General features: G+C 45.4%; 1 long non-coding RNA gene across 1 annotated transcript; it reads left to right on the top strand.

The window, feature by feature from the left end:
- The first annotated feature begins 40,685 nt into the window (after positions 1-40,685).
- On the top strand, positions 40,686-66,673 carry LOC136619794 (uncharacterized). The gene is made up of 3 exons (XR_010791035.1): positions 40,686-40,745; positions 66,382-66,470; positions 66,545-66,673. It is a non-coding gene; the product is annotated as an uncharacterized lncRNA (long non-coding RNA).
- Positions 66,674-72,089: the final 5,416 nt, after the last annotated feature.

The raw sequence follows: 72,089 nt of genomic DNA, 5'->3' as shown, positions 1-72,089 counted from the left end.
GGCGGCTGCGATGCGTCCGGTTGCCATGGAGACACAGCTGGCGGCGTCTCGGGAGCGCGCACGTCGGGCTGCAGCGAGCGACGGGGAAAGAGCCGGCGGCCATCTTGAGGAAACTTTTATAAGTTGCTGAAACGCTGGAACGGTAAGTACGAACCAGCTAGAAATGTCATTTACAGGGGGGCTTAGTAATGTGTACTTAATGGGGGGGACTGGGCAAAAAAAAAATTTAACTGCTTCCTCGAGACATCTCCTTTAAGACAAAGGCTCCTATGTAGACCGGACTTGAGAGAGGTGTGGAGAGGGGGAGGCGGGGAATTCTATATAACCCAGCGAAAAAGAATATATATATGTTACTGATGTAATCTGTTAAACGCCCATAAAGGGCAGGTGTTATGTCTTTCAATAAAAGAGGCTGTCTGGACGTTCCTGCCCAGAGAGCCATTTTGGACATGAGACTGATAACCTACGTCTAATTTGGTCAGTGTGCGCATACTGGTTTTTTACACAATTGGGAAGCTACAGAATACCCTAAAGCCTGCTGGAGAAAACCATATTCCAGCTCAGGCGCTGCTGCCACATGAAAATGCCTCACATCCACAGGTCTTTCACATGGTGGAAAGTGCGATATTGGGCTGTGAAACACGGCTTGATATTGCCCTCGCCGTTGTGAAACTAGGCCAATCGGGATCTCTGTTGGTAACGAGGAGAAATGAAGTCAATCCCTAAAGTTTTCCTCCCTTAAAAGAGCAAGTCAATGTGCCGCATGAAACATAGCTCTGATGCCAGCCAAAGACTTCTCATGAGCCAGACTGGCTTATGCAAACAGGTGGGACTCTGCATGCGGATATTCATATCCGAAAACCTGTGATCCGTCGCGGAAAGTAATTGCGCTTGATCGCGGATGCATGCTATTTTCCACGCGGATGTATGCGTATATAGAGCGTATCCTCCCCACGGAAGAAAACTTGTAAGCAGGGAATGATATTAGAATATCGCCCAGGCGAAAAATCTCTCATGTTTGGGCTGCGGAACACTCTCATCCATTGACTACAAAGGAGGTCGTCTGTGTGTAATATGCTAAAAATAGAGCATGCTGCGATTTGTCTTCCACTCAGGGAATCCACAATTCGTACCTGCGAGTGTGAAGAAAAAAAATGCCTTTCAATGTCTGCGTATTATCGCGGATCCTCGGAGTAGATGGCAATCGCAGAATCCGCAATTCAAATCCGTTGGTTTGAGCCCGGCCACATAGATCTGGGAACCTTATATTGGCACAAAAGACGTATTGGACCTTCTGTAAGTAGTACTGCATAGAGTATATACAAGATTACTACTTGTACCCATTAGTCCGTGTTCACATGGTTGGACCTCCTGTAACTAGTGCTGCATAGAGTATATACAAGATTACTACTTGTACCCATTAGTCCGTGTTCACATGGTTGGACCTCCTGTAACTAGTGCTGCATGGAGTATATACAAGATTACTACTTGTACCCATTAGTCCGTGTTCACATGGTTGGACCGCCTGTAACTAGTGCTGCATAGAGTATATACAAGATTACTACTTGTACCCATTAGTCCGTGTTCACATGGTTGGACCTCCTGTAACTAGTGCTGCATAGAGTATATATAAGATTACTACTTGTACCCATTAGTCCGTGTTCACATGGTTGGACCTCCTGTAACTAGTGCTGCATAGAGTATATACAAGATTACTACTTGTACCCATTAGGCTGTGTTCACATGGTTGGACCTCCTGTAACTAGTGCTGCATGGAGTATATACAAGATTACTACTTGTACCCATTAGTCCGTGTTCACATGGTTGGACCTCCTGTAACTAGTGCTGCATGGAGTATATACAAGATTACTACTTGTACCCATTAGGCTGTGTTCACATGGTTGGACCTTCTGTAACTAGTGCTGCATGGAGTATATACAAGATTACTACTTGTACCCATTAGGCTGTGTTCACATGGTTGGACCTTCTGTAACTAGTGCTGCATAGAGTATATACAAGATTACTACTTGTACCCATTAGGCCGTGTTCACATGGTTGGACCTCCTGTAACTAGTGCTGCATAGAGTATATACAAGATTACTACTTGTACCCATTAGGCTGTGTTCACATGGTTGGACCTCCTGTAACTAGTGCTGCATAGAGTATATACAAGATTACTACTTGTACCCATTAGGCCGTGTTCACATGGTTGGACCTCCTGTAACTAGTGCTGCATAGAGTATATACAAGATTACTACTTGTACCCATTAGGCTGTGTTCACATGGTTGGACCTCCTGTAACTAGTGCTGCATGGAGTATATACAGCATTACTACTTGTACCCATTAGGCCGTGTTCACATGGTTGGACCTCCTGTAACTAGTGCTGCATAGAGTATATACAAGATTACTACTTGTACCCATTAGGCTGTGTTCACATGGTTGGACCTCCTGTAACTAGTGCTGCATAGAGTATATACAAGATTACTCCGTGTGCACACCTACCGTGTGTACAAGTTGCGCCCGAGTGATTGGGGTTTACCTTGCATCGGACAACACGCAGACACTTGTCCATGTGCTGTCGGACTCACTTGGATATAGCACATAGCCATGCATCAGCGTGATACGGACAGGAATAGAGCATGCGATGAGTTAGCGGTCCTCGTTAATCTGCATAGACCCATAGGCTATAATGGGGTCATGTGCTGCCCGGGATTTAACACAGACAGCACATGGCCCAAAGGCTTCATGGAAAGAAGAGAAGTGACATGTCCCTTGTTGATGTGGATTCCGCAGCGGTGTATCCACATACAGACTGAATGCAAGTAGTTGGTGTGCGTACGTACGGCAGCTCTAATCCAGATCCATGTCAGAGATCTACCGTTAACATGCAGATTTATGCCATGGATTTCTATTGAAGTCCGTGTTGGATGTTTCTGATGCTGAATATGGCCTGACTACTGGAAGACGGGGAACAAGGGGTCTGGTGGGACAACCGTCATCGGTGGGGGGCATCAGGAGACGTCAGCAGCCGCAGGCACAAACTCTTCAGCTACTTGGTTTATGTAGGTTGAAAACAGACAAATATCCATCAAGTCCAACTTTACTAAGGGATTAAAATCACGCCCGCAAAACGTGACCAATGGTTTCACAAGCCGACATCCACAGAAGATCTGTACTTAGCTCTCCAAGATGTCTGGAACAACCTCCCTGCGGAGCTCTTTCAAAAACTGTATGCAAGCGTTCCTAGAAGAGCTGATGCTGTTGTGAAGGTAAAGGGCGGTCACACCAAATACTGATTTAGATTCCTCTCTTCACTCACTTTGCATTTTGGTTTTTGATGAAACTGAGAACACTTCTTCTATTTCTAAAAGCATTCTCACTTTGCAGCATTTTTCACACCTGCCTACGGTCTCCCTCATACAGACGTGTTTTACCACGACTAGAGCGGCACTTTCAGCATCGCGGTATAGCGCTCCCATTGTTTTCAACTGGACCGCTCAGACAGCCGCTCGATTACAGTGATTTTTAGCGCTGTGATTTTCCAGCAGGGTTTGTTCTATTTTTGAGCGTTTCGCACTCCTCATCAAAACAAAAATAAAATGCTGCAAAGCCCCGCAATATAAATCGTAGCGCTTACCGCAACGCCTGTGTGAGGGAAGCCTGAAACTACTGTTGATGTATTTGTTACATTAAGATCAAAATGTTTGAGATTCTGAAACATGAAATGACTTGGAAGTTCTGACAAACACATATATCCCACATACAAAACACGAGGCACAGGGATTACAGAATTAGGGCGCCCACCCACTGGCGATTTTTTTTTCTTTGCGTTTTGCGTTTTTTCTCAAGAGCAATTAGAATTGAATGTACTCCCACCCACTGGCGTTTTGTTTTGCGTTGCGTTGCGTTTTTTAACATAGGAACTGTCAGTTGCATATGTGTCCTTATTTTTCTCCTAATGCACCCATGAAAGTCAATGGAAATTAATGGAAAAGCCGCGAAAACGCCGCGAAAATGCGCGGAAAATGCGGGGAAAACGCGGCGTTCTTCACGCACGAAAATCGCAAACGCCAGTGGGTGGGCGCCCTAAGGCCGCGCTCACACCTGCGTGACGGTCAGTTCACGGTTTCCGTTTTTAGAGGGGAGAAAGTGTAATAACACGAGAAAAAATGATTTATTACCCAAGTGATTTCAATGGGGTTTGAAAAATAACAGAAAGGCTTCTGTTTGCCTTCAGAGCTTGTTGACCACTAGACGCCTCTAAGACACACAGAAGGTTTTTCTTTGGATGTAAGAAGCTGAATGGTCATATTAAGAAATTGCTGACACCTGGACCGTTCTGACCAGACTGTTAGGAGGTGTTGGGACCAGTGGATGTGTGAGGGCACACAAGGTGACCGGGCTCAGGACCCCCCCCCCCCCCCCCCGTCAGACCACCAGTAGACGGCATCATATGAGCGTTCGATGAGTATGAGCAGTTCAAAGTGTTTCGTTGTCCGCCATCCAGAAACAGGTGACACCATCGTTAGACCCCTGCATCTGTTGTATCCATTTCCAGGTGATTGGCTGAAGGACCTTTGGTCTCATGGCGCCCATGATGTGTACTGCCTTTGACACCCACCATCACCATTTGCAGTGGTGTTATGCACGATTAAATTGGATGCTACAAAGTGGATTCCAGTTGTCTTCAGCGATTAATCCCGGTTTAGTTTGGGCATTGATGGCGGCTGTGTTCGTGTTTGGAAACCTGGGGGTGAGCACCGCAATCCTGCCTTTGCTGTGGAGCGGTACACCGCCCCCACTGCGGGTGTCATGATCTGGGGGCCACTGCATAACAGTCGGCTACCGCTAGTAGTGGTACGAGGGACAATGACAGCTCAGCGATATGTTCAGGACATCCTGCAGGCACATGTGTTGTCTCTCATGGCGGCCTCCAACAGGATAATAGTTGGCCGCACACAACTAGGGTTTCTAGGAATGTCTCCACAACACTGTCACACTTCCATGGCTGCCCAGTTGCCTGATTTATCGCCAATAGAACATGTACTGGACCATCTGGGATGCCAAATTCGACAGCCTACGAGTTTGCATGTTCTAGAGGCTCAATTACAGCAAATGTAGACCTCCTTCCTTGGTCTCTCACAACTCACAGCCTCTCCCACTCACAGAGATGGCAATACTCTTGATCTAGTCTTCCTCCATCTCTGCTCTGCTTGCCACTTCCCTAACTCCCCTCTCCCGCTCTCGGACCATAACCTCCTCTCTTTCTCTGTCAAGCTGCCTAGAATCTCGCCAGACCCACCAACCTACCATACGTACAGGACCTTCAGACCGTTCACACCCAAAACTCTGGCATCTCCCCCTCCTAATTCAAATAGACTATCATATCCCAACTGCTAAAGAAATCGACTCTTGACTCGACCGATGCTGCCAACTACCGAATCATCTCAAATCTCCCCTTCATCTCCAAATTATTAGAACGCCTAATTTACTCCCGCCTTAAAAGCTATCTATCAGAAAAATCTCTGCTTGACCCCCTGCAGTCTGGCTGCCATCCTCTACACTCGACAGAAACCGCTCTGACTAAAGTGTCAAACAACCTCCTAACGGCTAAAATCGAGGGGCAACTATTCCCTACTGATCCTCCTCCCTTGCTGTTGGGGTCCCCCAGGGCTCAGTCCTCGGCCCCCTCTTTTTTTCCATTAACACAGCCACTACCATCAGGACAGACCATCAGGAGATTTGGCTGTCAGTACCATCTCTACACTAACGACACCCAGTTATACACCTCCTCTCATGACATTACAGCACCGTTTCTTCAGTATGCAACCGAATGTGCGCTGTCTCTAACCCTATGTCCACTCTCTACCTTAAACTGAAACTCTCAAATACTGACCTCCTGTTTCCGCCCCCTACTAACCGACCTCATCCTGACATCTCCATCCCAGTGTGTGGCACCACCATAACTTCCAGACAGCACGCCCACTGCCTTGGGGTTATCTTCGACTCCTTTACACCTACATCCAATTTCTGAACAGGTCACCTGCACCTCAAGAATATCGCTGCGCTCCAGATAGCAGCTCTCTCCAAGACATGGACAGCTCCTTTGCTGAAACCTAGCCATGCTTCTGTTTCTGAGTAAGCCTCTTATATAAACCAGGCCATGTTTCCTCCTCCCTTGCGTGTATATTCTGCCTCACTAGCCATTGATCAAGCTCCACTTCTGCCTGCTTCTCTGCTATTCAACTGAGACCTTCTGATACCGACCCTAGCTTCCCTTCTGAGAAAGCGATCCGCCTCCTCCATTTGTACTGTGACACTGAGACCTTCTGATACTGACCCCTGGCTTCCCTCTTGACAACACGACCCACCTCCTCCATTTGTTCTGCCCTATAAGATCTCCTGTTGCTGACTCCTGGCTCGTCCCCAACTACTCTCTCCACATCTGCGGCTACTACACCTAAGGCTCCAACCCAGTACCTGAACCAGCTATAGAGATAATGTATGAAAAGTCTCAATGAGAGGAATTATATACAACTGTAGATGTTTAATGAGGATTTCTACCGGGGGTTTCAGGAGAAGGTGAACGAGCAGATTTCGCCAACCTGCCTGCTGCATCATGGCATTTCTCAGCAATCCAATCAGATAAGTCAAAGCATTCAGTGCACAATCACCCCACTCAATATTCAATATCGCCTCCAATGTTGCACAGGCAACCGCACGACGCAAAGTATTCGCAGTAGCCAAAAATTGCTACCAGAAAAGTGTGTGTGAAGCAAGCCATGTTTGTCTTTCCTCCTTCATTACTAGATTTAGTGCTTTTAGAAAATAATAATAATCTACAATCTAGGCATGGATATAACATTGTGTTATAATTCATCTTTGCTACACTGACAGGGTCAGATCATCCGAATATACTGCGATAGACTCAACTCCTCTTTTCTAATACATTCAGTAATCTTTTACCTGATAACAGTCTGTTTGTACTGCACATGAAGTACAAGACTTGTGGATCGCCCATGCATAATGCTATATAATGTCATTTCAGTCCATTTGAGCAAGTCTTTCATTAAACATTAGGGCTGGGCGGAAATGTTAGTCTTGCACTATATTGTGGCCCAAGAAAACCATCAGTCTGCAGCTAGATTTACATCTGAGGCACACTTTTTCCCACCAACATCAATCTCTATGCTTGGGACGATTTGTCAATACCTCCTCCTATAAATTTCCAAGCTTAGACCAAAATCTCAATCTTCAGTTGCACTTTTCAAGGCTTGTGAGCTGTAAAGCCCTTCATGTCATTAATTTATAGCCAAAGAGAAAATCAGTGACAAACATAAAAGCCAAGATAGACATACATAATATTTATCTACAGTACTGGGTCTATTAGAGCAGTGGTCCTCAACCTTTTTTGCACCAGGGACCAGTTTAAAGCAAGACCATTTTTCCATAACCCCGCATGGCAGGGTGGGCAGGGGCAGGGCTTTGGTTATATGGGGGTGGGGTCATGCAGTGCTACTTAGCAGCGCTATACACCAAACAGCGCTGTAGACCGGAGGTGCTGGCAGGACCTCGGTGTACAGCACTGTAGCCCAGGTCCCCGCCAAGAGCTATGCCTGGAGCCACGACACTGTGGCCAGATTGCCTCCCCACCGTGCCCCACATAATGTGCTGTGTCGGGAGCCGTGTCACAGAGGTCTCCCCGCCTCCCCGCATAATGTTCTCTGCTAGGATCCGCGTCTACGGATGCCAGCCCACACAGTGTGCTCTGAGCCACCGCAGGGCAGAGCACATGGTCAGTGTTTAGTGCTGATCTGTGGCGCCGCCTCGGACCAGCAAAAAAAAACCAACAGCCCGGTCCTAGTCCACGGACCAGTGGTTGGGGACCCCTGTATTAGAGTACATAAAAGGGTGAATAAATAATGATTCTCTATAAGGGGTTGTACCAAGATTAACTTATATCACCTATACACAGAAATAAATCTGATCGGAGGAGGTCTCACTGCTAAGACCATCACTAATCCCGGTCGGGGTCCCATGTCCCCCAGCTGCACCCCGCAGTCAGGAAGAGACTAAAGTGAGTGGTGTTTGTGCATGCGCAGTGGTACTTCATTCATATGCAATGTGACTGCCAGACACAGCAGAGTACAAGCACTTGTACTTTGCTACTTCAGACCCAATGAGATGAACAGAGCGGTGGCCACCCATGCTCGGCACCCGCTTTATTCAATCTGATGTGACTGCTAGTGGCTGCAGCATTTGGGGGGATGGCTGGGGGTCTTAGCCGTGAGACTTCCACCAATCAGACTTTTATCACCTACAAAACATAAAGGTCATTGCAAATCATGTGAAAGAGCAGGAAGTATTTGAGTAAGCAGCTTCTTAGGGCGTGAGAGTGAGTGAAAACACAGAATTATGAAACCTATGATTTTCAATAGTTTCATTCCCATGTGGAGTGGAAAAAAACGCAGCATGTCCGATCTGTCTGCATTTTGCAAATTTTTTATTTCCCATGTTTTCTTACGGAGTCTCCTTTTTGCACAAACTTTCAACTCTCGTACGATGCAATGCGTTTTTAACATTAGGAACTCCTATTCATTTTCACGCGAGAAGATCGTCTTCGGCGGCGATGCGAGTCCCTTAGAAGGTGAAGGTCTGAGTGTGAGAATAGCACATTTCATGACTCTTGTCTATGAACTAGCCCAGCTTCCCATTTCCCATGTAGAGCTGGTCAGACATGTATGCTTTTCCTTCATGGAAATCTATGGGCTATAAGGAAACAAGTGATAGGATTTCATAAATCCCGCTGATTTCTCTGGAGAGCTGACCGCACATATGCATTCACATCTTCACAGCAAAAAAGGAAAATACCTATTCTGGAGATTAGTGGTAAGCCCTATAAAATGGGGAGTTCGCAGCCACAGCCCTGCTGACTCCATTGTTGTCTATTGTCCCTCATTTTCCCTATAAAGGTTCTTCTTAGCTTCATTTCCCAGAGTTGTGAATGTGTCAAGTGGGCGGTCTGCACTGCCTGCTGTCAGTGGGTTATGTCGGAGTTGATTGACGTTGAACAGCAGGGACCGCCCACTTGACAAATTCACGCTGAAACTAAGAAGTCCGTATGGGGGAACAGGAGAGAGAAGAGCGAATAGTGAGACGTCATCAGAGTCAGCAGGGCCACAATTGCAAAGGTATGCAGTCAGCCCTACTGACGAGGGAGGTTGTCTTTAACCCCTCCCCACCCAAGGGTGTAAATAAACTTTTCTGAAAGTATTTAAGGGGTCTGGTCCGGGGTCTAAGTTAAGTTAGGTGTCTGCGATGTGTTATAAATATAGGAGAGGTTGGAATATATTTAAGGGGTCTTTTCTGGAGTCTGATATTAATATAAATATATATGTAGGGAGTCTGAATATATTTAGGGGATCTGGAGTCTGAAATGAAATCAGTGGTCTGATCTGGGGTTTGATATTAATAGAGAGGGTCCAAATATATTTAGCCCCGTTCCTTTATATAAGACACCCCCCCCCCCCCTTGGGAAGAACACTCCCAGTTTGCCGTGATCATCTTCTCAAGTATCACCCTGTGAAGGGCTCTCTGCGGCTAACATCTCTGTTAAAGAACAAGGCAATGCTCATGTTGCATATTGTTGGCCAACTTGAAGGGTGCCTTTAAACTTGCGATCGCGATATCGCTGTGTTTTTCTCTAACGTGAATGTCAATAGAACATTCTAATGTTAAAAATGCATCGCACAAAAATCGCAAAGCACAAACTTGCGATTTTTCTGTGATGCGTTTTTAACATTAAAATCCTATTTACATTTGCGTTAAAAAAAACGCAGCAATATTGCGATCGCCAGTGTGCAGGCACCCTAAGCCAAAGACGTGATGCATTTGCATTTATGATTGCTATATGACATTTACAAAAACTTTTGATCCCCGTGTAACTGCAGCCACTGCTGAAGCCTCGTTATGTAAAGAGCTGGCATATTCCACAGTGCGAATATTCACATAATGTGCGCCCCGACCATCAGAGTCATACGCCTGCCAGGGTCAATATCCTTCAATCACAAGCTGATGAATAAAAAAGCGCCGGCAAGCTCTGATTGGCTGAGACAGTCAATGAAGGGCTGTGATTGGGCATCAAGCAAGCACCGACAACCAATCACAGCACTCTATTGCCGGAGGCAGGGTTCTCAAACCTGGCCTCCGGCAATAGACTTGGGAGTGCCGAGGAAGCCCGGATCAGCGACAGAGACCAGCGGCCGTGACCCAGACTGCAGCGGCTAGGTGAGTATTGCTTTTTTTTTTCTTTTCAGCATTCTTGGCTGCGTTTTCAGACGAGCTGAAAACGCAGCCAAAACGCTGGCATAAAGTATGCCAGCGCTGCTGAAACGGGGCAGAATCTGCAGTAACGCAGCGTTTTTCAACGCTGCGTTTCTGCAAACGCCCTGTGTGAGGGGGGCCTAAGTGATGTGGACAATACTACAGTTGAGCTGGTTATTCCAGATCAGGACCATGGACAGTGCCACTGCTTATGTGATAGCGGTGTTGATCCTCCTTTACCCGGCCTTCCATTTAGCAGGAGGCTGTCTGACTAGTGGGTAGTATACAGCGCTGGATACATTCCAGCGTGATGGGGTGGGCATTAGATTCATCGCGTTGCTTCCATATTCAGCTGATTTGCAGTTTCTTGTCCTCTGAAGCCGTGCCTCGGTTCAGACTGACTAGGTACTTGAGAGATAGATGTGAAGACATACCAATCTAATAATCAGTCCCTCTGTCACTTACACAGCGAATGAGGAAGACTGAATGGTTTCTGGTTTGAATGAGCCAACGACGGATCTGCTGTATAAACAGACGAGCGAGCGCTGACATTGTTCGCTTGTTGGAACGATAATCTTTAAGTGTAAACGGACCCCAAGTGGTTTTACAGAAAGATCAAAAAGTCAGATATATTCTACCTGAAAATGGTACCAATAACCAATAACCGTTGTCCCACAAAATACAAGGCCTCATGCAGCTCTGTCAATGGAAACATAAAAATGCTATTTGTAGAGGTTTTTGTCAAAAAAGTTGTTCTCTACTGTAAAAGGTACTAAAACACAATAAAACCTGTAGAGATTTGTGTTATAATCGTAGCGACCCGTAGAATAAAGTGATCCGACTATTTGTACCACAAGGTGAATGATGGAAAAACATTGGGGAACTTGCTTTTTCTTCCCCATTAAAAATTACTAAAAAAGTTATTCCAAACATTATATTTATCCGGTATTAAGCCGGGTTTAGACACGATTATCGCTCAAAAAATCTTCTCAGTGATTTTTGAGCGATAATCGTGTGCTTTTTTTACAGCGTAAGGTGATTGTTTAAACATTGAGCGATCACTTTGCGCTCCGAGTGGAAGATGCAGAAGACAAGCGGGGCCACTTGTCTTCTGAATCCAGCTGTTCCCCGCATGGAGCGCCCAGCTGTTTTATAGCTGAGCGCTCCGAGCAAAGGATGCAGAACACAGCTGGACAGTTGTGTTTTTCATACCCCACCGGTCTTCAGGGAGCAGGATACAGCTGAAACAATAGTATCAGCTGTATCCCGCTGTGAATTCCTGATAAGGCTCATCATTGTCTTTCAGCACGCTGAAAGATCAGCGATGGCTTAACGAAAACTGCACAATGTCAGTGGAGTTAGACACAACGATTATCGCTCAAAAGACAGGTTTGAGCAATTTTTGAGTAAAAATCATCGTGTCTAAAAGGGCCTTTAGTTCCTATAAAAACTAGTTCCACAATATACAAGCCGTCATACGGCCACATTGATGAAAAGTAAAAACAATTATGACCGCTGGAACAGAAAAGGGGAAACGATTTACTGGTTCTTATGTCTAAAATTAGTGAAGTCATTAAAAATGTAGGTAATTCGGCCGAGTTATGCGCCAAATATATTTACATGAGACATAAATTCAAAATCTACAATAAAGAAGTTACATTTTCAGTAGGACTTTTCCAGTTTTAGACTCATTCACACTAGAATATGTTCATCGCGGCCAAAAATGGAATCCAATGCTTCACGCAGTTGTGAATTTCAGCTGTTTTATAGCGGCTATATAGATGCATACCAAGCTTGAACGTGGTGAGGAGCTGAATTTAGGCCTCTTTCACACAGGCTACAAAACACATGTGTGTGAAGCTCTTGGATTCCAATTGGTTTTTTCACATGAGGGATGTTGCAAATTTGGTAACAAAGCCATTTTATAGCGATGCTTTTGTAGCGTGAAAGATACCTTACAGATGTCTTATGGACACATTAGCGTCATGGAGTCTCATTTTTTCCTTATGTCAGAGTAATGAGTCAGAAGCATACAGAGGGGTGATTCTTATGCCCCCTCCACACCGGCTCCCCCCAGGGGACCTTAATATCCTGCACTTTACCCTGGCCTTTCGATCCGGACTACCTCCCTGACGGATTGAAATTAATCATCATACCCTGCTGCAGTGGCTGGCTTGAACCAAAAGTCCTTCTTGCCCCTGAACCGGCGTATACAGCCCTGAGCCTGCACTTGGCGATTGACATGTCCTGCCCGAGCACTCCCGCTGGAGCATTGCTGCACACCGCTCCCTACCTCTATCACTGTCCGGTGAGTGATCCTCTTCTCACCCGGTCTCAGGTGCCGTCTGGGCGGGGCTGGTGGAGTTCACCGCACTGACTACCCGGCTGTGCTGAATCCCCTGGTGGGCAGGCCTTGCTGTCAATGGAACCCAGCAGTGCGCTTCCGCGGAGACGCCAGCCGAGCGGTGTGAATCTGATCCGGATCCTGGTCCCGGCGAGAGGCGGCAAAGAGTAAGTCCCTGGCGGAGGACGTGGAAGGACACTTTGGAGCCTACAGGGGCATTTGCATTGAAACTGTGAATGCTGTAATGTAGGCCCCGCAGCAGTAGGCCCTCTATACATACCTGGCAAACCCCCCTCCGGCCACCAGGTGCCATTTTGTGACTGTGATAATTGCTGCTGTCTCTCTAAATGGTGGCAATATACCCAGCAGTATTCTAACCAGCTGGATGCTATAACTTGAGGATCCCCTCTGTACTGAAAGTCTCTGCTGGGCCCCGCAAAATTGTTCTTCCACAGTGGATTTTGCCCTCTGCAGACCCTAATCTGTGGACACAGTGGATTGTTGAGTCACCCCTTACTCCCATGCAGTTGGACAGGACCGACGCAGAATCTGCTCTGATGATGATTTGAGACCTCATCCTGTACCCTAGGCTGGTAACCATAACTTGTGAAAAAGACGGACTCTTGGTACTTAACCTACCTTAAATCCCAAAGAAAGTTTTATGCGGTAACACAGAAACGCTAGTGCACATTCTGTTATCAGTCTCTACCTTGCGAGCGCTTATCATGAGCACTCGAGCTAAAGGTTGTACCGCTGCGGAGAAAATAAAGGAATTCTCTAGTGTGGAGATGTCCGATCATACGCCGCACTCATCGTGGACTGTCCAGGCAAGAGATAATGAAGCTGACTCCGGGCAGAGTTCGGAACCAACTATGCGTCGACTATTAGAAGCAATAAATACCTGTAAATCCTCCCTCACCGGGAAAATAGATGAAGTTAAATCGGATGTTACTTTATTAAGACAAGATATGCAGAACATACGGGGTAGGATACTTGAGATGGAAGACCGCGTCTCTAACATAGAAAACTCCCTGCATCCACTCCCGGCGGCGGTGCAGAAAGCCATAAGGCAAGCAGAATTTTGTCAATCCAAGACAGATGACCCGGAGAACCGTCTTCGTCGCAATAACTTACACATAATTGGTCTCCCGGAGAGAGCAGAGGGCTCCCAACCAGAATCGTTTGTAGAAAACTGGCTTAAATCTACACTGGGTGAATGCATCTTCTCTGCCTCCTTCACGGTGAAGAGAGCCCTGCAGGTCCCGTCCGGCGCCGGGCACCCCACCGCATCCATTTTTGGCAAGAATTCTGAACTGCAGAGATCGAGATGCCGCTTTGCACCAGGCCAAACTGGAAGGCCCTCTTAACCCCTTAACGTCCGCCCCATCGGGAAACTACGTCCTCAGAAAGTGGGCCTTAATCCTAGAGGACGTAGTTTTATGCATCCTCTTTGGATTGATGCCCACTGGCCTGAGGACGTGACAGCTCCATGCTGTTGGTGCCCGCAGGTAGCCGACAGCATGGAGCTGTCATCCCAGGATGCGGGCAGTCCCCCCCGGTATTGCGATCGGCGCTATAAAATGAATAACGCCGATCGCAAAAAAGTAAATAAAACAGTGTAAAAAAGTAGTAATTCAGCTGCTATGATGGATCGGATCCATCACGGCAGCTGAAAATACTCACACGGCTTGTCGGCGGTGTTCCCCGGAGATCTGGTCCTTCCGGACCCGCCGGCGGCCTTCTGCGCATGCGCGCCAGACGATGACGTCACGCGCACGCGCAGAAGCCCGGGTGTCCCCGGCAAATTTAAAATCTCCTGGCTCCCGGCTCCTGAAGGTCCCCGGGCCCGCGATCACCGCTATCCATTGCGATAGCGGTGATCGCGAAAAAGTTGAAAAAGTAAAACAAAAGTAAAGTTTCACCTCCCCTCATGGATCGGATCCATGAGGGGATGTGAAGATACTCACCCCCGGTCCTCTGCGATGTCCCGATGTCCCGGGACCCGAAATCCCCGTCTGCGCATGCGCGCCCGATGATTGACATCGGGCGCGTGCACAGAGGGGCTCGAGCCCCGGGAAATTCAAAATTGCTCTGCTCCTGGCTGCCATGTGTAGCCAAGAGCAGAGGGATGTCACCAGGGACATGATCACTGTCATCCATTGGATGTAAAGTAAAAAAAAGTGCAAAAAGTTAAAAAAAGTTTTAAAAACTTAAAAAAAACCTTGCGTTTCATCTCCCCCCACTGATCATACCCGTGAGGGAGGATGAAATGACGTACCTAAGGCCTGCAGATTTATCCGCGGACCTCACCCCAGCTTCTGCATACGCGCCCTTCGCCAATGTGGCAGGCGCATGCGCAAAAGCCGTGCTTTTTTAAAATCTCCCTGCTCCTGGCTACAAAACTTAGCCGAGAGCCTGGAGATTTCACGGAGAGCCGCGGTGAGTGGTTCCTGATCACGTGTTCGCCGTTATCCAAAGAATAATGGCGATCACGTAAAAGTTAAAAAAAGGGGAAGGTTCATCTCCCCTCACCGATGCGATCGGTGAGAGGAGATAAAACTTTTTACCGGAGGCCTCCATATTTGCACCCCGACGCAATCTTCTTCCGTGAACTTTCCCGTATTCTGCGCATGCGACTGCCGGCAAAACACCGCACACATGCGCAGGAGTCGGGGAGCCCAGGAAACTTAATATCTCCTTGCTCTCGGCGACCAACGGTCGCCGAGAGCCTGGAGCAGTGACGGGTGGCCTCGTTGAGCGGTCCCCGGTCACGTGATAAAAAGGTAGCGATCTACCTTTGGCCGGTCTCACATGACCGGATAGGAATTACGGATTCCGCATGCGTTTGATTAGCGGTAATACGCAGATCAATCGCATTGGATTACACAATTCCGCTCACATTAGCGGGTTGGAATTGTGTAATCCACTCGCAGAAAAGAGAACGCAGCAGGTTCTATTTTACCGCGGATATCAGCAACATAGAGCCCATTGTGCTCCATGGTCGCGGATATACCCGCAGCCCATACGCAACTACGTTGTATACGGGCTGCGGGTACCCGCGTCATCGCTAAGCGACGGTGCGGGAAATACAAACAACAACAACAAAAAAAAAGTACTGCGCATGACCGCCCGTGTAAGTACGCAGTTATGCGCAGTACATTACGCGGCCGTACGCAGGGTCACAGCCGGGCTCACAGCCGGGATCCACCTACGGCTGCGTAAGCCCGGCGTTATTGAGACCGCTACCTGTAATACGCAATTTACAAGAAGCCCCGGGAACACTCGCCTTCCTGCAGTTCCAGGAGCACCTTGTTGAGCACCTTCTGTGTGAGACCGCCGCACCTCGTCAAGCTTACGGAGACTCACGGAACGCCACTTTTTACACCCCATCCCCGCCACTGAGGTCAAAAAATGACCCCCAAAAAGCATGAGAGGAGGGGGGATACCAGATTTTATTGCCCTATGTGCCCATCCCAACCAGCCTCCATAATTACCCGTCTTTGGAAATACCACACAGTTCACATTATTACTTTTATCTAAGATTTGGGGAACGCCGAAAAGGGCATGGAGGTGGTGGGGGGGGGGGTTTTAGGGAGTCAATTTTTATTCCGTACAAATGAGCAATGGGGCCTGGAATGTATTCAGTTGTGCCCTGCAATCCAACGGGTGTTCCCTCCATTACAGGCCTTGCCATGTTTCCTGTAAGTAGATTAGGGCCACAATGGGTATGTTTTTGAACACGGGACAAACGGGGGTATCCATTTTGGTGTGAAGGTCTTCATTCCTATGTACACTGTACAAAAAAAACCTGTTTTTAAATTGACAAAATTGCCAAAAAAATGAAAATCGTAATTTTTTCCTTCTGCTTTGCTGAAATTTATTCAAATACTGTGGGGTCAAAATACGCAATACACTCCTAGATGAATTAGGTAAGGGGTCTAGTTTTTAAAATGGGGTCATTTGTGGGGGTTCTTTATCGTTTTGGACGCTCAATGGCTCTATAAGTGGGCAATGGGGCCTGGAATTTATTCCGTTGTACCCTAAAATCCAACGGGTGCTCCTTCCATTATAGGCCTAGCCATGCGTCCTTTAAGTAGATTAGGGCCACAAGGGGTATGGTTCTGAACACGGGACAAACAGGGGTATCAATTTTGGGGTGAAAGTCTTCATTTCTATGTGTGCTGTACAAAAAAACTGTTTTTAAATTGATACAACTGCCAAAAAAATGAAAATTGTAATTTTTTTCCTACTGCTTTGCTTAGATTTATTCAAAAATTGTAGGGTAAAAATACACAGTACACCCCTAGATAAATTCGTTAGGGGGTCTAGTTTTCAAAATGGGATAATTTGTGGGGGTTCTCTGTCGTTTTGGCCGCTCAAGGGCTCTACAAGTGGGCAATGGGGCCTAAATCACCTTCATGCTAAATTTCTGTTCTGAAAGCCACCGACTACTCCTTTCATTTTGGGCCCTGTTGTGCATCCAGACAAAAGACTAGGGCCACAATGGGTATGTCTCTGAACATGGGAGAAACAGGGGTATCCATTTTGGGGTGAAAGGCTTCATTCATGCGTGTGCTGTAGAAAAAAAGCTGTTTTTAAAGTGACAGAATTGACAAAAAAAACGAAAATCACAATTTTTTCCTTTTGCTTTGCTTCAATTCATTCAAAAACTGTGGGAACAAAATGGTCAGTACACCCCTAGATAAATTCGTTAAGGGGTCTAGTTTTCAAAATGGGGTCACTTGTGGGGGTTCTCTTTGGTTTTGGCCACTCAAGAGCTCTACAAAGGTGCTATGGGGCCTAAAACGCCTTCAAGCAAAATTTATGTTCTGAAAGACACCGACTACTCCTTTCATTTTGGCTCCTGTTATGCATCCAGACATGAGATTAGGGCCACAATGGGTATGTCTCTGAACACGGGAGAAACGGGGGTATCTATTTTGGTGTGTAAATCCTCATTTTCATGGGCTCTATAGGAAAAAAATATGTCTTTAAAATGACATATTTGCAAAAATATGAAATTTTATTTTTTCTCCCCTAAATTGAACTAATTCCTGAAAAAAACTGGTGGGGTCAAAATACTCATGACCCCCCTCAGTGAATACACTAAGGAGTGTAGTTTTAAAATGGGGTCATTTGTGGGTGTATCTATTATTCTGACACTTATGAGCCTTTGCAAACTTGCCTTGGTGCAGGAAAACAAAGTGCTCCTCAAAATGCTGAAAAGTAATGTTAAATGTGTACGTCCTCTAAATGGTTAAAAAAAACACAAAAGTTTTTCAAGTGTGCATTCAGAATAAAGTAAACAGATGGAAATACATATCTTATCAAAAATTTGTACAGTATGTTTGGACATATTTGAGATATTACGGTTGAAAATGTGAAAAAGACAATTTTTTCAAAATTTTTCCAATATTGGTACTTTTAATAAATATACACAAATTATATCGGTCTATTTTTACAATCTAAATGAAGTACAACATGTGGCGAAAAAACAATGTCAGAATCACTGGGATATGTAAAGCCTTTACGGAGTTATGCCACGTTGAACGACGCATGTCAGATTTCCAAAATTTGGCTCCACCACTAAGGCGCAAACAGGCTTCGTCACTAAGGGGTTAAATATAACAACTCAGTGAGATCTATTTTCCCTGATTTTTCGGCGGATCTGCAGAAACAAAGAGCCACCTTCGTGGCAATAAAAAAGAGATTCAAGGATAGAGGCATTCCATACTCTATGGCATACCCGTCCCGTTTACGGATTGCAGCAAATGATAAAGTGATCTTTCTACATTCCCCTACTGAAGCCATGGAGTGGCTCCGTATGCACCTTGCGTCATCCGACGTTGCATAGTCCCGAGCTCTGATCTATGCAATGTAAATTCTGCAAAGAACATTTGGGCCCATGATCCATTGGCCTATGGTTGATACTGTATATGGCTGGGATGAAGAGATATGTCACCTAGCCTTTACGCTGTCCCGGATTGTGGGCTCGTCCCCGGGTAGCCACCGCTGCGGCAATAGCCTGAAGCCATGCTTAAAGGGAAAAAAATTTTTTTATCACATAAACCAATCCCCGATAGGCCATTGGAATGTCCCCCACTCACAACAACTGCTACTTTCAAAATAGATTGTAGCTTACTCTTTTTTTTTAGACACCTGCGACACATTATTGTTAAGCGGGATGTCAATTCTTAGTTGTTTAAGCTGTTACAGTTTATTTTAAGTTACAAGTAGGTCTGTGCTTATATCCTTCTTTCTAATATGGGTAATATGCTCCCCTACTTGGAAAACCCGACTGTGCTATATGTCATTATGTCTCCCAATGTCGCTGTCATGTCTTAGTTGGAACATGTGAGGCCTGGGCACCGCTAATAAGCGTAAAGCAGTTTTCTCTTATACTAAGCAATTTAATCCCCAGATTGTGGGTTTGCAAGAGACTCACCTCACTATAGATAAAGCAGATACCCTTAAAAAAACGTGGGTACAGTGGACATGTCACTTCTTTCATACTTCTTTCTCCAGATGAGTCTCACTCCTTATTCACAAATCATTAAGATGGAACCCCATAAATGTCAGAAGGGACCCTGAGGGCAGATTCGTATTTGTATACGCAGAAATTGATTCTAAACCCTATGTCATTTTATGGTCCCGGCGGCAGCATTGCACCACATGCTAGGGGCACGCGATGCGAGGTCTCCCATTAAAATCAATGTCAGAAACTCCTGTCCGTCACGGCGGAGGTTTCCGGCATCCCTGAAGTGATACGAGGCTGTTCTCACGTGACAACGCCTCACATCCTCAGGGATTTGACATAGCGGAGAGTGTGATATAGGGGTGGGATTCATGGCCCCATATTGCGCTCGCCCTTTTTGTTAAGTTAGCCTAAGTGAGTAAAATGCTTCTCAGGTTGCTGCCCACCCAACAGGTGGCAATTGTTTTTTTTTTTCACCAGAGGGCAGCAACCTCCTCCTTCTGGGGTCCTACAAACTGCTGCCTCACGGTAGGGGCCCCGCTGCTAGTGCGTGCAAGAATGTTTAACGTAAAGAGAGTATTAAAGGCCCACTCCAGTGAATTCATTTCTCATTCATTATGTAACTAGCCCCCCGCCACCCCACCCCCAGTATATATTGTTTAAAGTGCACATTAATCACACCAGATCTGTACCTTCTCATATGTATGAGTGTATATATGTATTCCTCTTCACATCTATTTCATTAAGCCTGAAGAAGAACCCTGAGTAGGTTTGAAAGCTCGCTAGAACATCATGTCTTTTTGTTAGCCATTAAAAGGTATCATATCTCCAAGATTACATGGTTTTCTTGCTGGGAACAATCACATTTTGCTCTGCTGGCTAACACCGTACCAAACCTTTTTTTGTTCCTCCTATTACAGTGACTGATGATGATCACACGGCTCCTGTCAAAAAAAGCAGGCGGACTATAGGTAGTATTAACGCACGAGAATCCCGCTAGTAAAAACAAAACCTGAAAAAACACGTCCATCCGAAGATGTCCTCGCTGCGTATCTCATGCATCAATAGAGGACATGCTGCGTCTTTTATCATGTGTGCCTGAATGGCGCAGTGTAAATGGGCTTTTAGTACCGTGTATTACACATGTAAAAAACAAGTGTAAATCACTTACATTTTATTAAATATTAAAATAATAAAAAGGTAATAAAAGTTTAAAAAAAAACCTTTTGCCAGATGTATAATAAAAAAATCTACATAAAAAGACAAAAATCTATTTGGTATTGCTAAAAAATAAATGAGGCCCCACAGAACTATGTCGACGGAAAAATAAAAAAAAGGTATGGCTGTCAGAAGATTGCGGAAGAAAATAATTTTAAAAAATAAAATATCTTTGGAAAAAAAAGTGGTAAAGGAAAAAATAAAAAAATAAAAATAATTTTTTTATGTTAGTAATCGTACTGACCCATAGAATATAGTTCTCACGTCATTTTTGCTGCACTGTGTACGCCGCAGAAACAAGATGCACCAAAAGATGGCAGAATTTACACTCAATATCTGACCACCTTTGCAAAATGGCGATCGAGCCACAAAACAGAAAAAGGTTGAATATGTGGCATGCGCCAAAATGTGTCACCTTTTTACACCAGAAACCCGGCAAACATCAGTTAATACATTTCCCCTACAACATCCTGATAAAGTAGTGTAGAAGGAGGCCAGACTAACGAGAGAAGTTCTAATTACTGTAACAACTATAAGGGCGCAGTCAGACAAGCAAATTTTTCACGCATGTAAAAAAAATAAAAGCACATGGCATGTAGAAAATAATCACGTGACCGGGTGCATTTTCACTCACACGTCCTATGTTTGGTAGGTGCGTATTTTAAAGAATTCTAAAAAACGGACATGTGACCGCTTTCATTAGAAAGCATTGGTTCTAATAGATTCGTTTCGGAAACGCGCCTATACATGCAGGAAAACTTTGCTGGTGTGACTGAGCCCTAAAGCATGTGGAATGTCCTCTTACACAATGTAACTACATGACCAGCTACCTTGGCCAAATGGGAATTCATCCACTTGGTAAATGTTCTCTTGAACGGCTTCTTGCTCATCTGAAAAAGAAAGATTAGAATTACGATAGGATATTGGGCATTGTGGCATTATGGGGCCAATGCTACGGCTTAGGCACAATGCCCACGGACGGAAATTCTGCAGCGGGATTGGCACGCTATCATAGGATTGCGTTAGTTTATGCACTCTAAGGGCGCCTACCCATTGGCGTTGCTGATTTTCGTGCGTGAAAAACGCAGCGTTTTTCGCGCCTTTTTTGCGGCGTTTTTCGTTAATTTCCATTGACAATCATGGGTGCATTAAAGGGGTTGTCTCACACGGTTTTTTTTTTATTCAATAGGCCCCACGTTCGGCGCGAGACAAACCCAAGGGATGGGTTAAAAAAAAAAAAGTTTATTACTTACCCGAATCCCCGCGCTCGCGGCGACTTCTTTCTTCCTTTACCAAGATGGCCGCCGGGATCTTCACCCACGATGCACCGCGGGTCTTCTCCCATGGTGCACCGTGGGCTCTGTGCGGTCCATTGCTGATTCCAGCTTTCTAATTGGCTGGAATCGGCACACGTGATGGGGCGGAGCTACGAGGACCAGCTCTCCGGCACGAGCGGCCCCATTCACCAGTGAGAAGACCGGACTGCGCAAGCGCGTCTAAAAACGCCAGAAGACAGCGAATTTAGACGGATCCATGACAACGGGGACGCTAGCAACGGAGCAGGTAAGTGAATAACTTCTGTATGGCTCATAATTAATGCACGATGTATATTACAAAGTGCATTAATATGGCCATACAGAAGTGCTGAACCCCACTTGATTTCACGAGACAACTCCTTTAAGAGAAAAATAAGGAGACATATGCAACTGACAGTTCCTATGTGAAAAATTGCAACGCAACGAAAAAAAAACAACAAATGGACAAGAACACATTCTATGCTAATTGCTCTTCAGAAAAAACGCAAAACGCAATTTAGCATCGCAGGAAAAAAAAAAAATAAAAAAAAATCGCCAGTGGGTAGGCGCCCTAATGCTGGCCTATGATAAATCGCAGCATGTCCTAATTCTGTGCGGCCCCACGCTGGATGGGTAAGTATGAGACTCTATATGAATACACATATATTATATATATTCTAAACACACACATTTTATATAAATATACAAGGGCAACATCACACGGGCTTATGCACAACTACGATCACCAGTATGGAGCATAGTGGTGCATTAATGGAGGGTTTTTCCCCCTTCTCGGCCCGTTCAAACTCCATGCCATTGTGCAGAAGGCTGAAAATAATTGGGGGAAGATAGGTGCGACGTAGTATTCACTCCCGAGAAAAGAGCTGAAATCAATTGTCTCGTGATTATCACGGCCGCTTAAAGGAACAAAATCATGCGCATGTGTTCAAACCCCTAGTAATACAGTATGCTAGGCTGAAGAATGACACCAGGGGTGCGGATTTTGACTGTTTTTGGTTGCAAAAATGCTGCATAATTAGCAGCAGAAATTTCTACCGTGGACAGTCTGCAGCACTTCTGCCACCTGTAAGCATACAGTAAGTCAGCTTGAGGTATGCTGCCACATACAGAGTGGCGTCAGTAGTAATAGTATCCCCCAGAGTGGCTTCACTAGTAATGGGGACCCCACCCCCACAGAGGCCTTGGTAGTAATAGTGTCCCCCCATATACTTACCCTTCTCCTGGTCTACAGAGCTCTCTCTTCTCGGCGCTGCTGCAGGCAGAAGTGTGTGCACCCAAAGCAAAGCATCTCCTCCCTTCTCCTCTCCTCCTGTGGAACAAATGAGGATCGGTCAGGGGGAGAAGGATCCTGGATGCACACACTGCCGTCCACAGCGCCACTGACTGATTACAAGCCAGGGAGCTTGGACCCTAGGAAAGGCAGGACACAGGGTCCCAAAGTGGGACTGTCCTGCCTAAATTGGGACGTCTGGTCACCTTATATAAGGGCTTAAACAGATGAGTGCGATATGTAGAGAATAGAACCCATTGATTGCAAACGGGCTCATTGCGGCTGTATTTGCCCTATCTTGTGCGTGTTTGTGCACCATAGAGTCCCACGTGAGGTGGGCAAGCGCGCACATCTGCCTACGCGGGTATGCACTAAGTGCAGTGCAGATCTGCAATCATCCACGTTAGGCAAATTAGCCTTTTAAATCAGGTTGCGGTGATTCCACTGCTTGTGTGAACGAATGAGCCTGCGGACATACACTCCATATTTGCACAGGCGTGAATGTTAAATACACTCGTTCACTGCGCAAAAAATGTGCAGGAGTGAGCGTGTTACGTTACACGCTCGTCTGTCGTTGCCCTAAACCTGACTATATCTTGCACACAAGCTCTTATTCTCCCAGACTTTAGATTGCACTCACAAGCTTGTCTAATAAAATAGTCTTTATTGTCTCAGTGTAAATAAAAAGTCCTATAATACCGTATTACTGCGCCAATTTGCAACCCCCAACAATAACTCACACAGCAACCGTAGATTTATAACATCCTCCTAACATTTCTGTATGACCCCTTTCTATCATTTGACACCTCAGCATTAATCCCCATTGTGGATAAATCCGTCTATGACCTCCATAGAAGCATCTCCGCCCGCTACCACCCAGATCTGCACTGGCGAGGGCGCTGCCCGCTGTAACATATGGAGATACACATCATGTATCTGGATGATGGACACTTATTAAATGACCTCTCACAAGACTTTATTATTCCTCTCATTAGCACAATTTATGTTTTTTCCTCCGCCGGGTTCATTTAAATTTCCAATCAACCGTAAGTTTTATAAAACTACAAAAGTTTCTGATGAACTATGGGCACCACTGCCAACCCAGACATCAAGTGCCATCCCTGCCCATCTACTAATAATGTGGCACTGGAAGAACCAGCTATGATTTTCTCCATTTCCCTGGGCACTAGACCATCACTCATGGTGGCCACATCACAGTGTATATGGCAGAGCAGGGTACTGGCAGGCAAAGTACTGGCAAGCCTGGTACTGGCAGCTTCACTGACCTTTGACCTCCAATCGGCCAACTGCCATTTCCTTTCAACTGACGACGGCAGCGGTTGGATCGAAGATTACAGGACTGAGAAAAATGGAGTCCAATGGACAAAAAGGAGACGTCGAAAAGCGCAAAAGAGAAGACGAGAGTGTGAGCGGACTCACAGCTATAAAGAGGAGGAGGAGTGGAGAGGATGAGGAGCCAAGACCAGGCACCAGCCAGGACCTTCTACCATCAGACCGCGGATTTGACATCAAGCGCTTCACCGCCCTTCAGATATTGGGCAGAGGAAGCTTCAGCGAGGTAAGTTATATGACTGTTATTTTCTGGGAATGGCGCAGTGACGGCTCCTCCTCATATCAGTATTTTGCTCCCTTCTTTTTACGGTTTTTGCTGCGCAAAATTAATAGTTTGCTCAAATTATAGCACAGCTCATTACAGACACAATGATACCACATGTGGGGGGTTTCTTAATTTTTTTTTCATACAAATAGGGGAAAATGAGCAAAAAAAGGCTTTTTAAAATGTACTTATTTAATTTTGCTTTTTGACACTGTTTATGTCCCTGAAGGGGACCTGATCCATAGCAGCTATGATTACTATTACAACCTTATCGATTGTAAAAACAATCATAGGCAACAGTAAAGCAAGACGCCTCTATCTAGCATCCTGCCACCCATCGCAACCCATCGGCCCTCTGCGATTACATCGCAAGGGTCCAATGACATCACAAGGAAAGCGCCCTTCCTCTGTGAATCCTTTAATTTGCCGTGATCTACATAGATCGTGGTATGTAAGGAGTTAACAGCAGGGGTCACTGTCCTTCTGCACCCCGGCTGTCACAGCAGGAGGCCGGCTATCAGAAACAGTCAATGGGAAACCTCGCATCACACGCCATACAATCTGTTTTCCTGTCCCATTGAAAACAATAGACAATGGATTTTGAGGAACATGCAAAGAAAACATGCTGCAATTTTTTTTCCTTGCACCAAGATGCGGTGCGGGACAAAAAGAGAAAAACGCTCATGTATATGACTCCATTCAAAAGAACGGGGTTCTAATTTGCACAATCTTCTTGGCCATGTGAAAGCGCCTAGTGATAAATCCACCATGTGATAAATATATATGATTTTCCCTTCTGGCCGCTGTCAGTGATAATTTCTTATCTGCTTTCTTAAGGTGGTCCTGGCATCTTTTCCTGGAAGGAACACCTTCATGGCCATCAAGGTTGTTGACAGAGGAAAGAGCAAGGCAGACGTCATAAGGAGAGAGCGGCGGATACTCCTGAAGGCCCAAGACTGCCCCTTCATCTACCATCTGTATGCCGCACAGCAGTCTGCAGACCGGGCCTACTTCATCACGGAGTATCTGTCCGGAGGAAACCTGGCGGCGATGATCAGGATGTGCGGCAGCTTGGACATCAACCATGTCAGGTGAGTAAATGACTAATCAGGAGACGGGGGGATACTGAGGGCGACATGACAGATATAGAAGAGTGGAGGGCGTACAGGTGACACTATGATGGTGACATGACGTCGGGGACTTATTTCATGTCATTGATACTACACTCTTTTCTCAGATTCTACACAGCGGAGATTGCATGCGGCCTCCAGTTCCTGCACCGACGCTACATCATCCATCGGTAAGCACAACTTTCCCACATCTCCCTGTTTCCCTGGTGAAGATAATGTACCCAGCTTTCCCAGAGTCCTGAATTAGGACTGGTTAAGCTGTGGTACATTATTTCTCTACTACATTATTACTGCATCACTCAACAGATTAACCTTTTTACTTTTCTTCATTGTAGTGACATAAAGCCGGCGAACATCATGCTGGACGGAGATGGACACATCCGCCTGATTGACCTGGGGCTGGCCCAAGACGGCGTCGTCCCGTCTAAGAAGATCAGCGGAGTGACAGGCACTTATAGATTCATGGCCCCAGAGGTGCTCCGTGAGAAGGACTACGACGCAGCAGTCGACTGGTGGGGCCTGGGGATTGTCGTATCCTGGATGGCGACAGGACAGTCCCCCTTCTACCACGGCTCCTCCAGGAGAAAGATCATCAAGTCCATCACCAGAAAGAAGCCAAAATTCCCATCTTGGCTAGATGCTGACGTAAAGCATCTTCTGAAGAGACTGCTGCGGAAGAAGCCAAAGAAGAGGCTGGGTGTCCACAAGAATATCAGAGGTCACCGATTCTTCAACACCGTGAATTGGGAGGAGCTGGAGATGAAAAGAGCAGAGCCGCCATTCAAACCCTTCAGCAGAGTTCCCAGGAATCGAGACCTGCCGTGGCCGGAGGGTGGTACACCCCTTCACCCTGTGGACGGATTTTCGTACACTTCACCAAGCTGGACCCGGTAAGATCTTCCTCCTCTAGGGTTGATGTTCTTCAGGCAGACCTCTGTGTTGATTATCATTGTTCCTCTGGTGTCAGACAGCTCAGGAGGTCATATAATAACATTATTATTGCTCCTGTAAATACCATGTCTCTACTTCTTCTTAGGATGACGAGAAGAATCCGATTGTGAAGGAAGCCGCGACCATCGGGTAAGTATCCTCTATACACACTCACACATACATATCTGTACACCTATACACACAGGACACCTACAATCATATCCATACACTGTAGCAAAACTTCACATACCGTAGAAAGCTTAATACATAAACCATTTCCTCTAACATAGCAAAGGACTTTGGGGAAAATATATTAAGACCAGCAATATGGCCTCTATTATGGCTTCCACAATCACAAAACTCCCAATACCTCATAGTAAAGACACAGTTGCAGAAAATAACTTTTTTATATCAGATCCCAATCAGATCCTGATACAAGTCATTATGTTACAGTAGTTCACTGGTTTATATCCACAACTGGTAACACTGACAATTCCTTCTTATGTCTTGTAGGCTCGGCCCACGACAACTGTCTGCTGAACACACGACTCTGCTGCTGTAGAAGACCCCGGCTTACCAACAACATCCTCTCTCCACCAACTGCATCCTGCGTATTACCATCATGCTACACCGACCTTGGCATCCTTCGGCTGGCATCGAACATCATCCTCTCCTGAAGACCCTCTACGCCCCCAGGAGCGGCCTGTGCTTGATTGGTAACTGGCGAGTTCAGGAACAATAGCCCGAGTGACTATCATCCCTGAACTCCTGGTTACTAGTAAGACCTCGGCACAGGCCAGGTAAGCAGCACGCACCACATACATGAAGGTTAGACACTAGTGTAGACACTAACACATACATAGACACAAATATACACACAGATAGGTGTAGATGTCGGCTTTGATCTTGGGACTTGCTCTGATCGCCATATTTGGGGTCAGGAAGGAATTTTTCCAACTTGAGGACAATTGGCTCATACCTCAAGGAGGTTTTTGCCTTCCTCTGGATCAACTCACAGCCTTAAATAGGGTTAGGTCTTATTTATAAGGAATCAGCCACATAAATAACATAATATAAACATAAAGAAACACAATCTTTAGCTGACATCACATACACCAGGGAGGTGAGCGGCTGGCGTTTGATCCTGAGATTTATTCTGGTCGCCATATTTGGGGTCAGGAAGGAATTTTTCCCCCTTAAAACAGGATAATTGGCTCTTTCCTCAAGGGGGTTTTCGCCTTCTTCTGGACCAACACAGTCTATAAACAGGTTTAGTTCAATACACTTTAGATTCCCCACAAACAATAAATGGTAAGAGATTTATTTAGATTTCTGACAACAAGAATACATTCTAATAAGTCAGGTCAGATGTCGGCTTTGATCCTGGGACTTGTTCTGATCGCCATATTTGGGGTCAGGAAGGAATTTTTCCCCTTTATACAAGGATAATTGGCTTCTTCCTATCAAAGGGTTTTCGCCTTCCTCTCGATCAATAGCCTCAAAATACCTCATAATAAAATCTACCATTTCCTACAGCTAGAAATAAAATGTTCTTTCTCCCTCCATAAACCTTTGTGTCGGTGTCTTTATTTCTATTGGATGTCTTAGGCCTCATGCCCACAGCCGTGGCGGACTCCGCTAGTGGAATATTGCAACGGAGTCCACCACGGCGCCCCCGAAAACCCTAACACTCAGCTTCCGGTTCCGCCATGCTGTTACCGTCCTTCGAGCCGGTGCGCATACGCAGTACAGTGCATGATGCGCCGGCAGTGCCAGATGATGCAGGTAGGCACGCGTTTTTACGCGATACTTCCGAAGGATAGCATGACGGCTATGTCAATGGAAGCCGGCCACGCATATTCCCATGGCAAATAGAGCATGCCACCGTTTGTTGCACGCTGCGGAATTCTGCAGCGTGAACATTTAGCTGTTAGGTTCAATAGAACCGAATAGCTCCGGGGTAACGCCGCGGATTTCCGCCGCGTAAAACGTGGCAGAAATTCGGCAATGGGCATTAGCCCTTATTTAATGTTCTCTCAGACAAAAATGAGCGATAATCGCTACATGTAAACGCAGACATTGTGTACTTTTAATTTGATCGATGGATTTTAGCTAAACTTAAAATTCATCATGCAGCCGCTGAAAGACTGAGCACAAATACTCCGTTTGAACGTATTTTACTCATCCTTCAATAGACTGCAGGATGTTCTCCCTGTGGTATGTTTACACTAGCCAGGAGGAGAATAATGGAATGTGCAGGCAGCTGTTTGCACAGCTTGGAGTGTGTTTAAACACACACTGGTCTCTGCAAACAACTTCTAGAGGTCCTTTTACATGCAAATGAAGCTGATAAAGTGTTAATGTCCATTAACACTTTATACAAATAGATTGCTAAATCTTTCAATGTTTCAGTCCTTTGAAAGATTACCTTTGCACATAAAAGGGCCTGTAGTTATGCCCCTTCAACCTTCAGGGCTCAGACAGACAGACATTTTTTACATGCGTATATTCGCGCATAAAAAAAAAACATGTGACCACATCCATTGACACCCATATGTTCTTTTGTACGTGTCAATTTTATGCACATGTAAATATCGGACATGTGACCGCTACCATTGAAAAGCATTGGTTCTATATAGATGCGGATCGCAAACGCCAAAAACATTCTCAGCAAAAAACACCCGTCTGCCTGAGCCCTCAGATCACATCTGTCTTTTTGAGTTCTAAGGAGAATTGATGGATCATCAAGAGTGCATGTACCACAGGGACACCACTTAGGCTGGGTTCACACAGGGCGGATTTACAGCGAAATTTCCCTGCAGAATTTCGCTGTGGCCGCTAATACCAAAATTAGCCAGGCATGTGGACGAGACTTGTCAAAAATCTCATCCACACGGGGCGGACAATCTGTTGCGGCAAAACCAGCATCAGCTGGCGCTACGGCGCCGTTTCCTTGGATGCAGCATATCAATTCTTTTTTTCGCTGCGGCCTTGATCCTCTCTATGGGAGAGCTGGACGCAATGGAAAAGCATGTGGCTAAGCCGCTCCAAAACCCGAGGCTAAGTCCTGTAGGTTTTGAAGCTGCACTTATCCCGCAAAAATCTGGCAGTTTTTTGCTGCGGCAAAACCGTGAAGCCGTCCTGAGGAAACCCAGCATTATGGTGTGAGAAGAAGACAACACAATATGATTAAAAAGAGCATCGCTATTAAGGTATTGTGCTTTACTGCCAAGGACTTTTAGTTCGGGTCATTATATCGGTGGTCAGGAGTCCTATGCGTCACCAAGATTTCTGGTTCCATCTATTTTAGGCCGGCTGCACACGACTGGGTCTGATTGCAGATGTGGATCCTGCACCATGACCTGCCCTGTGCCCGGCCGGTGACACCGTGTACCTGTCTCTTCATCTTCTATTTTGTACTGCGGATAGTTCGTGCGTGTCGACATCAGACACGTGCACTACAGTTTTTTATACCTCTGCTTTCCCCGCATCACCGCCTAGCAAGGACACGGGAGCGGACAATGTGAGCGGACATGCGAATGTTCTATTGGCTTGAATTGGTGCAGAATGCTGTAGATTGTCCGTGCAGGAGGCGACTGCAGATTCCGTAATTCAAACCCCATTATGTGCACAGCAGAGCCCGGTTATGGACCTATTTGGCAATATGGCTATAAATTCCTTAGTACAAAGGTTTATAGCCCCTGTACACTATTGTGCACGTCTGTCGGAAACGGTATACATGGAAACATTCTCCAAGAAGCTGTAATCTTGTCATGTGAATGAGCCCCAAGAGAACCAGGGAGTTTAAAGGGCTTTTTCTCTGCTTTGGAGTTTTTAGGAAGAACTGTTAAAAAGGCCTTGGTGACTGGAGTTAGGGTCCTTTTACACAGTGATGATCATTTCTGCGCTTTTAGGGTAAATGCACACAGGCGGAAATTCTTCAGCGGGATTTCCCACAGAATTTCCGCTCGTGCACGCTGCCATAGGATTGCATTAGATAATGCAATTCTATGCAGACTGCCGCGATTTGACCGAGTGAAAACCCGCACGGTAAACAAATCGTGTCACCTCTGGCGCGCCGCCTCTGCTCTGCACATGTGCCGGCTGGGCGGAAGATGGCACACAGCAGAGCGGAGTAGACGCTGGAGGAGGTAAGACGCGGGGGTCACTGCAGGAGCACGGCTCGCATCCCACTGTGAGAATTCTCGCAGCGGAATCCGACCCAGCGGTCTGCATGAGGCCTGATCATCGCTCAGTGAATGGAGGTGGAGGCAGCTGGGGATCTTTCCGGCCCATCTGCCTCTATTCACAGTAAATATGCAGTAATTCATAAATGTCGGTGCATGCACGTACACTGAACGATAAGTGCCAAAATACTCACCAATCTACTACAACACCCAGACAGATGGAAATATCTAACAAGTTAGTACACACAAGGGATTGTATTTTGGCCAGAATATGTAAGTCCACAAGCCCACGTCCTCTAGATGGCGACAGGCAGTAACACACACTGAACTGGACAATTCTCACCTAATGTGTAAACACCTACATACAGACCTTGAACATGTCACTGTTCACACCAACGAAGAGACAAGGGAATCCTACCCAGAACCTCATGTGTGCAATAACACCAAAGCAGAACATGCATGATGCCAAGCTCCACAGTTCTGAGAGGGAATGATATAAATGACAAATGACTAGAACCCTCTAGTAAGAGGGGCTGGTATATATGTGCAACAGACCGGTGGAGGTTGGCTAGCTGGAGCAATACACAACCAGCCAGCTCAATCATCCCACACCTGTGGAAATGTGCTGCTGGAAACCCGTAGCACTACAGGTCCCAGTAGCACAACATGACAGACACATATCGGTGTCAATGTATGTAATTCCTGCACTTCTGTATAGTAGTGCATTAGAAAGCCTATGAGGTTAGTAGAGGCTGAGCCTCCTCGGCCACAGACCCGGAGGCTACATCCAAGCTTCAGGGTTCCATAGCAACCCATTGAGACCTCGTAATCACATTACGGGGGTCCAATAGGTGACAGAGGGAGCCCCCTTCCTTTATCTGCCTCTTATATTCCGCCGTTACACTGCAACGTGCAAAGAGTTAAATAGCGTGTAACAAAAGGTATCTTCAGTCCCCACTGTTAGAACAAGTGCTCAGCCATTATCTGACAGCTGAGCACCTGCTCCCTCTGGCAGAAGAGACCTGCGACAGACTTCTAATGCAGCGCCATATTTCTACGGCGCTGAAGAAAAAAAAGAGCTTTAAACGACCGCATCTGGAAGCAGAAATGCTGCATAATTTGCCACATTCCACAGCATTTCCGCCAAGTATAAACATAACCTAAGTCAGCTTAAGGTATCCTGCAGAGTGGCATCAATAGTAATAGTGCTTGCCCTATATCAGCCCCAGTAGTGATAGTGTCCCCCACAATGGCCTCAGTAGTAATATTGTCCCCCATAATGGCCTCAGTAGTAATCTTGTCCCCCACAGTGGCCTCAGTAGTAATAGTGTCCCCCACAGTGGCCTCAGTAGTAATAGTGTCCCCTATATCAGTTCCAGTAGTAATAGTGTCCCCTATATCAGCCCCAGGAGTAATAGTGACCTCCACAGTGGCTTCAGTAGCAATAATGTCACCTTTATTGGCCCCAGCAGTAACAGTAGCCTCCACAGTGGCCTCATTAGTAATACTGTCCTCTGTATTGACATCAGTAGTAATAGTGACCCCCACAGAGGCCTGAGTAGTAATACTGTCCCCTGTGTTGGCCTCAGTGGTAATAGTGACCCTCATAGTGGCGTCAGTAGTAAAAGTGTCCACTACATCAGCCTCAGTAGTAATAGTGTCCCTTATATCAGCCCCAGTAATAATAGTGACACCCACAGTGGCTTCAGTAGCAATAATGTTATATATATATATATATATATATATATATATATATATATATATATTGGCCGCAGCAGTAATACTGTCCTCTATATTGACATCAGTAGTAATAGTGACCCCCACAGAGGCCTGAGTAGTAATACTGTCCCCTCTACTGTCGCGCTTAGTAATAACAGTGACCCTCAGTAGTAATACTGTCCCCTGTATTGGTCTCAGTGATAATAGTGACTCCCCACAGTGGCCTCAGTAATAACAGTGACCCGCACAAAGGCCTCAATAGTAATACTATTACTGCTGAGGCTGATACAGGGGACACAATGATTAATGAGAATGTTTAGAATTGTAAGAATCATAAGATTTTTTGGTGACCTTTAAAAAAGAAAAGAATTGGTCACTAATTGTATTTAAAAAAAAAAAATCCCTAAAATCCTATATTTTCATACTGATCATCAACCCAACTTTTCCTGTTCTGTACGGAAAACTTTTCAGCAGTCACTATTATCACAGGCAGGATTGCAATGAAAGGTAACACCTACAATACATGTAGATAAAACAGGGTGTACCATTTAAAATAGGTAATGGTCACAGCTCACCTCTTCCCCCTCCCTGCGAAATTACCATTGAACATGTCAAAGCACATGTCTAGAACAGTCTCCCATAGAAGCAATGAGTCCCTTCCTGTCCGTTGTGTAAATGATCCATGAGGCTGCTGTAAAGCGTATCTCTAAATGCTGTTGAATGCAGAATGGGCGGCCCCATAGTCATGCACTGATAATAGAATTGAAGAAAAATCTACAAATCGGAAAATAAAAACAGATTACAAAAATAAAATGTGCTATTATCGGGTTTTAATTAGTAAAACCCTTTAAGGAACAGGCTGTTATGCACCTTAGGGACTGGACACTTTTTAAAGAATTTACCCATGTGCTGGTTTTACTGCCCTATTGTTTTTCCTTCAGCTACCAACATAATTTTTCCCCTGACATATGGGGCTATTTTTATATCTTTTTTCAATGACTTTTTTTTTCTATTTTTTTTCAAAAGATTTTTTGAAATTTATACCTGTTTTTTTCTTACCGTATATACCGGCGTATAAGGCGACGGGGCGTATAAGACGACCCCCCAACTGTCACCTTATACGCCGGTATTCAGTGGAGAAAAAAAAAAAAATTTTATTACTCACCTCCCACGGCGTTCTGTCGCGCTCCGGCAGGCTGTCGCTCGCTCCTCGTCCCCGCCGCAGCATAGCTTTCTGAATGCGGGGCTTGAAATCCCCGCTTCCAGAAAGCTAATACACACGCCGGCAGCCATGACAGCATTGAATGGCTGTGATTGGCTAAAGCACACTCGGCTTCAGCCAATCACACTATTCAATGACATCATTGAATGGGTGTGATTGCTAACACGTGCGCCTTCAGCCAATCACAGCCATTCAATGATGTCATTGAATAGTGTGATTGGCTGAAGCCACGTGTGCTTTAGCCAATCACAGCCATTCAATGCTGTCATGGCTGCCGGCGTGTGTATTAGCTTTCTGGAAGCGGGGATTTCAAGCCCCGCATTCAGAAAGCTATGCTGCGGCGGGGACGAGGAGCGAGCGACAGCCTGCCGGAGCGCGACAGAACGCCGTGGGAGGTGAGTAATAAAATTTTTTTTTTACACTTTTTTTTTTTTGTATTACCGGCGCATAAGACGACCCCCGACTGCAGAGCAGATTTTTCGGGGTTCAAAAGTCGTCTTATACGCCGGTATATACGGTAGTTTATTTACGCTAAAATAAAGTACAGGAATGGGTTCCTCATTTTGCTTTGGATGTTTAGATATATATTTTTTGTATAGCTTCGGATTACAGGATGCATACGATGACGGTTTGGGTTGGTGTCGGCTTTGGGTCATTTTCTTTTTTACGTGTATAATTTTATTGTATTGTTTTGTTCTTTTACCAATTTTTAAAATAATTTTTGTTTACTATCTATGATAGCCATGACGTCGTTTTCACGACCGGCGGATATATGCTACCATCTGAGCTGTCTTCCACTTTCCCTCCCCCTCCCCGACTCACTGCCTCTCCTCTCCTCCGGCTGTTTGCAATGGCTGTGGAGAACAGGTGGGGAGGGGGCAGCAGCTTAGCTCCACCTCCGTCTCACCCCTCCCATTGCAAACAGTCAGAAGGGAGTAGAGATGTAGAGAGCTGTTGAGAGGGAGGAAAAGAAGAAGAAAGCTCAAATGGTAGTGTATATCGCCGGCCGTGAAAACGGCGGCCGATATACGCTCCTGTGAATTTTTTTTGCTCGTACCAATGGTAAAGATTAAAAATATTGCAGCAGGTTCTATTTTGAGTGATTTTGTTCAAGAATGCCCACTATTTTCTGTGGGTGCATGAAAAAAAGGCCTCTGGCTTCCATGACACCTGGACGGCTCCAGCTACGATTGTCAGAGCAGAGGCGTATTCTAAAGTGATAATGCGCTAAAGGTCAGTTTATTTGACGGTCACTTACCTTGCAACCTTTGCATCACATTTGCGATGTCCCTGGTGCTTCTGTTCGCGAGCCGTGAGGTGGCCATGTTGACTCTTCAGGGTATCCTTAGCTATAGGAATGTTGACTCCAAGTTTAGCTCTTAAGATGTCACACAATATCTTGCACGGCTCTCCTGAAGCATGCTCTACCTCCTATTCCCACTAGGCGGCTGATGCTTGAGTCACTGGCACCAAAACAACAGCAGACCACTCACGACTGCGCTGCCGCTTTCAATCTCTTCTCATGGGTCCTGTCCTTAAGCTGCCTGAAAAGACAGAGAGGTAGGATTTAGAAGAGACTTGCATGCTTTCTTGCAATGCTAAAACCTGTAAATCTCATTAGCAATTCTGACAAAGATTGGCAGGCCAGGATATGCAGTATTATTTGTGCCAAGCAGACAGTTACTGTTGAAAGCGCATTTCCTGCAGCCGCGGTGTATAGAGTGAAATATCCGTAAATATAGTCATCCGTGTGAGCGATGCGCCAGTACTTTATATATCGAAGACGTAACTGCTACCTAGTACTATCCAAGATGCTTCTAATATACTCTAACCCCGGACTTGTACGAAAGGCAACAAAACCATCAGCAAGAACACTATAAACGTTCTAAACAGGTAAATGCTGTATAATGAGTTTAATCATTTCAAGCCTAATGCCCTCTAAGATGATTAAATACTGCAAATATATATACACCGAGGGTGTGAGAGCAGTGATCCCCGTAGAGGGACTGTCCATATAGCTGCTGTATGATCCGCGCCAGGAAAAGTCATTCTACACGTCAATATCCCGGTCTTCTGCTGTGTTAGGGCATGTAAGGGGTGTAAAAGATATTAAAGACCTCTGTGCAGGAAGATATGGGTAACTTCTAAGATATGATTAAAGGGAATGTCCTAGGGATAAAGAATAAGCATCTGATTGGCAAGGGTCTGACTGCGTGGATCCCAACGATAAAGAAATCAGGAACTTTCACATGTCCATGAATGTTCGGACCGGTGGTCATGCGTGTGCACTACCTCTCCATTCATGACAGCCAAAGATACTAGAGCGATTGGCTTGTCGATGTGACTACCACAGCCATGTGACCACTACAACCAATCACTGGCCTCGCTAGCATGTATGGCACATGTCTACTGAGGCCTCGGATTGGCTGAGGTTGTTAACCAGAAGTATAGTGCATCACTGCACCAGGAGAATAAAGAATGGCTGGGACCCCAGGAGCATCGGCACCAGAGCGCTGGGTGATTTAACGGAAGTGTAATGATTGCTATTTTTATAACATTTTACTGTTAGCTTTATTTCTTAAACTCTTGGACAATCCCTTTAAGAGACTGCAAAAGTGAAATTGACCAAACATAAACCCCTGACTATAATCCCTGTGGATGCCATAGAAGGTGGCTCCCGGCTCCGGATCCTTCTGTATGTGTGTCGCTCTATAAGACCAATTTCTGCATTGGCAGCACAACCCATAAATACATGACATTACCGGGCATCAGAGCAGCCGGATCAGGGCTGATCACTATTGATTTCTTTTTAAAAAAAAGGGATGGTCTACCGAAGACAGATGTTTTAAAATTGAACACCTTCACCATAAAGGGCGTATATATACGCCCTCCTGGGGAAGGTTTGTGTGGAGCGGGACTGGGAGCCAATTTTACTCCAGAGATGGTGAATACCGACTATTTTTGACAGCTGATAATTCACCACAACTGCCATGATCAGCGTGAGCGCTAACACCGATGGTTAACCCTATAAATATCCAATCGGAGATTGAGAGTCCCGAACGGCGCCCTCGTGATGAGATTGCGAGGTGCTGTTCGCTTGTCATGGCAGCCCAAGGCCTTTTGAAGCCCTCAGGGCTCCCTGTGGCCCGTCATAATAGAATGCTGATAAAAATACCATATACAGCAATAAGTATTCCATCAAATGTTAAAGTCGATTAAACAACCTCAAGTTCAAGTACCCTAAGGGGACAAAAAAAAATTTATTGTAAAAAACATACTAAAAGTTAAAAAAAAAAAAACTTTTCTTGTATTTATAATTAAAAAATACAAGCAAAAAAACCCCCCAAATATATTTGGTACCGCCACTAATGTAAAAGTCTGATCTAAAAAATTATGCATTATCTATCCTGCAGGGTGGACGTGGTCAGAAAAAAGAAATTACACAATGCCACAATTGCGCCTTTTTGGTCACTCTATGTCCAAGAAAAATCACTGCATTTCATCTAACATTTTATTTTCTTGTGTGAATGCACTGGGGAATAAACCTTTTAACAGATTTGCTTTCTCCCCATCACCCTCTACCATTCTTACAGGGCCTACACATTCCATTTTAATCTGTTTATATACTGTTTATAGGAGAAGGGGCTAATAGATCCATTTTGGTGCACAGATGAATTATTGATTTACTTGTACTTGTAACACATAATCGTGTTATTACTAGTTGGGAATATTACCAGACTTGGCAGTCCTGGAGGTCACTGTTTGGCCTCAACCCATTAGTCCAGCCGTGAATCAACTCATCCACTCGCTGACGATTTGTGTCAGTGGTCGCAGCTGATGGTCTCCCACTGTGTGGTTTGTCTTCAGTGCTGGTTTCACCTTCTGTAAACCTCTTCATCCACCTGTGAACATTCCTCTTGTCAATGGTGTCATTCTGCAGCCTTTTGTGGATGTCGGACAGCCTTCATCCCTCCTTCATCAAGAACTCTATGACAGCACGTTGTTTCTGTTTGGAATCCATTACTGACCTGCAAGGAAGAACAAGATTCTGAAGGCCCCGTATAGAGGAAGAGTCCCTCCAACTACATGTGCAAGTTGAACAATCTACATCAATTAATAAAGAATTTATGACCACTTCTGCACTTTCGGTACAGCCCGCAGATATATATACGTTTTTTTTTCTTTACTAATTTTAATAATAAAATGTCTTCTTTAATAATATAGTATTTTCTGTTGCCGTCTTCTCACCGCCATAACCTTTTTATCTCTTAAAAAGCCGAGTCACAAGTATAGATCCGTGACGGGAGGTGAAACTTTTTAAAAATCTTTTACGTGATCGCCGTTATCCATTGGATAGCAGCGACCATGTGACCAAGGACCACGGCCCCCTGTGGCATCTCCAGACTCTCGGCAACGTTTCGTAGCCAAGAGCGGGGGGATTTTATATTATCCCGGCTTTTGTGCATGCGCCCGCTATTTTGGCGACAGGCACGTCCGCAACAGCCAGGGTAAGGTCCACATATAAATCCGAGGGCCGATCGTAATCTCATCTCCCCTCACGGACATAATCCATGATGGGAGAGGTTTTCTTTTACACCTTTTTTAAACTTTTACATGGTCGCTGTTATCCATTGGATAACAGCAATGAAGTGACCGGGAACCACATACAGCAGCTTCCGGTGACAGCTCTGTGCTTTTGACTACTCATACTATGATCATGGGTTATTCGGGCGATACTGGCGATCGTGTAACTGTGGGAAGGGGGCTTCCTGCGGCCCCCCATGACAGCTCCAGGTTGTCGGTTACCTCCGGGAGCTGGCAGCCAGGAACTGCGATGTCCAGAGCCTGCAGGGCTTTAATCCCCAGAGGCAGCATGTTTTTACGTCCCCGGGAATTACAGCTCACTTAGGCAGGACGTAAAAACACTATGGAGTGGTCAGATTAGCATTAATTGTGAAAACATGTCTCTAAAAATTACCAAAGAAGTATTTTAGTCAACTTAACTTCCTGGCAGAGGATAGGATAGGAATTCTTCACTTTCACCCCAAAACATTCATAGCCACAGTGTTGTAAAAGTGCTTGGGCTTCGCTATCGCGTTTCAAGTCATACAGGTGTCACACGGGTGTATTATTATTGTGCATGCGCACTTCTCCTATATGCAGCTCGTGATGTCGTTAGCCCATTGACTTGTATTGGATCGCTCACATCTGCGGGTTTTCACACGTGTATTACTGGTGCAGAGAATAAATCCACAGCATGTTCTATCTGGACGTGTATTACGTGTGCGTGGGGATTGGCGGGCGCAGCGAGTATGAATGTCACTGTGTGAGCCCGGCCATATACTCAGCATACATAAAGGGGTCGTATGACATTAAAACACGGACAGCGCAACGGCTTTCTTAGGCTGGGTTCGCACAGGGCGGATTTCTCAGAAATGTTGTCCACACGGGACAGTGAATCCGTCGCGGCAAAGCCGGCGCTGCGGCGCGGATTCGCCGGCCAGGCCGCTTCAAAACCTGCGGCACAGTGCCACGGGTTTTGAAGCAGCGCTTTTCCCGGAGGAAATCTCACGTTTTTTCGCTGCAGCCAAACCGCGAGTTTTTCGCCGGGAATCCGGCATGTGAGAACCCAGCCTTACATTACAAGACCCTGAGGGGCGGAATACGGCAGGATTACTTCATGTCCCTAAACTGTTGATATAATTCCATGCTAGTCATCATACCCGCTCAGCTCCATGCCAGCCCTCACACCCCCCTCACCTCCATGCCAGCCCTCATATCGCCCTCACGTCCATGCCAGCCCTCATAGCCCCCTCACCTCCATGCCAGCCTTCATACCCCCTCTCATCTCCATGCCAGTCCTCACACACACCTGAACTCCATGCCAGCCCTCCTACCCCCTCACCTCCATGCCAGCCCTCCTACCCCCTCAGCTCCATGCCAGCCCTCATACTCCTCTCACCTCCATGCGAGCCCTCATACCCCCCTCACCTCCATGCCAGCCCTCATACCCCCCTCACTTCCATGCCAGCCCTCCTACCCCCTCACCTCCATGCCATCCCTCACACCCCCCTCACCTCCATGCCAGCCCTCATATCCCCCTCACCTCCACGGCAGCCCTCATACCCCCCTCACCTCCATGCCAGCCCTCATATCCCCCTCACGTCCATGCCAGCCCTCATAGCCCCCTCACCTCCATGCCAACCTTCATACCCCTCTCATCTCCATGCCAGTCCTCACACACACCTGAACTCCACGCCAGCCCTCCTACCCCCTCACCTCCATGCCAGTCCTCATACACCCTCACCTCCATGCGAGCCCTCATACCCCCCTCACCTCCATGCCAGCCCTCATACCCCTCTCACCTCCATTCCAGCCCTCATACTCCCCTCAGCTCAATGCCAGCCCTCATATTCCCCTCCCCTCTCTGACAGCCCTCACACCCCCTCGTGCAGGGCTTCCCTCCGCTTCCCTCCGCAGCCTCCTCTCCTCAGGCAGCCTTATGTTGTGGCTGACAGTCCTGCTCCTTGGTAACCAAGTACAACAACTAGTCCGGGCTGCATGCTGACTAGACAAACTTGTTACCCCCGTGCCGTACGGCTGACATGTCCTCCCGACCCCCATGCACACATACAGTATATACACACAGCAGTCTGTCTGTCTGTCGGGATATACACGATATCACTGGCGTACATATAGGGGGTGCTGGGGGTGCGGTTGCGACCCGGCCCCTGAGCCCCAGGGGGCCCACGGGGCTTACTTTGCAGTCAGTCAGGCGATACTGACTGACTGCACTTACTTTCACTATGGTCTCTGCGCAGGCAGGAAGCCTCTCCGGGCACATCGGCGCTCCTCCCAGGACCTCCGCTCAGACCCCTCCCCCATCTGGTTCTCCAGCACAGAGATCATCAGAGGGGAGGAGTCTGAGCGGAGTTCCTGGGAGGAAACGCCGATGTGCAAGAGGGGCTGCCTGCGCAGAGACCATAGTGAAAGTAAGTGCAGTCAGTGAGAGGGAACGTCCTCGGTATGATTAAGAGGGGGGAGGGGGGTGAGTGAGGGGTGTTCTGTGTGATGGGGAGTGGGGGTGAGTGAGGGGGGTTCTGTGTGATGGGGAGTGGGGGTGAGTGAGGGGGGTTCTGTGTGTGCTGGTGAGTGGGGGAAACGAGGGGTGTTCTGTGTGATGGGGAGTGGGGGTGAGTGAGGGGGGTTCTGTGTGATGGGGAGTGGGGGTGAGTGAGGGTTGTTCTGTGTGATGGGGAGTGGGGGTGAGTGAGGGTTGTTCTGTGTGATGGGGAGTGGGGGTGAGTGAGGGTTGTTCTGTGTGATGGGGAGTGGGGGTGAGTGAGGGTTGTTCTGTGTGATGGGGAGTGGGGGTGAGTGAGGGTTGTTCTGTGTGATGGGGAGTGGGGGTGAGTGAGGGTTGTTCTGTGTGATGGGGAGTGGGGGTGAGTGAGGGGGGTTCTGTGTGATGGGGAGTGGGGGTGAGTGAGGGGGGTTCTGTGTGATGGGGAGTGGGGGTGAGTGAGGGGGGTTCTGTGTGATGGGGAGTGGGGGTGAGTGAGGGGGGTTCTGTGTGATGGGGAGTGGGGGTGAGTGAGGGGGGTTCTGTGTGATGGGGAGTGGGGGTGAGTGAGGGGGGTTCTGTGTGATGGGGAGTGGGGGTGAGTGAGGGGGGTTCTGTGTGATGGGGAGTGGGGGTGAGTGAGGGGGGTTCTGTGTGATGGGGAGTGGGGGTGAGTGAGGGGGGTTCTGCGAGCCGGCACCTGACTTCACTATTAGAGGTATGCTAGAACCGAGCCGCTGTATTGGTGACTGAGGGCTCAATGCCACAGCTGTAAGCCTACAACACTGTGGGAGACCACCGGCATCTCACACATTTCCCAACCATGCACGCTGCCGGCAGGGACCACATATGGCCTTGTGTAGCACTGCACATGCACAGGGGGATTCTTTTTTTAATTCCCCACTCTGTTTAGAGTGACAATGCGTATGAAAACAATGTAATGTGTATGGGCAGTGTATCATACAAGTGTACAGGGCTCACGTTACGTGGTACGCAGAGAAAGAGAGCATGCTGGGATTACCACGTGTGCATAATACGTGGTGAAAACCTGGTCGTGGACATGAGCCCTAACATGTGATAAAAGTTAGCTCATGCTGTCTCCAATGTATGTGTGCCTGTATTATGTATGTGTATATAGAATTATTTTTTTCTTTCCTGAGGAAGCAAAGCGTGCCTTGAGGCTTGTGTTCTGGATGTTTTAAAAATCTAAAACCCCTGATTACTAATGATCCATTGATGGGTCATTAAAAAAAACAGTAATGTAGCTAAAAGTGATATACAAGGAGTAGCTGTGAAAAGGAGTGGTGGGTGGACGGGTCTGGAAGGGGGCCCCAAGCTAAACTTTTGCACCCGGGCCCATGAGCCTCTAGCTACGCCCCTGCACGATATATCACAGCTCATCCTCCCGTCTCCCCCGGCTCACCGTGTTCCCCGCCAGTGATGACTGCCGCATCCTCCTGTCAGCAGCCCGGCTCCCATCACCGGAGTAATGTCCTCCGTCCGAGACTGTAGCACTGAGGCGGAGAGTGAGGCAGCCGAGGAGGAGGGCTCTGCTCTGTCACCAGCCTGGAGGATGTCACGACAGGGGCCGTCTACAGAATACATGTCCCGACAGACGGCTGCAGTCCCCTTCCCACGGCCGTTCACACACTGCGGCAGCGGCCCCCATTCTGTAGGGAAGCAGCTGGTGGCCCTATTGGGGCAGATGAAGAAGCCATGGCTGGTGGCTGAGGGTTCTGCGATGGCTGTTACCTCACAGCCTGTCTCAGGGCTAGTCACACATCCGTATGTTTTACAGCGTATTACATGGGATCTGTACGCCGTGCGATACGTGGTAACTCGACATCACTTACATTGCTGTACGCTTATCAGAAGGAACTGCGTAATACACAAGCACCATTAATACGTGAGTTAGAGCCCATTATTCTCTATTGCCAAGCATATATACGCGTATGTATATACAATTACATGCATACGGGCGGGGGTATACGCATCATCACTAAGGGGAGTATAAAAAGACACAGGTGTGCTGCGCATGGCGGGGTGCGTGAGTACACAGTCATGTGCAGTAGGATTTTGCCGCCATATGCAGGGTCACAGCCGGCTCCACGCTGCGCTTTACACTTTTGGCCGTGTGAGCCCGGCCTTAGAGCTTCTTCACACGACCATATGCAGAAAAACACTCGCCGCAGCGCATTATAGTGAATTAAGTATATTTGCGCTCGTGTTTGCGTGTAGTTCTGTACTTTGTGCGAACGCAGGGCCAGGTCACACGACACACCCCTCCGTGGATTAAAAAACCATTTAGCTTTAAAAGCTCCAGATGTGTTGTATTCCCCGTGTTTTGCGCAGTGTTTCACGCTCCCTCTTGCGTATTTGCGCTCCTCCCATAGACTTCTCTGGGGGACTTTGCTGCACAAACCACAGGAAAATACAACAGTTCCTACTTTTGTCCAAGTACGCAAAATCCTCGTGCAAAACGCACTCATCGGAGTAAATACATTGACGTTCTATTACACCTTTGCTTTAGGTACGCAAAAGCATGCGCAAATATGGTCATTATGTTGGCCATCGCTCCCGGGCCTGGCGTCAGCTGAAGGTCTTCCTCTCTTCCCTCAGGCGGCTGCAGCCTACCGGCCATGCTGGGGCCAAATGTATGAGCCCCCCAGGCAGGGCATCCCTCTCCAGGTAGTCGGAATAATGACAGCCCAGTTCCCTAAGGGCTCATGTCCACGGGCAAAAGAAGAATTAAAATCCGCAGCGGATTTTAACTCTTCTCCTGCCCGCGGATCCGCGTCCCATAGGGATGCATTGACCACCCGCGGGTAGATAAATACCCGCGGATCGTCAATAAAGGGGATTTTTAAAAAAATGAAGCATGAAAAAATCTGGACCATGCTCCATTTTCGTGCGGGTCTCCCGCGGGCTTCTATTGAAGCCTATGGAAGCCGTCCGGATCCGCGGGAGACCTAAAATAGGAATTTAAAAGAATTTACCCATCCGGAGCGGACCGGGAAGGTCTTCTATTCCTCACGGCCGGATCTTTCTTGCTTCGGCTCGGCGGATGTGCCCGGCGCATGCGCGCGGCACGCCGGCGACGTGCCGAGTTCATCCGCCGGCCGAAAAAGAAGATCCGGCCGTGAGGAAGAGAAGACTTTCCCGAACCGCTCCGGATGGGTAAATTCTTTTAAATTCCTATTTTCAGCGCTCATGTCCGCGGGGCAGGAGGGACCCGCTGCAGATTCTCCATGGAGAATCCGTAGCGGGCCTAATTTTCCCCGTGGACATGAGGCCTAAGGGCTCATGTCCACGGGCAAAAGAATTAAAATCCGCAGCAGATTTTAACTCTTCTCCTGCACGCGGATCCGCACCCCATAGGGATGCATTGACCACCCGCGGGGTAGATAAATACCCGCGGATGGTCAATAAAAGTGATTTTAAAAAAAAATGGAGCATGAAAAAATCTGGACCATGCTCCATTTTCATGCGGGTCTCCCGCGGGGACGGCTCCCGCGGGCTTCTATTGAAGCCTATGGAAGCCGTCCGGATCCGCGGGAGACAAAAATCAGATTTTACTCACCCGCTCCGTTTCTTCTCTTCGCCGCCGCGTCATCTTCTCTCAGTCGCGGCCGGATCATTTTGCTTCGGGACGGCGCATGCACGGGGCACGTCACCGACGTCATCCTGCGCATCCGCCGGGCCGAAGAAAGAAGATCCGGCCGCGACGCAGAGAAGATGACGCCGCGGCGAAGGATGTATCCGGAGCGTGCGGGAGGTGAGTTAATTCTGATTTATTCTGATTTTCAGCGCTCATGTCCGCGGGGCAGGAGGGACCCGCTGCAGATTCTCCATGGAGAATTCGTAGCGGGCCTGATTTTCCCCGTGGACATGAGGCCTAAAGGTGCCTACAGGCGGAGCGATTATCGTTCAAACAAGCGAAAGTGAATAAAAATCGTTCAGTCTAAACGCGAGCCAACGACTGGACGACAAACGATATTCATTCGCGTTTCATTCATTTTCTGCAGGCATATACGCCACCATCGGCTCCTTCACTTATTGTTCCGTTTATACAGACTGAATGATTCAACAATGGATCTGCCTGTCTAAACAGAGAGCACAAGTGAACGAGGCCGCGGTGACGCCATTCGCCCGGTCGAACAATAATATAATCGGCTCGTCTAAAAGGACCTGAAGACAACTTTATATTGAACAACCCGATAGCTAGGTTCAGTCTCCGGGGGACGGAGGTTGCAATTAGTTACAAACCCGCAACTAAAGAATAAGGCCAGTTTCACACGGCTGATAAGATCGGGTGAGATTTCTGCGTTGCGAGACGCACAAACATGAATCCCATTCATTTTAATAGGTTCATACACATGAGAGATATTATCCCACATGGCAGCACGGTGCTATGTGAGAAACAGATTGCAGCATGTTCTATCTGGCTGCGATATCGCCCATTGCTTATTGAAAGCAATGGGAGAACTCGGTCATCCTCCATTACAGCAGCGGCAGGAGATTCCTTCATCCTCTCGGGGAATCCCTTAAGATGTGGTGGGGAAATCCCTTCAGCCCTGACTGGGGTGAAGCGATTCCCTGCGGGGATGAAGGAATCCCCTGCTGCTGCTGTCACAGAGAATCTCCCAGAGTTCTCCCACTGCTTTCAATGGGGCTGGCGCTGCTGCCACATGAAAATGCCTCACATCCACAGGTCTTTCACATGACCTTCTGTAACTAGTGCTGCTTAGAGTATATACAAGATTACTACTTGTACCCATTAGGCCGTGTTCACATGGTTGGACCTCCTGTAACTAGTGCTGCATAGAGTATATACAAGATTACTACTTGTACCCATTAGGCCGTGTTCACATGGTTGGACCTCCTGTAACTAGTGCTGCATAGAGTATATACAAGACTAGCTGATATACCCGGCTTTGCCCGAGTTAATTTGGTACTGGTGTTTATCTGGTGTTCACACGGAAAATCTTACGAAGTCGTGGTTACTTTAGAGATACTGAAGAAAAACATATGTTCACCATTTTGCATAGTTCTCTGCGTTACCCAGGAAACACCACGTGGAGGAAACCATGCAACGTTTCCTTTATATAAAATGTCATCAGGAAGTGAGAGAATTAGATTACGTACATAAAATTTGGACACTAATTCTTTTGCGCTTAGAATTGACTAATCGAGTTGGGACCCATTAACTTTTCATATTTATGACACAATCAATGCTTGTGTCAAATTTCATGTTTTTATGACATTGGGAAGTGAGAGATTTTCATTATCTACGTAACATTTGGACGCTAATTCTTTTGCACATAGAATTGAATAATGGTGTTGGGACCCATTAGCTTTTCCTGTTTATGACATAATCAATGCTCGTGCCAAATTTCCCATTTCTATGACACCGGAAAGTGAAAAAATTACATTCCGTACGAAAAATTTTGAAGCCAATTCTTTTGCGCTAGAATTGAATAATCGAGTTGGGACCCATTAGCTTTTCCTATTTTGGAGATAATCGATGCTCGTGCCAAAATTCATGTTTCTACGATATCGGGAAGTTGGAGAACTTTTGGCGAGTCAGTCAATCAGTCAGTGAGTCAGTCAGTCAGTGAGTCAGTGAGGGCTTTCAGCTTTATATATACAAGATTACTACTTGTACCCATTAGGCCGTGTTCACATGGTTGGACCTCCTGTAACTAGTGCTGCATGGAGTATATACAGCATTACTACTTGTACCCATTAGGCCGTGTTCACATGGTTGGACCTCCTGTAACTAGTGCTGCATAGAGTATATACAAGATTACTACTTGTACCCATTAGGCCGTGTTCACATGGTTGGACCTCCTGTAACTAGTGCTGCATAGAGTATATACAAGATTACTACTTGTACCCATTAGGCTGTGTTCACATGGTTGGACCTCCTGTAACTAGTGCTGCATGGAGTATATACAGCATTACTACTTGTACCCATTAGGCTGTGTTCACATGGTTGGACCTCCTGTAACTAGTGCTGCATACAGTATATACAAGATTACTACTTGTACCCATTAGGCTGTGTTCACATGGTTGGACCTCCTGTAACTAGTGCTGCATAGAGTATATACAAGATTACTACTTGTACCCATTAGTCCGTGTTCACATGGTTGGACCTCCTGTAACTAGTGCTGCATGGAGTATGTACAGCATTACTACTTGTACCCATTAGGCCGTGTTCACATGGTTGGACCTCCTGTAACTAGTGCTGCATGGAGTATGTACAGCATTACTACTTGTACCCATTAGGCCGTGTTCACATGGTTGGACCTCCTGTAACTAGTGCTGCATAGAGTATATACAAGATTACTACTTGTACCCATTAGGCCGTGTTCACATGGTTGGACCTCCTGTAACTAGTGCTGCATAGAGTATATACAAGATTACTACTTGTACCCATTAGGCCGTGTTCACATGGTTGGACCTCCTGTAACTAGTGCTGCATAGAGTATATACAAGATTACTACTTGTATCCATTAGGCCGTGTTCACATGGTGGAATCTGCATTAGTCTGTGTGCACACCTACCGTGTGTACAAGTTGCGCCCGAGTGATTGGGGTTTAACTTGCATCGGACAACACGCGGACACTTGTCCATGTGCTGTCGGACTCACTTGGATATAGCACATAGCCATGTATCAGCGTGATACGGACAGGAATAGAGCATGCGATGAGTTAGCGGTCCTCGTTAATCTGCATAGACCCATAGGCTATAATGGGGTCATGTGCTGCCCGGGATTTACCACAGACAGCACATGGCCCAAAGGCTTCATGGAAAGAAGAGAAGTGACATGTCCCTTGTTGATGTGGATTCCGCAGCGGTGTATCCACATACAGACTGAATGCAAGTAGTTGGTGTGCGTACCTACGGCAGCTCTAATCCAGATCCATGTCAGAGATCTACCGTTAACATGCAGATTTATGCCATGGATTTCCATTGAAGTCCGTGTTGGATGTTTCTGACGCTGAATATGGCCTGACTACTGGAAGACAGGGAACAAGGGGTCTGGTGGGACAACCGTCATCGGTGGGGGGCATCAGGAGACGTCAGCAGCAGGCACAAACTCTTCAGCTACTTGGTTTATGCAGGTTGAAACCAGACAAATATCCATCAAGTCCAACCTTACTAAGCGATTAAAATCACGCCCGCAAAACGTGACCAATGGTTTCACAAGCCGACATCCACAGAAGATCTGTACTTAGCTCTCCAAGATGTCTGGAACAACCTCCCTGCCGAGCTCTTTCACAAACTGTGTGCAAGCGTTCCTAGAAGAGCTGATGCTGTTGTGAAGGTAATGGGCAGTCACACCAAATACTGATTTAGATTCCTCTCTTCACTCACTTTGCATTTTGGTTTTTGATGAAACTGAGAACACTTCTTCTCTTTCTGAAAGCATTCTCACTTTGCAGCATTTTTCACACCTGCCTACGGTCTCCCTCATGGAGACATTTTTTACCACGACTAGAGCGGCGTTTTCAGCATCGCGGTATAGCGCTCCCATTGTTTTCGATTAGACCGCTCAGACAGCCGCTCGATTGCAGTGACTTTTAGCACTGTGATTTTCCAGCAGGGTTTGTTCTATTTTTGAGCGTTTCGCGTTCCTCATCAAAACTAAAGTAAAATGCTGCAAAGCCCCGCAATTTAAATCGTAGCGCTTACCACAACGCCTGTGTGAGGGAAGCCTGAAACTACTGTTGTTGTATGTGTTACATTAGGATTAGAGATGAGCGAGCGTACTCGGCCAGGCCCTTTTTTCGCCCGAGCGCCGCGATTTTCGAGTACTTCCATACTCGGGCGAAAAGATTCGGCAGGCGCCGTGTGTGAGTGGGGGGTTGCAGCGGGGAGTGGGGGGGAGAGGGAGAGAGAGAGGGCTCCCCCTGTTCCCTGCTGCTATCCCCCGCTCCGCCACGCCGCCCCCCGGCGCCCCCCGAATCTTTTCACCCAAGTACGGAAGTACTTGAAAATTGCGGTGCTCGATCGAGTAATTACTCAAAACGAGTAGGTTCACTCATCTCTAATTAAGATCAAAATGTTTGAGATTCTAAAACATGAAATGACTTGGAAGTTCTGACAAACACATATATCCCACATACAAAACACGAGGCACAGGGATTACAGAATAAGGCCGCGCTCACACCTGCGTGACGGTCAGTTCACGGTTTCCATTTTTAGAGGAGAGAAAAAATGATTTATTACCCAAGTGATTTCAATGGGGTTTGAAAAATAACAGAAAGGCTTCTGTTTGCCTTCATTCTGTCAGGCCTACGGTTTTTAAACAGAAAAATCACGCTGCAGACTGCGCTATTTTATCATCCAAAGAAACGAAAATCTAATGAAATGGAAGCATACGGAAGCCTTTCTGCTTTATTGAAACCCCATTGGAATCAATGGGGAAAAAATGGATTCGTTGTTTTCTGTTTTATTTCAGTTTCTGTTCTCCAAAAATGGAGCAGAGAGACGGAAACCCTGAAGCGACCCCAACGCAGGCGTGACAGCAGCCTTATACTGCTAGAGAAGACATTTGTCACATCTTAGAGAAGCGATTCGAGGAGCATCTGAGACCTTCCGGAATCAGCAGTAGTAATACTATAATAATGCTGACTAGTAATACAAAGTATAAGGGCAGGATCAGAATCTCCATGATTTTGCTGTGATTTGGTGATAAATCCAGTCTCATGTAACACTATCTTGCTGCAGGTTTGTATTATATAGCATCTTGTAAGATCCCCGATGAATATCCTTGGTAAGGGCCTCAACACACGGGCCGTTATGTGGCCGCATGATGGGACGATACGAAACCACTGATCACTGGTTTAGTTTCCACTACCGGGACGCTCGCATGTTGTGTGCAAGAAGAGTTACGGCAGGACCCGTCTTTTCACGCTCACACACACTGGCGCGAAGTTCGAAGAGTCAGAATATGTTGGGGTTTTTCTTGTTTTTTTTTTAAAACCCCGCTTCATACGCTAGAACAACAGGAGCTAAAATAATTCATGCAGATTAAAAATCAGCTTCATCCCTTTTAGCAGTGATTACTTGTGTGCAGTGACCTCTTCTTCTGCTTGTGTAGAGCTTGTTGACCACTAGACGCCTCTAAGACACACAGAAGGTTTTTCTTGGGATGTAAGAAGCTGGATGGTCATATTAAGGAATTACCGACACCTGGACCGTTCTGACCAGACTGTTAGGAGGTGTTGGGACCAGTGGATGTGTAAGGGCACACAAGGGGACTGGGCTCAGGACCCCCTCGACAGACCACCAGTAGACAACATCATATGATCGTTCGACAAGTATGAGCAGTTCAGAAACAGGTGACACCATCGTTAGACCCCTGCATCTGTTGTATCCATTTCCAGGTGTTTGGCTAAAGGACCTTTGGTCTCATGGCACACATGATGTGTACTGCCTTTGACACCCACCATCACCATTTGTAGTGGTGTTATGCACGATTAAACTGGATGCTACAAAGTGGATTCCAGTTGTCTTCAGCGATTAATCCAGGTTTAGTTTGGGCATTGATGGCGGCTGTGTTCGTGTTTGGAGACCTGAGGGTGAAGACTGCAATCCTGCCTTTGCTGTGGAGCGGTACACTGCTCACACTGCTGGTGTGATGATCTGGGGGCCATTGCATGACAGTCGGCTACCGCTAGTGGTGGTACGAGGGACAATGGCAGCTCAGTGATATGTTCAGCACATCCTGCAGGCACATGTGTTGTCTCTCATGGCGGCCTCCAACAGGATAATAGTTGGCCGCCCACAACAAGGGTTTCTAGGAATGTCTCTACAACACTGTCACACTTCCATGGCTGCCCAGTTGCCAGATTTATCGCCAATAGAACATGTATTGGACCATCTGGGATGCCAACTTCGACAGTCTACGAGTTTGCATGTTCTAGAGGCTCAATTACAGCAAATGTAGACCTCCTTCCTTGGTCTCTCACAACTCACAGCCTCTCCCACTCACAGAGATGGCAATACTCTTGATCTAGTCTTCCTCCGTCTCTGCTCTGCTTGCCACTTCACTAACTCCCCTATCCCGCTCTCGGACCATAACCTCCTCTCTTTGCCTGTCAAGCTGCCTAGAATCTCATCAGACCCACCAGCCTACCATATGTACAGGACCTTCAGACTGTTCACACCCAAAACTCTGGCATCTCCCCCTCCTAATTCAAATAGGCTATCATATCCCAACTGCTAAAGAAATCGACTCTTGACTCGACCGATGCTGCCAACTACCGACTCTTCTCAAATCTCCCCTTCATCTCCAAATTATTAGAAAGCCTAATTTACTCCCGCCTTAAAAGCTATCTATCAGAAAACTCTCCTCTTGACCTCCTACAGTCCAGCTTCTATCCTCTACACTCGACAGAAACTGCTCTGACTAAAGTGTCAAACAACCTCCTAACGGCTAAATCGAGGGGCAACTATTCCCTACTGATCCTCCTCCCTTGCTGTTGGGGTCCCCCAGGGCTCAGTCCTCTGCCCCCTCCTTTTTTCCATTAACACAGCCACTACCATCAGGACAGACCATCAGGAGATTTGGCTGTCAGTACCATCTCTACACCGACGACACCCAGTTATACACCTCCTCTCATGACATTACAGCACCGTTTCTACAGTATGCAACCGGATGTACGTGGTCTCTAACCCTATGTCCACTCTCTACCTTAAACTGAACCTCCCAAAAACTGACCTTCTCCTGTTTCCGCCCGCTACTAACCGACCTCATCCTGACATCTCCATCTCAGTGTGAGGCACCACAGGCCCATTCGACTCCAATCCCTCCTTTACCCCTACATCCAATCTCTGGCCTGAACAGTTCGCTTGCACCTCAAGAATATTGCTGCGCTCCAGTCGGCAGCTCTGTCCAGGTCTTGGACAGCTCCTCTGCTGAAACCTAGCCATGCTTCTCTGTTTCCCTGTCTTGTCCCCACCATGTTCCTGATTAGGCCTCCTATATAAAAATGGCCATGCTTCTGTTTCTGATTAAGCCTCTTATATAAACCAGGCCATGTTCCCGCCTCCTTTGCGTGAATATTGTGCCTCAGCAGCCATTGATCAAGCTCTACTACTGCCTGCTTCTCTGCTATTCAACGAAGACCTTCTGATAAGACCCCTGGCTTCCCTTCCGACAACGTGACCCACTTTCTCCATTTCTAACTCAACACTGAGACCTTCTGATACCGACCCCTGGCTTCCCTCTTGACAACACGACCCATCTACTCCATTTGTTCTGCCCATAAGACCTCCTATTGCGGACTCCTGGCTCGTCCCCAACTACTCTTTCCACATCTGCGGCTGCTACACCTAATGCTCCAACCCAGTACCTAAAACAGCTATAGAGATAATGTATGAATGTTCCTTATGAGAGGAATTATATACAACTGTAGAAGTGTCATGAGGATTTTTTACGGGGGTTCCAGGAGTAGGTGAATGAGCAGATTCCGCCAACCTGGAGTCTTAATGCCACACTGTATGTGAATGATAGATAATAAATGCAAGGCATTGGTTGGATGTTGGCCAAGATACATGAGCCCACTAGCCACTTCACGGTTCCTTGCGTTGTAGTGGGTCCCTACACTAATATAAATGCATCACAGAAGGGGAAATCAAGAATTAAAAACAATCACAGAAAATGGCCGTTACTTACTGAGTAAGGAGTGCATATAGATGCATCCTCTCACCATGCAGGTAGCTGACCACCAAATGGAGGAGCCAATAACACCTGTGCAGGAGACCGATAAAACAACCACTCACACTGCCTCTTGATAGTGAGGGGGGTCCTGCACAGGTGTTATTGGCTCCTCCATTTGGTAGTCAGCTACCTGCATGGTGAGAGGATGCATCTATATGCACTCCTCAGTCAGTAATTAACGGCCATTTTCTGTGATTGCAATGGGGCCGCCAACAGCAGCCGTGGCCCCATTGAGGGCAATGGACACAGACCTGCATTCATGCATGTTTGTGCATGTACATGGGTGCGCGGTTTTGTGTGCACCTATGTATGTACAAGCTCATGTGAATGCACTCTCATGCTGAAAAAAGACACATCCATCCAGGTGAGCCTATTACTCCCAAATGTTGATCCAAAGGAAGGCAAATAAACAAACAAACAGTGAGGTAGAAGCCAATTTTCCTCAATGAGGCTGGATGTCCATGGGCGAGGTGTCATTGCGAGATTCGTGGCAATAAATCGCACACGGAACTCGCATGCCAGGATTACTATGGAAAGCGTAGCCTACTGCACACAAGCAGAAAATGAAAGCGATTTTCCGCTCGTGTGATTAAAATTGCTGCATGCAGTGACTCTTCGTGGTGAGCCTATCATTAATATAGGCTGATCGCGAAGACCTTTTATTGCTTCCCCCTCCTCCCCTATGGCAGAGGGGGGAGCACTAAGGCTGCCTGTTCATGGGTGTTGCGGTTTTACGCCCGCGGGCAAGCAGATTTCTGTCGTGGAAGGACACTAAAGTCACCGCAATTATCCTATCATTATGATAGGTTCATCGAGGAAAATATCGTGACATGCCGCAAATTTTATACTTGAGCGGAAAATTGTGGCGGATTTCCATTTGTGTACATCGGGCTGCGCTTTCCATAGTTGTCCTATGGCAAGCGTTCATTGTGTTACCCGCATGTGGATTATCGCCGCGGATAACGCAATGCAGAATTGCCCATGGACAGGAGGCCTTAGGGCTTTTACCCACTAGCGTTTTTTTCATGCTGCAATATCGCTGCGTTCCCATTGAAAAAAGCGCAGCGATATCACAGGGGAAAAAAAATCCTCCATGACTCCAATCTGGCGATTAGAATAATCCCCGGATCACCAAACCTTCTGTAGTAATCAGTGATATAACATGTAAGATTGTATCGCTCAAGAAAGGCGTCCAGGCCCCTCTTATATTCTTTTACCAACTTTGCCATCACCACGTCCTCAGGCTGAGAGTTCCATAGTCTCACTGCTCTTACAGTAAAGAACCCCCTTCTATATCGGTGTAGAAACTTTCTTTACTCTAGATGTAGAGGGTGCCCCCTTGTTACAGTCACAGTCCTGGGTATAAACAGACGATGGGAGAGATCTCTGTATTGTCCCCTGATATATTTATACATAGTTATTCGGTCGCCCCTCAGCTGTCTTTTTTCTAAACTAAATAATCCCAATTTTGATAACCTCCCTGGGTATTGTAGTCCGCCCATTACGTTTATTACTTCAGTTGCCCGCCTTTGTACCCGCTCAGGCTCTGATACGTCCTTCCTGAGTGCCCCTAGACCTCTTTTAATGCATCTGATGATCCTATTTGCCTTGGCAGCAGCTGCCTGACACTGGTTACTTCAGTTAAAGGGGTTGTCCCGAGGCAGCAAGTGGGTCTATACACTTCTGCATGGCCATAATAATGCACTTTGTAATGTACATTGTGCATTAATTATGAGCCATACAGAAGTTATAAAAAGTTTTATACTTACCTGCTCCGTTGCTGGCGTCCTCGTCTCCATGGTGCCGACTAATTTTCGCCCTCCGATGGCCAAATTAGCCGCGCTTGCGCAGTCCGGGTCTTCTCCTCTTCTCTATGGGGCTCCGTGTAGCTCCGTGTAGCTCCGCCCCGTCACGTGCCGATTCCAGCCAATCAGGAGGCTGGAATCGGCAATGGACCGCACAGAAGCCCTGCGGTCCATGGAGACAGAGGATCCCGGCGGCCATCTTCAGCAGGTGAGTATGAAGACGCCGGTCCGCCGGGATTCAGGTAAGCGCTGTGGGGGTTGTTTTTTTAACCCCTGCATCGGGGTTGTCTCGCGCCGAACGGGGGGGGGGGGGTTTAAAAAAAAAAAAAAACCGTTTCGGCGCGGGACAACCCCTTTAAGTTTACAGTTAACTAAAACCTCCAAGTCCTTTTCCATGTCAGTGTTACCCAGTGGTTTCCCATTTAGTGTGTAATGGTGACATGTATTTCCCTGCCCATGTGCAGAACCTTATATTTATCATTGTCCCTGCCATTTCTATGTTTTGCCTCTAGGTGGCAGAACTTACCTTACTATGATTTTGTACTTGCTATAGGGCACAGAGCTTTCCCTGTACAGTTCCACAGAGTTTATGGTTAAAAAAACCAGACAAATCCCATTACTATAAAAGTAGTTATTTTATATGAAACATAACTATGTTTTAACCAGCCAGCTCCTTTGTGAAGACCCGATGTCCAGGTGCGGATTTTAATTATAAAATCCATGCGTGTCTCCTGCACAGGAGATCTGCGCGTCTTGCCACCCATAGGGATGTATTACCATCCGCATGGCAAGTAAAAGCATGCGGATATGATTTTTTTTCCAGTGTGCGAGATGCACGCATAGGAAGGAATCGCAGCATGCTTCAATTTCCAGCGGGTCCAACAGCGACGGGTTCTATTGAAATCAATGGAATCCACCCTCACCACAGCACACCTGCAGCTGTCACTGTGGAGGTGCTACAAATCCACAGGAAAGCAGGAGATTTGAAGGAAAAAAAAAAGCCCAGACACATCCGCAGTGCTGAAGAAAGAAGATCCAGCCTGTACGGAGGGGAGCCGCGCTGGATTCGGTGAGGTAAGATAATGTTCTTCTCCTCTCCATGTCCCCGGGCACACAGGGATTCAGCAGTGTAATCCGTGCATGCAAGTGGACATAAGGCTTTAGGATTAGTTTTGACCACTCACAGATACAACTGAATATACAATTTATTCCACCATTATGGTTATAGTGTACAATCCACATGAATTAGGAGAAACAGAAAGAAACATAATTGCGGTTTCATGTCATGGTCAAAATTCTTGCAAATGGTGCAAATTTTCAGCAGTTTTTTCCTACATAGATAAGTGATAATGATGCATTATAGTAGCAGCATTCTGCTGTTTTATTACAGCTAGGCTACTAACATGACCAGCCTTTGCAATGTCTTAACCCTTTCCAATCCACTGTCTGATGTCTGAAGACATTATGATTTAAGGCTGTACAGCTCCGATGTTAGAAGACGTCCATCGGGGTTCTCTTACTGTATATTGCCAGCCTCTCTGCTGTCGGAGCCTATCCAACGTGTCACCTCATGCAGTACTTGCTTTAGCCAACAGATAGCGCCATTGTATAACGGCAGAAAAAGAGTAAGTCCCCTAGGAAAACCAGGATACAAATTGGATTGGAAAGGGTTAATAGTTGTAATAATGGTATAATGATAAGGTCTTATGATTAAAAAAAGATCAATTGATTAAATGTGTTATAATTGAGAAAGCGACCTGGCTATGTGCTAGGAAAGTAAAGGGTTTTAAAGAATACCAATACCCCTTCCCTTTTATCCATATGGCCCAGACTGCGATCATGACTTCTCCCAGTCACAACCTGTGTCTGCAGAATTTGACACATAGACATCTGTGACTCCTCAATTTTCTAGCCACCTGCCTTTGTTTTGCATACTTCTACATAATCTTCCTATCCAGAGTGGCCCAGATAGTAATAAAGCATAAGAGTATTCCCTTTTTGTGCTCTCTGTAGGCACCACAGAGTAAGTACCACTTTTAGTGCCCCATACAAAGTAAAAGTGCCTTCTTTTATACTCTCAGTAAGTAATAAAATCCTATACGGGCTCCTTTAAGTAACAATGCCCCTACTGTCCCCGTTCAGTAATAATAATGCCCCTCATGGCCACCTTCTGGTAATAAAAATAATGCCTCACTTGTCCTTCTTTTGGTAATAAGAATACTCCTCCTGATCATAATAATAATATCCCCTTTGCCCCCTATTGTATGCATTAAAATTAAAAACCACATACACTCACCTGGGTTTCATGGTCACGTAATCGCTACGTCTAGTGCCAGTCCCTAGCATTGGTGAGGCTGGAGACTGATTGTAGCAACCACGTGACCGTGTAATGTGAAAATCAGTGCAAAACCAATGCTGAGTGAACTTCAGAGCCCATGAGCCGAGAAGACAGACCCAGGTGAGTAAATGTGTTTTTTTTATTTTATGTCACTTCTGCAGTCAAATTTAAAAAAAATTGTCACCCCCAGCACCGGCCCCAGGACCCAATCGACCCACTGGGAATTTTCCTGGTGAGTTCACTGGCCAGTCCACCCATGCCTATCATCAATAGAAGACCTGAGAACAAAGATCCCCATTTCAATTTTCTGGTTTCGCCTGTCGCTAGCTGGTAATTTGACTCATTTTGACCACTACATTCCTCACTGTTTATTAGCAAGAGCTAACCTACTGGCAGAAAGCTACACGATAAGATGTGCCGCTAAAGTAGAGGATGTATATATACATTGTAGCTGCATGGTGCATCAACAAATACAAATGCTGAAGGGGTTAATATTTGCAGTTTCAGTGCACTGGTGTTGATTGACAGTTCCTGATCAATTCTGAATTAAAAGGGATTTTAATATCATATAGCTACAAGAAAAAGTAAGTGAACCCTTTGTAATTAACTCTTTATCTACATTAATTAGTAAAAAATGTGGACTGGTTGTTATATACAGGACAATTATAGACAAACAACTGTAGTTGCCTGAGGTTGGGACCCCCACAGCTCTTGTTTGGCTATCTCATGTGGAATGTGTATGTGTGTATGCCTGTGTCATTGTTGTCCCAACCAACTTGTATGTTCTTGCACCCCTGTCACCCTAACCTGCTCTGTGTGTTGTGAGCGGTTTCTGTCTGGGTTAGGATTGATTGGGGGGCAGAGTTTAATGTAGGGAGAGAGACAGAGAAGAGAAGATGTGGTAGGAGAGATCGGACACAAGAGGGAAAGCTGAGTCTCAGACCAGCCAGTCTGAGCCAATCACAAGCCAGGGAGATAGTGATACAAAGATGGTGGACCCAGCCGTCAGAGAGACTTTTTCCTCCCTGCAGCAGCGAAAGTACGAGTCAGAGCAGACCCCACGGAATCTGGAAGGAACACAGGCCTAGGCATTGTGAGTGCAAATTATCCCAACTAGGTCAGAAGTCCAATAATATTTGTGTATATTTATTAAAAGCGCCAAAATTGGGCAATTTTTTTTAAATTCTAATTTTTTCACATTTTCAATTGTAATATAATAAATATGTACAAACATACTGTACACATTTTTGCTAGGATATATATTTCCATCCGTTTACCTTATTTTGAATGCAGATTTGAAAAGCTTTCGTTTTTTTAACCATTTAGAAGCCGTACAAATTTAACATTGATTACACTGCCCAATGATGATTTTGTTTCGGGCTCAAAATTAGCGTATTCTTATGTATTTTCATCTGCTGAATTCAAAAATCAACATAAAAATGACCGATTAGCTCTTGCTTTGGAGATACAGTGACATATCATTTCTTAGAGTTTACATTCTTATTTTGTTGGAGGTTTTTTTGGGGTGGGGGTAGTTCTCACACCTCTCATCTGACATAACACAACGTTCTCCATATGTTTGTAGGTTATAAACATAATAAGTGTTGCTATGACTGAGTTTCATATTGTTTTTGCTTTACCTTTTCTCAGAATTTCTGGTTTTGGAGTGCCTTTGAAGTGTAACATTTTCTATATCAAAATGCCACAAAAATGTGTAAATTTAGTGAAGAATTTTTGTTACATTTGTGGTGAAATAACATTTTCGTCTCAGAAACGCAATCTTATAAAGACTGCCTATCAGCATTATTTTGGTATGAATGTAGGGGACCAGGATAAGTCATGGGCTCCACATATATGTTTCAACTCTTGCTCAGTTAAACTACGAGATTGGCTGAAAAAAAAAAAATTATCTATGGCTTTTGCCGTGCCTATGGTTTGGCAGTAGCCTACAAACCATACAGATGACTGCTATTTCTGCTTGACTCAGCCTATAAAGGAAGGATTGTCAATGAAGAAAACAGGAACAGTTCAATACCCAAATCTTCCATCTGCTATTCCACATTCAGATAGTTGACCAGTTCCTATTCCACCCCAACATTATGAGTTTAAAGTAGAAACTGAAGAAAGTGTGGAAAAAGAAGAACTCAACAAGCCTTCCACATCCCATGACCCTGACTTTGAGGTAAAAGATGATACATGGCACAGACTGAGTCACGCGGAATTGAGTGATCTCATTCGAAAGCTTGACTTGTCAAAGGAGAAGGCGTAACTTCTAGGGTCAAGACTACAGCAATGGAGTCTTCTCCAACGTCAGGGGGATCTGCTTCTTTTTTTCGGAATAAAACCAATCTGGTTGCTTGCTGCGACGTTAATGGCTGGATAAAATGTTTGAATCTGAACCATGATCCAACTAAATGGAGGCTATTCATAGACTCCTCCAAGCTTAGTTTGAAAGCTGTATTACTTCACAACAGCAACCGTCTTCCTTCTTTTCCTGTTGGTCATGCAGTTCACGTGAAGGAGACTTTTATGCAAACATGACAGCCCTCCTCGACTCAATCAAATATGCTGAACACAAGAGGAAAATCTAAAAGTCATGGTTGTACTCTTAGGAATGCAACTGGGGTACACTAAATACTGTTGCTTTTTATGTATGTGGGACAGTAGGGATAGGAAAATATTTGAAAAGAGGTCTGCAGCACTTGGAGTAGGGATAGGAAATCAAATTACATTCAAGCGGACTGGCCTGCAATAAATCTTGACTCTGCCGAGAAAAATGTCGTTGCTGAGCCTCTTGTGGACCCAAAAGATGTTCTTCTTCTACCCCTTCATAAAAAGCTTAGTTTAATGAAAAACCAAAATGGTAAGAATTTTGCCATGGATTTTGGTGCAGTTTGCCTTAGGTCTTAAAGGTTGAATTCTGCTCTCAAAACCCACATACAGATTTAGAATCCGCCATGTACACTCATTGTCAAAAAACAATCTCTCCCATAAGAGAAGTTGTTGGAATGGAATGAAACTTTCTCTCTGATATTTGATACAAGTAAGTGATTACAATATCAGTGCAAAAGGATAATTTATTGTGAAAAACTGACCCCTTGAAAGGAGGCTCTAGTAGTCAGTGTAAAAGGTTGCCGTCTTACCTGTGGCCACTCTACTCGCCTCAGTGATGGCCTTTTTAGTTCCGCTTCTTGTACTGCGACATGCAGAGCATTCTGCTTTTAGGACATCTTGTTGTGTGACCACTACATATCCAGTGTGGAGTCGTCAATCACCCTGGTACCATCTATAAAAAACAACTCAAAATATGCATTGTTAACAAGGGCTTTCAGTAACTTTTTAAAACTTAAATTTTCTTGTTGCATCAATGCTAGACAATCAGGCTGATATTCTATTTCAAAAAGATCAGAATCTTGTTGCAAAAAATTTAAAAATGGCTGATTTGCAATACCTAGATCACCTATGCCTTCCCCTCCCCCCCCCCCCTTTGAACCAGGATACTCAATTGTAAGAAGAGTAGCCGAGTTCAAGGTAGTATCACATTGTAAAAAGATTTGATGGATGCAGATAAGGCCTGTAAGATGTTAGCACCAATAACAGAAACATGAGTTACATCGGGGCAGAATAATCTACAAACATCTATTAATATTGGAAATGTGATATCCTTTAAGCAAATCCATTATTAATCTGATCCTGCCTGCAATGTCTTATCAAATTTGAGAGAGAGAAAAAAAAACAAAAAAACTTTTACTAGCTGCTCAAGATCCTCACCCCCTCCCTTGTGGACAAGAGGGATGAAACATTACGTCCTTTACATCATCTAGCTCCACCCCTTCGATATTGGTCGCTTGCGTCTTTTTTTTTCACACCTTCATTTCAGCTTAACCGTCCAAGCATCCACATCACAACCAAGTAAAGTCCCATGCATGGGGGGGACCTCCATCCCTAGTCAATATCTGCATCACACATCCCACATTCATCACAGCCTGAGCACTGGGCATTAACTTTCATCCATCCATGCGCTCAAGTCTGCTCCGTCACCCCCTATTGAAGGTGTCCCAGTACACACAGACGCACAGACAAAAAAAAGTTTGACAAACATACATCAGTTGAAAAACATTGAGGTGAGTGCTATAATGTTATAAAGTACATGATTCTATTGAGATGAGATTGTGAATGAGCGCTATCTTTGACAAATTATGTGAAAAAAGTTTGCTGAGTGACTGAGACATTCTCTCTTTCTTATTTACTGAAGCTATTATATGCTATATTAAACGCTAAAGTATTTTAGTTTCTGTGACCCTGAGTTTGGAGTGAAATCTGAAAGCCCCCACCTTTTGTAAAACCAACTGTTATCTCTCCGAATATGCATTCACTGACTGAGTTGTTTTGCATTTTCAACCCCTGTATAAGTAAGAATATACCTTAGAAATTGCTATATTTCCTGCCTTGTAAGACAGTATAATTAATTAAATTCATTATAAGCTTTCATTCCATTTAAGCAAGCAAAGATATTTTCCAGGGTCATTATTTCATTCTCTCTACTTTGTTATCGCTTGACCTTGAAAACTAAACACAAGCTCTGCAGCTTCATGTAAACAATCTTTCTCATCTAAAAGCAAGTTCAGTTAACCATTTGCACATACAGTATATACATATATACACATATATATATCCATCTAGTATGGATTATACATATTATACACCTTTTCCTCTCTCTTTGCCAACAAATCACATGCATTGTAACCTTCTTCTCGACTTTGCTTGTTCCCCATATTTCTCTCCCTACCTAACTGCCAATGTAACCTTCAATAGACACTCTCCCGACACCCTCTTGATCACTTACTGTACTTTCCAACATTTCACTTACGGATACTTTACTAAACAAATAATGTGTACATACTTAACTTTCTCTGACTGTCTCTCTCTCCTCCTCACTCCAGCACTTTCTAGCAAACCTTGGTCTTTCAAGGCACGCTTCTTGGTCCTAAAGACCTCCTCCCAGACACCATGCTGTAATCTACCGTGCGGGTCCTTGTTACACATTTTCATAAGTTTTCTTACATTTTACACATTGGAACTCCTGTCTCTCCTCCACCAATTGATCCGCACGGCGGCGGCCCATAAAGGGCTCTGTCTTCTTTAATAAGATCTTACGCATATTAGAACAACAACAATAATAATAACACGCTCCATAGAGTGCATCCCTCTTAATTCCAAATTGTCAGCCCCTTATATACCGGCAAAACAACCGAGGGTCCTTTCTCCTATGGAACCAGCCTCACAGAATGCATCTCTCTGAAATCAAATCGTTAGCCCCATATATAAGGCAAAACAACCGAGAGTCCCTTTTTCTATGAGACCTATCTCATAGAGTGCATCTCCTCCTCTGCTAAACCATTAACTAACTAAACTAAAACCGAGGGTCCCTTCTACTATGAGACAAAATGAAAAGTAAGAGGAAAAAAAATTCTGCAGATACAACAATCTCCACTATTGTTAAAACACTATGGACTTCAAAGTACAAATAGACTACAGACTAGTTTCTGGGTGAGCGATTAATGCGCATATCACGGTCAGTGGTCCATGACGGCAAACCCGAAGCCCACACGAGTTACCGTGTAGAACTCTTAACCCAACCCGTCCGGTCACAAAACACAGATAGTCCCTCCTGCTGCAAAACTCGCAGTGTAAAACACAACATAAATATATGCTGGTCTTACCTGGAGTTCTGTGAGTTGATCAGGCTCGGTTGCAGCAGGACGGCTTCCCCGTGGCGTGGATCCGGGTGGACAGGGCTGCACGGCTCCGGTTTTGTCGTCCCGGGTTTCGGCACCATTTGTCAGAGAAATTCTAAGTACAGCACCAATCAGGCCCACCCCACTTGCCCCGCTGCCGGCGGTAAGGAAGAAAACACCACACACGGAAGTCTGGTATAGTTCCTCACACGGGGACATGACTGCGCCGCGCGCTTTATTACAGATTACATGGGATCTTATACCCTTTGGTCTCATAACTAGAAATGGGTGATGAGCTCATTGGCTCAACTCCACCGTATAACCATATATGGAAAGTCCGGATTTCCGGCCTGAGATAGTGAAAGTTCAGATGCATAGTTGAACAGTCGTTATCTTGATATGGCGCCTCTGGCTTATGTACAGAAAATCACATATTCAATTAACTCCAGTGCAAAGAATCACCCACTCAATTCTAAAAAAGCAGCTAAGCATGCATTCTCCATATCTCTTCTCTCCTTCACTTTAACCTTCATCCAGTTTCTTTGAACATTCTTTCTCTGTTTGCCTTGCAAAGCATCTTGGCATATCTGATGTAAGGCGAAGTATTAAGTTTTTCATAGAGTTAGTACATATGAGAATAAAGTTAGTATACATATAAAAAGAAAGGCACATAACTATATCTATATAAATGTATATATTCCATTGTTTTCTCTTATCTACCTACAAGGATATATATATTTCCTTCTCATGGAGGCTCTAGTAGTCTGCTGTACCACCTCTAGCTTACATACAAGATGTGATAAGGGCAGCATGGAGGCTCTAATACCCTGTTGTACTGCCTCTAGCTTGCATACAAGATGTGATAACGGTGGGCATAGAGGCTCTAGTATCCTGTTGTACGGCCTCTAGCTTGGATGCAAGATGTGGTACAGCATGCATGAAGGCTCTAGTACCCTGTTGTACCACCTCTAGCTTGGATGCAAGATATGATATGGGTGGCTATGGAGGCACTAGTACCCCGTTGTACCATCTCCTGCTTAGATAAAAGATGTGATATGGGCAGGCATGGAGGCTCTAGTACCCTGTTGTACCGCCTCTAGCCTGGATGCAAGATGGGATATGGGTGGGCATGGAGGCTCTAGTACCCTGTTGTACCACCTCTAGCTTGAATACAAGATGTGATACGGGGGCATTGAGGCTCTAGTACTCTGTTGGGCTGCCTCTAGCTTGGATGCAAATTGTGATACAGGGGGGCATGGAGGCTCTAGTAACCTATTGGGCTGCCTTTAGCTTGGATACAAGATGTGATACAGGCGGGTATCCTGTTGCATCATTTGCAGGGAACGGGGCTTATGGCTGGCATCAGTATTGTGGAGGGAGTGTGGGGACTCCCACTGCTTCCCTAAAAGAAGCTCTGCAACTTCCTCCTACACCAAGTCCCTCCGGCTCCTGATATGGTACTCCACTCTCCTGATGTACCACAGGATGGGGTGCCCCTGCACCAGATAGATCAAGTGCTCCTCGTCTATATAAATGTATGTCGTGTTTTTGAAAGTTGCCAACAACTCCTGCCTCCACGCTGCTCCAAACAGGCCTCCACACTGCTAAGAAGCTGATGAGCACGTCCGCTTAAATTTGCATATATTCCCATAGCAATACGCATGAAAATGCATCACAGAAACATTGCAAGACAACACAAGGCAATGCGAGAATACAGAGGGTCCTTAGGAACACATGGGCAAGAAGACATACCATTCTGAAACAAGACAGGACATGCTGCGGTTTTTAATTCTCGCAGGATCACATAAAGAGAAAAGTCGCACATGGGAATAAACACATTGAAAAAAATACATTTCATAGTTGTGTCATTTTCCGGGCTCTTGCATCGCAGAAAACTGGCGCAAGTTTCTCGCCTGTGTGATTCCGGCCTTAGAAGTAAAGAGACATTCATGTCTGAAAATTATTTTGATAGTGTATATTTTGATGTTCTGCAGCAGCTGTGGCACAGCACTAAAAAATACACCCTGCAGCTGGTAGGATAACGGTGTGAGAATGGCATTTTTTGCCACATTTTAGAGTCCTAAGGAAAATGATCATACTATATACATTTAGAAGAACTTTTATATATGGCTTTAAGCTAAGCACAAAACTTTATATTCCCAGTAAAGTAATGGAGCAGCTTAGAGTTAAGATAAGTAGGTATATTTTCATAGATGCTAAATAAACAAAAATTAACTTCAAAGTCAATTAGTTTGAATTATTATGTTTAGTTTACCTGTTTGTACAACAGCTTCTTGGATTTCGCATAAACATTCATCTTGAGCTCCCAAAGCTTTTCTGAAATTTAATTTGTTTTAAAGGGGTTGTCCGAGGCAAAACCGCAAAATTTTATATTATTAGCCCATTCCCCCTGTCACCCCCGTCATAAAGCAGCCCTTTTGAGCGGTTATAAACCGCATCCTACTTACAGTTTAGCAGAAATAATAACTTTTAAACTTCTCCATGTAAGATGGCGCCTGCGTTGTCCCTGGGTGCGTTCCACGGTGCAATGCTCGCTCTTCCTGGAGGCCTTCATGCGCGCTCCCGAGACGCCGGTCACGTGAGCAGGTGACTGACGTCATCGGTGGAGGCGTGCACTTGCAAATGAATGAAACGCCGCTCCAGCCGCCACATTGGCTGGTCGGCAGAAAGCGTCACAGCGGGAGGTGGAGTCTACCGGAGAAAACAGCAAACAGCTGTTTCTCCCATCTCTTGACCACACAGAAGCGCAGGTAAGTGCACCTTTCCGCGGTACTCTTTCATGCTTTTATTAGCACAGGATCATTGCCTTATGCAGTGAGTCTGTGCATGAAAAATGTATTGTGCATGCCCTGTATAGTAATGTGTCTTACATTTTTATAGTGCCTGCCATGTGCTGCGTTTTTTTTTTCCTGCTGTGTGCTGCTATCGCGACTGCAGTGTTTATTGTGCATGCCGCCTGCTTCCATTCGCCTGCCATGTGCTTATTTTTTTATTTTTTGTGCCTACCGTGTGCTTTCATGTGCCTGCCGTGTATTTTTTTTTTCTTTTTTTTTGTGCCGGCTTTTTTTTTTTTTTTCTTTATTTTTGTGCCTGCCGTGTGCTTTCATGTGCCTGCAGTGTATTTTATTTAATTTTTTTGTGCTTGCCGTGTGCTTTTATGTGCCTGCCGTGTGCCTGCCAGGGGTATTTTTATTTTTTTTTGGTGCCTGCCGTGTGCTTCCATGTGCCTGGCGTGTTCTCGTTTTTTTGTGCCTGCCGTGTGCTTCCATATACCTGCCGTGTGCCTTCCATGTGTTTTTTGTTTTATTTTGTTTTTTGCCTGCCGTGTGCTTCCCTTTTTTTTTTTGGTGCCTGCCGTGTGCTTCTTTTTTTTGGGGGGCCTGCCGTGTGCTTCCATTTGCCTGCCGTGTGCTTCCATGTGCCTGCCGTGTGCTTCCATGTGCCTGCCGTGTGCTTCCGTTTGCTGCTTTTTTTTGTGCCTGCCGTATGCTTCCATGTGCCTGCCTTTTTTTTTTTTTTGTGCCTGCCGTGTGCTTCCATGTGCCTGCCATGTGCTGCAATGTGCATGTGACTGCAAACCGCTTTGAATCAGCATACATTCCGCACAATTCATTCATACAATTATCATGCAATCTTCGGAAAATTTGCATGGAATAGACATAGCATCTGCATGCAATCTACACACAAACACTGCCTTCAATCGACACTATTAACCTGCATTCTACATACAATATGCATGCTATCTGCCTACAGACTGCGGATAATGCTAGCTATCAACAATCTGTCCACAATCGCCCAGTAATCAATCTAAAATTTGCCTAAATTATGCCTGCCATGGACCTTTAAAAGATTGTTATTAGAAAATGCTGCTGCTTCCATAACTGTTATTGAAGTGCCACTAACTTGGTGTTTTTTTGTTTTTTTTAAAGTTTTTTTGTAGTCCAATTCAAGAACAAACATGTACCAGGAAGATCTTGAATTTGAGGAGCTTGATTATTCATCCGATTCTTTTGGAGAGGTAAGTTTTTGCTGAAAATAGAAAGGTTGCAGCAAACCAATGGTAATAAACAGAATACATTTTTTTTTTTTTAGCAGGACTTTTAATCTGATAGCGAGGAAAATGATGAGGATTTCCCCGAAACTCGGCATTATTCGGCGGTATGTGTTGAAATATGTATAAAATTTTTTTTGTTTATTGTTTGAAACCGCAACTATGCATCAGTCCTGTACAATTTATTATTTCAATACATTATTTCATGTGTGTATATACATACACACACGTGTGTGTGTGTGTGTGTGTATATACATACACACACGTGTGTGTGTGTGTGTGTGTGTGTATATACATACACACACCTGTGTATATACATACACACATGTGTGTGTGTGTATATACACACATGCGCGTGTGTATGTATATACACACGAACGTACGTGTGTATCTGTATATACATACACACGTAGGAACGAGTGTATGTGTATATACAGTCACACGTAGGAACGAGTGTATGTGTATATACAGTCACACTTAATTACGTGTGTACACACACATTATATTTAATATATATATATATATATATACACACAGACACACGCGTGTACGTGTTTAGGCATACACTGGTACGCACGCGTGTACGTGTTAATGCATACACACCCGTAAGTCAGTATATACATACAAACACGTATGTACATCTGTGTATATACATACAAACTCGTACGTACGTCTGTGTATGTATGCACATATACATACAGGAATCTGTGCCCTGCCTAATAAGGATGATCATGCCGCTTTCAGCAACACCATACAATTAAAAATGTACCCCTTCCTTTTTTCCTAAAACATTAAATACAGTATTCTTCATATTATTCCCTTCTTAGGTTCAACAACAACTGGCAGACTCGCTATATGCTCAGGCGGACATAAGCAGTCTCCAGTGTTTTCAAAACGATCCGCAGGGTGCACCAGAAGCGGGTGCTTCAGGATCCACTGAAGATCCCCATGGCAGGCTTGCCAACAAAGAGTGGTGTCACTGTGGGCAGTGCATTTACATGCCCACAGTGGCGGAGTGTGTCTGTTGTCGAGAACACGAAGTAGTCCTACAGATGTTACCAGAAGCTTGCGTATGTGTTACACAACATCCGTTATTTGCTCAGTATGCGCTTGTGCGCGAAAACATAGAACACGCGATAAGACTATCTGCACTGGTCACCCGGAGACAGTACGACACCACAAACAATAGGTATTTATTACAATTTTATTGTACAACACACAAGACAATGCAAGTATAATTTTTAACAAAGGAAAAAGTTTATTTGAAAAGGAAAAAAGGTTAGTGAAAAAGGCAACATGGAAAAACATAAGATATCAATGCATCTTTTTTTTTTGTTTTCATGTAGACTATTAAAATTTTTTTAATAAGTTTAGAAATATTAATATATTTCCTTTCGTTTTTTCTTAGGGTTATGCGTGTGGGCGCATATCGCTCTTATACAGCGTGGATACATGGATTCTTGGGGAAAAACAATAGAATCCCCATACCAGCGTGTGTGATTAAATCAATACGGACAGCTTACCCTGATCCGCAAGGAAATTACACTGGTTTCCAGTTCTACATGGACCCGACTGAAAGCAATTTGGATTTCCAGTTGAACTTGTAGGATGTTTTAATTTGTGCAATTTTGTATTCAGGCTTTACAGATTTTAAAATGTTAATACATTTTTTTGTGAAATATAGTGTGTGGTTTTTTTATTTGGAACGTCTCGACTATAATCACTAATCGTTTTATCATTATGTATATACATGACTACATATGCGTATGTTAGTGTGTATAATATATACACACACAAACTGTGGGTTGTGTGTGTATGTATTTTGACACACATATATATCTGTATGCCTGTGTATCTGTCTGCCTCTCTCTATCTGTCTGCCTCTCTCTATCTGTCTGCCTCTCTCTATCTGTCTATCTGCCTCTCTCTATCTGTCTATCTGCCTCTCTCTATCTATCTGTCTGCCTCTCTCTATCTATCTGTCTGCCTCTCTCTATCTATCTGTCTGCCTCTCTCTATCTATCTGCCTCTCTCTATCTATCTGCCTCTCTCTATCTGTCTGCCTCTCTCTGTCTGCCTCTCTCTGTCTGCCTCTCTCTGTCTGCCTCTCTCTGTCTGCCTCTCTCTGTCTGTCTGCCTCTCTCTATCTATCTGTCTGCCTCTCTCTATCTATCTGCCTCTCTCTATCTATCTGTCTGCCTCTCTCTATCTGTCTGCCTCTCTCTATCTGTCTGCCTCTCTCTATCTGTCTGCCTCTCTCTATCTGTCTGCCTCTCTCTATCTATCTGCCTCTCTCTATCTATCTGCCTCTCTCTATCTGTCTGCCTCTCTCTATCTATCTGTCTGCCTCTCTCTATCTATCTGTCTGCCTCTCTCTCTCTATCTGTCTGCCTCTATCTGTTTTTCTGCCTGCCTGCCTGTGTATTCCTTTGCAGGTCTCTATAAGGGAGGAGGGAGCTGTCCAGTGCTGAACCTTTCCCCTGCACAGCGAGGCAAGGCTTCGTTATAGCAGGGAGCTGTCGAGTGCTGAAGTCTCAGCAGAAAGTACTGTAATAGCTGCAATGCACTCCCAACATCGATGGTGTGATGGAACAAATAGTTTTCTTCACCAAAATATGTGTGGGTATATATGCGTGTACACACATATATATAGTATACGCGTGTATGTCTATGTATGCATGTATGTAACATACCCACAGGTGTGTGTGTATGTGTGTAATACATACATATATGCATACGTCTGCGTGGGTGTGTATGAGAGAGATTATATATATAAATATATATATCTCCCAGACAGACGTAACCATGTACACATGTACGCTTGTACACTTGGACAAGTGGACACTTGGACAAGGTGCGCGTGCGTATGTATTCGCAAACACATGCACCTACTTTGTAAGTCATGTTAGTACAATAACTTACATCAAAAAAAATTTGCAATGAGGTATTGGTTAATAAAATGACCAAATTAAGAATTTTTGTGCAAAAACATTTTATAAATATTATGGCTATACTATTAAATACGAGTGTCATTAATTTGGTCATTTTACCGTAAGCCCGCAATCCACGACAAGGATCCTCATTCTCTTGCGAGACCAATCTAAAAAAATTAAAAATTCCCTAACTAAAAATTCTACCGTAAAGGACCGAATTTTTTACAAAATTTAAAAAATTTATAAAAAATTTAAAATTAGTTAGAAACACCCGTGGAAAAATGCATAGGATTTATGGGATAAGACCGGCAACATTTCACATTGTACCAGTTATACATTCTATACAAAAAAGACATTTTATGCAGATGATTGCAAAGAGTAAAAAGGGATGTTAATGCGATTAACAAAAGGGACTAGAGGGCATAGGAAATAAATAAGGATAAGTGACCAAAATGTTAAATAAATATCACTATACACACATGGAAATAAGATTGCAACGCACATGCAAACTATACAAAAGACAAAGTAAGTAATAAAGAGACACAGATAAAAGAGACAGACGAACCGTTGAAAATTGTAGTTCACTTATTTACAATAGACAGACATGAAACAATGGTTGCACATGATACAAAAATATTACTAAATTTTTCGTTAAAGTTTGTTGGTTTTTTGTTTTTTTTTTATACCCACCAAAATTTTTTCTTGATTACCTTGGAAATCGACTTTGAAATTTGTGAACCAATTCCTCTTCACTGGGTTTCACAACAGGTGCAATATTATGAGGGAATTCTGAGGATTTTGAATGCCAGGAGATGGACATCTCACCTTTGGCGAACATCACAATCTCACGAATTATGTCAAATACAAATGCAATGGACTTAGGCTCATAAAGAGCTTTCAAAATCCACTGCTTCCGTGCTTTTGAGTACTCCACTCGGTAACACTTCCGGTCCTCTATCCCGTCTTCTGATTGCGTTTTTCTGAGCTTTTGAATCCTACCTACGTTGTAATTGTGGTCTAGAACAGCAAGTTGCGTTCTAGCCACCATTCCGTCATAAAAAAAATGAATTCGTTTGGGCCTGTATTTCAATACACTTGCGTGAAAAATCTCCAAATCGCCAGTGTGACAAAAATTGGAAAGATGGCGGATGTCTTTCAGTAAACTTGTTTTCAGAACCACGGTTTTGAATTTGGTATGTGCTGTAGTGTTAGGGGCTAACCAAGCGGTGGTTGGTTCAAGAAGGGCGTGACTGCAGCGGTGATATTGGGCATTGTTCTCCCACTCGTGAACGTTGATAATGTGATTTGTTGCCGATTTCCATTTTTCTACCAGTAATTCGGGATTTTTTTGACTGGTATGCGAACACCACCACAGATGATTTTTGAGGCTCGATATCCACGGGGAAATGGTTGCGCAGTGTGTGCTTTTGGAAGCCACAAGCAACTGCTTGCCGACAGCTTTGGCCACATGCCAGACATCAAATTCATGCATAATTTCTGGGAATTCCTGGCGCATTACCTTACGTATGGAGACATGCCGATCAGTTGTGACTATTTGAATGTTTAATTCATCGGCGATCAATTCAAGTAGTGTTTTCCGGAATGCAGTGGTTTCGAGTGAAACTGACGAAGCAGGTGGAACAAGTTGTTCCACCGTGAAGCCCACAATTTTTTTGCTCTTCAACTCCAAAAAAGTATAAACGGTGTACTTTGCTGAAAAACCCAGGCTATCGGATTGCCCATCGCCAGCTAAATACAAGGGTGTTGATTTCATTTCTGCTATTAGATTTGCCCTCTGCTGCATCCAATGATTATCTATCACTGAGAATAATAAGTGATGTTGGTGGCGGTAGAAAGTGGTTTTTGAGATTCCTTGAAGTTTCAGAATATGTAGCATATTACTAACTTTTGCAAAATTAGATCCGCTAAGAAGGACACTGGAAGCAAGTAAAATGTTCCCCGCCGGGCAATTGTGGATGAGTGGTTGGCTTCGCCACAAGTTGCAGGTGTAGCCTCTTTCACAGAAAGATTTCACAATTACCATTGATCCCTTTGGGAAAATCTTGACATGAGTTAGTTTAAGAAAGCATTGATTTCGGTAAGGGCAAGGGATCATTGAAAATAAACCCATCAAGGAGCTTTTGAAAACTATGTACTTTTCTTCAGCGGATGGGTCCATCTCTGTTGGAGCTAAGGTTACAAATTCTGGTAAGGGGTAGCTCAAGGGGTTATTGGAATCAGAAGGAATGGCAAAATCCTCACTACCGGAACTCTCCGATGCTTGCGATGCTTTGAATGTCGAGTCGTTTTGATCATCAGAAAAAACACTTGAAAGGCTTTCCTCAAAAGTAGAAGCAATATTGCAACTTGAGGGTTGCATATTGATTCTATCGGCCTCATTGGCTGTTTTGGATATTGGGCTCTCTTCTGGTATCTCTTGGAAGGCAGTATTACCCATATTGGTTTTTAATGGTGTAGAAGAGCACGGAGTGCCCTGTGGGATTTTAAATGAAATTGGATTCCGGTGTGGACTGGCTTCTACTTCATTGCATTGGATGCCAATGCTTCTTGACTGGAGTTGTGTCCTGTGTTGCGATTTATTTGCCGCTGCTTGACAGGCCTTGCATTTACCCCTCCCTGCATTGCTTGCTTC

This window comes from Eleutherodactylus coqui, chromosome 3 (assembly GCF_035609145.1).
Source record: "Eleutherodactylus coqui strain aEleCoq1 chromosome 3, aEleCoq1.hap1, whole genome shotgun sequence".
Lineage (NCBI taxonomy): Eukaryota > Metazoa > Chordata > Amphibia > Anura > Eleutherodactylidae > Eleutherodactylus > Eleutherodactylus coqui.
This window is presented reverse-complemented; position numbering and strand designations above follow the sequence as displayed.